Consider the following 72,089-nt stretch of genomic DNA (forward strand, 5'->3'; position numbering starts at 1 on the left):
AAAATATTATCTGCTGCTATTAGGTCAAAAGGTGAAATTGTCTTAACAGTTGCTTCAAATGGTATAGCATCTCTTTTATTACCTGGAGGAAGAACAGCTCATTCCAGATTTGCAATACCTCTTACTCCTGATGAATATTCTACTTGCAACATTAAACAAGGAAGTCAATTGGTAGAGTTAATTTCTGAAACAAAACTTATTATTTGGGATGAAGCACCAATGATGAATAAGTTCTGTTTTGAAGCACTAGATCGGACTATGAGAGACTTGCTTCGTTTTACTAATGATTCAAGTTTATCACTACCTTTTGGTGGTAAAACTGTAGTCTTTAGCGGAGATTTCAGGCAAATTCTTCCAGTTATCACAAAAGGGTCAAAACAGGACATTGTTAATGCTTCAATTAATTCCTCTTACCTGTGGCATGAGTGCCAAATTTTGAGCTTAACATAGAACATGAGATTAAGAACTTTAACTGGAATTCACAATAGTGAGGAATTGAAATCGTTTGCAAGATGGATCCTGAATGTAGGTGATAGAAAGCTTGGGCAACTAGAAGATGGATGTGGGTTAGTTGACATACCACAAGAACTTTTACTGAAAGATTTTAACGACCCAATCCAAGCAATTGTTGAAGCAATTTAAATTGACTATCTAAAGGACTATTCAAACATAGAACATTTGCAAGGAAGGGCTATCCTTGCACTAACTATTAGTGTTGTTGAAGAATTTAACGATTACATGCTCTCTTTGAATAAGAATGAAATGAAAAGATACTTGAGTTTAGATTCACCTTACTTTAAAGAAGGAGATAATGACACATTGGCTAGCATACACACTCCAGAATTTTTAGCAAGTATAAAATCACCAGGACTCCCCAACCATGAACTCTGTTTTAAAGAAGGTTGTCCTATAATGTTGATTCGAAATATTGATCATTCAGCCGGTCTGTGTAATGGAACTAGATTGGTTATCACAAGACTAGTCAACAAAGTAATCGAAGCTAAGGTCTTATTAGGAAGCAATATTAGAAAAAAGGTCATTCCTAGAATGACCTTAACCTCGTCAGATGGAAAATTACCATTCATATTTCAAAGAAGATAGTTTCCTTTGATGTTATCATATGCAATAACCATAAATAAAAGTCAAGGTTAATCTTCAAATCATGTTGGGTTGCTACTTAAGCAACCTGTTTTTACACATGTACAACTTTATGTAGCTGTTTCAAGAATTACCAACAAAGATAGACTAAAGATCATAATATCTCATGATCAATCAAACAATTCCACGTCAACAAATAATGTTGTCTATCAAAAAATTTTCAAGAATATTTAAATTGGTCTCAATAATATTCTTCGCTTGGTAAGATATCTAATATTTTTAGCATATCTTATATTACATTAACTTCTTTAAATTCAAAAACTAGATTTGTTTTTATCAAATAACTATTTCCTTATGTTATTACTTCAACATAATATTTCTTTGTAATAACTACACTTATATTTACACTTTGCAGATTCTCCAAGAAGACCCATAATGCAGCTGTCATGCTTCCGTTGAAATAGTAACACTCAACTTCCACTTATATTCATGTAGTCGAAATTATGTGTTTTCATTAGAATACTTGACCTGTTTACTATTTGCTGCTCATATTTTTTTCATGTTATCCCAATTATATCATGTACAAGATCAATCATCATTTTGATTTAATTTATAAGACCACTAACCACTAAATTTCGTCATCCTAATATAAAACATGAGTAATTATGTTACAATTTACACATGCTTATAAAATTTATTATACACGTTGAAAATCAAAGGAAAAGTATAGAGTATCAATATATTAATTTATTGTCAATAATAATTAATTATTATATCTTAAACACATATATAAAGAGACACATCCAGAAAATATATCTATAAAGACATTCTATTAAACACAGCCATAAAAAATATATTTTTATTAAACACATCCACAAAGACACTTCCATTAAACACAGTTATAAATAAGAGTTGGCAGAAGTTGCACTACAAGAAAACAACTCTATTGCCATGCTTTTAAAGCGTGGCGAAAAGCTGAAAAAAGTGTGGCAATAGCTTTTCACCACGTTTTTTGAGCTACTGCCATGCTTTTGAAAGGGTAGCGTCTGTAAGCGTGGCGGTTGCTCTATCGCCACGCTTTTGATTACCTATCGCCACGCTTTTTTTCCGCCATGCTTTTTATAGATTGCCAAGTTTAAAAGCATGGTCATATGTGGGAGATACGGCCATGCTTTCAAAGCGTGGCGATAACAAGATATGGCCACGCTTTCAAAGCGTAGCGATAACGAGATATGGCCACGCTTTTAAAGCGTGGCGATAGCAAGATACAGCCACGCTTTAAAAGCGTGGCGAAAGCCTTGTCAAATTAAAAAAAAATTCTTTCCCTTACTTGATCTTCATCGCTGCACAATATAATATACAATTTTTATTACAAGACAAATCAAACAGTTATTAGTGACAATTTTTGCTATAATTGTTTTATACATTAGAAAACTAATACTTAAATACAAAATAAATCTCGAGTTCAAATTCCAAAACTAAAAACTAAAGAAAAATACAGGAATAATACAACTTAAACCCTTGATGTTCCTCCTTCTTTTAGCCCTCAAACTTCCTTTCTCACCTCAGCAACACCATTTCTCTATTCTGTACACTTTTCCAGTTTATCTTGGATGTCTTGCAATCCAGAAGTTACAGCTTTTTCCAGTCAACCTTGATGATATAATATAGTCTATAGTTCATACATCCAAAGCAGAGAGTCAGAGATTGTTTTCCATAGTTATTAGAATATCCCAGAGAATGAGTTTCAGGAGCATCAGTGTCAACTTACTTGTCTTTGAGTTTCCAACTGAGATGTTAGAAAACAGTTGTGTATTCATCCAAAATCTATTTTTGAGAAATAACAATGTATCACTTACCATGTATTGAAATGGGAAATATACTCAGAAACAGTGGTGCTAATAACAATGAAGACTTAGTGTTGTTAGAAAATTAAAATGCTATCCTATCAAATGATGATGTGGAACTATGTCTACAAGACAGTATATCTATTAAATGTAAAGTGGTTCATGCAAGCAAGCCAGTGTTAATTAATCACAGCGAGCAAGATTATATCAGACCCAGATATGCATATGTTTCTATTTCAGGCTATCTGTCCAAGTTAGCTTTAGCATAAACACTGGACATTCAAGAGTTTATATAGAACAAACATACTGCCTCAACTTCAATACAAAGTGGAAATATAATACTTTTTGCAATTATTATATTAGTAATTGCTTTGTCCTCTAACAGATTTCAAGGACTAATTATTTTGTTTTTGGGGCCGGAGGAGGGGAGATGGGAATCAATTCTAAAAAAAATGATAATGTTCTATACTAATGTAGGACAAAATAAGGGTTGCATAGTTTTATTATTTTTTTTTTGTTATAATTTCAGAGAAATTATATTTGTATTATTCTTTAGTATATCACTCGTGTAAGCCTTTTCTATTACATATAAGATTTTTTTTTTCACTTTTTATTCATCATTTTAATACCAAAAATAAAAAGTATACACATACAAAAGATATACACAAATGTTGATGCATACAAATTTTTCGTCCAAATGTTCCTCTTCAAGGTGATTTGAATTGAGAGTTCTACTTAAAATCTAATGCAACAGAATAAACAGAGTAAATATATAAATTTAATAAAAAATATATTAAAATTTGAAAATGATAATAAATTAAGTATTGTGTAGAAAAAGTTAGTGTTTAAAATCTCAGCACACAAATTGTATCACCCTACCACACAGAGCCTTACACCTAGGATATAAAATAGAGGTGGCGAGGCGCTACGACCTCTAAAATAAAAATTTTATATATATAATATAGTGAAAAAGGTTTATAACTAGGAGCCTTTGAAGAAAAGGTTAAAGCAAAAACCGTTAAATTGAAAAGCGCAACACTCCGCGTACTGTAACGTAAGCAGGATAGAGCAAGCTAACGAATTTATATACTAGGAGTTCCAAAACACATGTAACAAAATTCAAGACTCGGGTTGCGAAGATAAACCGGTCCGAGCACATAGTTATACATATATAGATATATATAGGAAAACCCAAAAGAAAACCCAAAAATACAGAGTCACAAAACCTGAATCTCTAAGATCACCTCTAAGAGGAATAAATACAACATATATATAATAGGTGGAGATATTAAGTATCTAAACAAATACATATAACTAAAATAAACTCAAGGTAAAGATCTTCGCAACATCAGAAGCTTCCAGCATGCTTCAGCGAGGTACCGCCTGCCCTGCATCTGAAAACCACAAAACCCACATGGGTGAGAACCGGAGGTTCTCAGCATGGTAACAGTGCCCACATATCTAACATATAATGTCCTGGGAAAGCCGGAGGCAATCCTAGAACTTCCAACAGATAAATAAAGCTTAAAACATAACTAAACCATAAAGAGAAAACAAGAAACTAGCCTAGGATCTTCAGAGCTATCTAAAACTCCCCTTTTTAAAACATTCACTTACCAAACTCATTCAAAACCAAACCTAAGCCACACCAAGTTCCAATATACTTCATAACATACCTTTTGTGCCACAAATCACCCTTTTACACCAATCAAAACTCAACCATTCACATCAAGCATATTCCAACTTCTCAATCCAATCCACAACTCAATAATTCAATCTCAACACACATTCAACATTCATATTTCAACAACATACAAAACACTCCATTTCACTAACCATCAAACATACACCAAGGCATACATATCTTGTATGCCATATCTCATCAAAACTCCAAAATCAATAACCACATACACAATAATACAATCCATCTCAACCCATTCAACTCATGTCCATCAACAGAGTCTCACCATTATCATCCATCACGCACATTAACCCACATCACATACAACTTTCACATATTGTACCAACAATTATTACCATTCACAATTACCCAACCACTACTCAAATACTCATCTCAAACCAATAATCACATAATCATATAATAATTTCAACAACCAATTAACCATCATCACAAATTCAATTCCTATCCTATGGGTCGCTAGCCTAAGTTTTCACACCACATTACATTTTAGATACAGGAAACCGAAACCATACCTTGGCCGATTCCCCGCTCAACCCGGAATACTTTCAATTTCACTTTTCCTCAAGCTCTTGGGGCTCCAACACCACCAAACTCAGATTTTCAGCACCACAACTCCACTTCCAAGCCTTTCCAAGACTTCAATCAAGCTCCAATTTGACAATTTCAACTCTAATTCAACATAAACTCAACTAGTTCATACAATTGAATAATTTTAACACTAGGGCACATGAAATTGGACAACCACAAGGGTTTAGAACTTCCTTACCTTTACCTACTGATCCTTGAGCAATGCCCACAAGGAATCAAGTCTAGTGAACCCCTAAAACATGAAAATCAACAAGGAATTGAGTTCCTCGAACCTTAAACCCGAAATTGATATACCAGCAGAAATAGAGCTAGGAAAACGCAACTTACTTACAGTTTTGTTTGGATAGAATTGAAGAGCTCGATGAGCCCGATGCGTGGCCGTAAACGGCTCGTCATTCGGCGGAGCTCTGGATCAAAATTTATGATCAATTGAAGATAACCAAGGGTTTATGTTTCATGGAGTGCTCTTCCTCCTCTTCTCCAAATGCTTCCTTTGGGACATGTGCTTTAACAATAGGACAAGTTGTGGAGAAAAGTACCTTTGGGAACTGCATTCCTTTGCCCTTCTGAGCACTAATCACAAGGACCTCTATTTCTTTGTCATGTGTTCCATTATTCTTGTATCTGTAGGGAATGTATCTGTTCATTTACAAAAATCTAAATCAGCTTAATTCAATCACCAACCAAAAAGTCCAACAATAATAATAAAGCCAATTTTGAGAAAGACCCATTTTAGAGAAGCTTCTAAATTCCAAAACTTGGCTTCAAATTTCAACTGCATGAATCAAAAGTCTAAACTTTACCCCACAAACGTTAACACCCCCCCCAAACCACCCATTTTGAGTAAACCCCATTTGAGAGAAGCTTCTAAATTTCAAAACTTTCCCATCAACTTCAATTTGAGGATCTAAAATTCCAAACTTTAACCTCAAATAAAAAACCCCAAACATGAAAAGGATAAAAATTCAAAGGGGGGAAGAAAAATAGAGAAAGAAAGAAGACACACCCTACAACAAGGCAACAAGAGAAAGAAAGAAAGAGAGAGAAACATTAAAGAGAGAGTAGGGTAGAATAATAATGGAAGGTGAAAGAAAGAAAGAGGAAAAAAGGAAACAGAAAAAATGAACAAGAATGGAAGAGGGAGTTAGGGGGTGTTGGAAGTGGCTAATCTCACAGGTCTGAAAATCCTTACAACAACCCCAATTGGCTTCTATTTCTATCTATTGCACCAGATCTATGTATCTAACAAACCAAGAGCTAAGAAAAATGATCATAAGCAGAAAGAAAAATATAAAAATATATATAAACATAAATTAAAAAAAAGGGCTCATATAGAAAGGAAAAAGTCAAAATAAGAAGTAAAGAAAGACAAGTGGAACTTCTTGTTTGCAGAACAACAGAGATACAAAGAGGAAAAATAAAACCTCTATATCTCTAGAAGTGAATCACAAAAAAAATCAAATCTTAACATGCCAAAGCCACAAATAGATGAGAATCTAGGGAGAACCTTGAGAGCACCATCACTTGTAGTTGAAAACTGGTCTTTGAGTTGAGTATCTATAACAAAATGCAGTTCAGAACCCGAAGATATTTCATTTCCCACTGGAGGACTACCCTGTGATGTGGTAACTCGATTTTGATCCTACATTTTATTCAAGCAGCATGTATATAGTTATAATGCGATCATTAATTCATAACAGGAAATCATTTATCCACCAATCATTAATCTTCCACAAAAATTCTTTACTCCATGTGAAAATACTTCCAAAAATTAATCAGTAATGAAAGCTTCTGCATTCTCTAAAAGGGAGGAAAGCAAAGCAGGTTCCTGCTCCTAATAAATTGTTTCTTGGGGCAAATTATTTAAATTTTACACTATCGTGAAGGAATGAAACCCATGTATATTTGACATTTGAAAACAGAAAAACTGTAACATTAGAGTCCTATGTTTCCCATCATTTTGTCAAAACTCTGCTACCATTGACAATTTCAACTTCCACATGAACATGAGACTATGATAATATGTATAATTATCTATTATTGTTTCCATCAAAGGCCAAAATAAGGATATAGTAGGAGAGCTGAATCACAAAAATAAATTCTTTATATTCTCACCAGCAAATGAGGTCATCGAAGGAGAGGTGATTGGGAACGGTGAGAATGAAGACAAGAGAAGAGCGAGAGCTAGGGCTTGGGATCGAGGAATGAGAGGAGCTCTGGAACAAGTGGAGAACCCCTCTTTGCTCCATGAATTTAGGGCTTGAATCTTCATCGTTCTCGGAGAAGATGGATTCAGGGTCCAGAGGCTGCTCCGAGTCGACCGAGTGAACTCGGAGGAAGTCACCACCAGAGAGACTTGCGATGGATGGCTTGCGACGGATGGTGTGTGATGAGGGAGTCACCACCAGAGAGAATCACCGCCGAAGGAGCAGCGATAGTGGGAGTGCCAGAAGAGAGAGTGACGACGGAGGCATCGCGAGCCCCGGCGATGTTCTTCGGAGGGCTGGGATTCTTCGCGGAGTGCTGGGGTGAGGACTGGGGTTCTTCGAAGATTTTAGGGTTCTGGCCTTCTGGGTTCTTTGAAGAGAAAGTGGGTTTTGAATGATGAAGGAGATAAGCAGCGTTTTGAATGAGGAAGTAAATAAAACTGAGCGTTTTATTTTGTACGAGGACCTTTTGGCCACGCTTTTGAAGCGTGCTAAAATAGTTGTAAGAAACGGACACGCTTTTAAAACGTCACTATAACGAAACCTTGTTGTCACGCTTTCAAAATGTCCTTGTTTCTATCTATGGCCACGCTTTTGAAGCGTCGCAGAAAAAAACGTGGCCATATCTTAGCTCAATTGCCACCCTTACAAAAGCGTGGCCATAGACCCTTTTCGCCACGCTTTTTAAGCGTAGCAAGAAAAAACATGGCCAAATCTCTAATCAATCGCCACCCTCGTAAAAGCGTGGCCATTGACCACTTTTGGCCACGCTTTTAAAGCGTGACAAAAAAAGCGTAGCCATAGACCTTTTTTTGTAGTGTTGACAGAAATACTGTTAGTGGAAAACCAAATTACATTATAAAATATATTCGATGAGTATTATTACTTAACCGCGCCTACGCGCGGGTCATTTGCTAGTAAATGATGATGGTTGCAAAGCATCATTAAGCAACTAATTACACAAAATTACACAACAAATGGAAACATCCCATTCAATGAAGATATTCATGCTTCCCTTTTTGGCTCCGGGTCATCAAATCCCCATGGTTCATGTGGCACAACTCCTTTCCTCACGTGGCCATCACGTGACCATCCTCACCACCCCTTCCAATGCCCACCTCTTGGCGGAGGCGGACAAGACCATCACTGTTACCATCCACACCCTCCACTTCCCCTCCGACCAAGTAGGCTTCCCTCTCGGCGTCGAAAACCTCTCAGCCGCTGACAACACCACCGCTAGCAAGATCTACTCGGCGGCGCACCTCATCCGATCGGAAGTGGAGTCCTTCATGAAGCAATCGCCACCGGATGTGTTCATCCCGGACACCATGTACACGTGGAGTAGAGACGTCGCGAACCGCCTGGGAATCCCCAGGGTGATCTTCAACACTTCCTTCATCTTCCACGTTGCCGTTATGGAAGCCATTAGATCTCACCCCGAAATCCTCGTTGATTGCAATGACACTGCTCCTTATGCCATCCCTGGCCTCCTTCAACCCATCACCTTCTCTGTGAAGCCCTCACCGGGATACCTTCAACACATGGAGTCCATGGTTGACTCCGAAAGTGACAGCCTCGGAGTCATCGTGAACAGCTTCAAGGAGCTCGACGGCGATTACACCCAACGCTACGAGATCATCACCGGTCGGAAAGTGTGGCAGCTTGGTCCTACTTTCCTCATGGTGCAGAAAACACTACCACTTGGGCAGCGAAGTAGCGATGCTAGCGAAGGTGAAAACGAGTGCTTGAGATGGCTTTCTATGAAAAAGGAGGGTTCCGTGGTCTATGCTTGCTTTGGCAGCTTGCTTCATCTGCCAGACAAGAAGCTTTTCGAGATAGCGGCAGGCCTCGAGGCTTCGGGACACCAGTTTGTTTGGGTGGTGCGTAGGAACAAAAGAAAGAAAGGTGATGAAGATGAAACAGAGGAGAAGTGGTTACCGGATAGGTTTGAAGAGAGGATGAAGAAGGAAGAGAGAGGGATGGTGATAAGAGGGTGGGCGCCACAGGCGTTTATCTTGAAGCATGTTGCTGTGGGAGGTTTTTTGACACACTGTGGGGCGAGCTCTGTGATAGAAGTGGTGAGTGCGGGGGTGGTGACCATAACGATGCCGACAATTACGGACCAATTCTCCAACGAGAAACTGATGAGCCAGGTGCATGGCGTCGGGGTGGAGGTGGGTAGAGCTGAGTGGAGCTTATCGTCGTTCGATGAGAAGAAGAGAGTAGTGAGTGCGAAGATGATAGAGAAAGCGGTGAGGAAGGTGATGGACGGTGGAGACGAGGCGGAGAAGATGAAGAAGAAGGCGAAGGAGATGAAAGAGAAGGCTCTGAGAGCGGTTGAAGAAGGTGGATCCTCGCAACATAGTTTGTTGGAAATGATTCAACAACTTGAGAGGCTTACGTCCTCCGCTTCTGCTTCCACCATCCTTTAAAACTGAGAGAAAAATCATTTCAAAAAGTGAGAAATCACACTTTACTCTCTAAAATAAAAATTTAAAAGAGAAAGTCTAAGGGGCCAACAAATTTTAGGGTTTTTAGTCATCAATTAGTCATCAATGATGTTTTAATGGTGTGAGATTGTATCTAATGATGTAGAATCATTCAATTTTCTTTTGATAGTTAAGTGCTGGTCAGAATTTAACAAAAGTGCTGTCCCCATAACACTCCTCAATTTAAAATTTAAAAGATCTACATTTTTGTTTAATGTTGTCCTTTATCCTTAAAAAATAATATAATGTGATTGTTGTGCAAATACGTAACTCTCACGGGCTAATATATAATATATACAAATAATGACACTAATCATGGAATTTGATAGCACAATAGAAATAGTGAAAGACGAGTTAAGCCCCATTTTGGTTCCTGATATTGGTGAGTTGCACTGATTTAGTCTTCCAAATCCCAATTGCACAAAATTAGTTCCCCAGATTTGAAAAAATGCACCAAGTTAGTCCTTAGCCTATTTTCCGTCACCGGAGGACTGACGCCGTTAGTGACGTGGCCAAATATTGCCACGTTGGACACACTAACAGTTAGATGACGTGGCTTAAAATATGATTTGCTCCAATTTAGTCCTTATCCCACTTTCAAAACCTAAATTCATGCTGTGACTTCATCATCATCTTCTTCTTCCCGTTTCTCTCTGGTTCTTCATCTCCTACTCCCTTCCGAGTTTACCATCATGATTGCAAGTGGGAGTCGTTCCATGCGGTCAAACACAGGGAGTTCCAGTCGAAGTAGAGCATCGGGTGTTCTACAGTGGTGTGGGTGTGGGTGCCGCCCTGTTCTTCGGTGGTCCACAATAGAGGCTAACCCTAACAAGCCATTTTTTGGGTGCCCTAACTACAATATTAATGATAAGAGGTGGTGTGGTTTTTTGTCTGGGCTGACATTGGAGAAGAAGACCTCAGAGGAAGGGTAATTTCTACTGTGGATGGTGACCAAGTTAGGGTGGATTTGGCTTGGAGAATTGGGAAGATAGAGGCTGAAGTTAGAACCCAAAAAATGTACATTTTAGTTTTGGCTTTGTTTATAGTAGTTGTTGTTGGTTTTATGTTGGTAGTTAAAGCTTGAAGATGAGTTTGTGTTACTGTGTTCAGGGTTAATGTGTAGTAGAAGAGAGAAAAATTCTCCTTCTCAAATTTCCTAATTGTTTTCTGTCATTCAATGACATTGTTGAAAAAAATTGCAAAAAAGAAATCTGAAGTAGCATAATTGAAGCTGGAACAAATTGTCATAATCATAACAAGCATATCAATAAGTTTTAACAAAAGTAACAATAATCCTGCCATATTAATGACAACTCTCCCAGACAAGTAAAGAGTAGTTCTAATTCCAAAATACACCCTAGCTAAAGGACACAGAGTGCCATCATTGTCATACTGTATTCAAATATATTAAAAGTCTACTGCCTTAAATTCAGCCCACAAAACAAAAAGTATGATTCACAAAAACATTCACAGTTTCATCCAAAATAGGCTGCACAGATTAGGTACATCTTCATTTCTTCTTCCTTGGTGGCTTGAAGCCAGGTGTTGGGACAAATTTCAGGAAGTTAGTCAGTCTGAAAGATGTGACTGAGCTTGCTCCTTGTAGTGGATCCATAGTGACTGATCCTGATAGTGGTGTGGAGGACCTCCTTCTGGTCTGCAACTTGGATGGCCTCGCAGGTTGATCCTGTTTCAGTAGGACATAAATTTAGTTGAATGTGCACAACAATTTTAAATATGAGTTGTGAAACTAAATGCGACTACCTCTTGACTTTGTTGGGATTGTTGTGCATCGGAATAGTTTGGCTGAAAGAGGTCGATTTCAACCACCTGGGCATCAACTGGTGCAGGTGACTGAGTAGGGGCTTCTGGAGCAGCTTGAGAAGGTGCTTCTGGAGGAGCCTGAGCAGGTGCATCTGGAGGAGTTTGAGTAGGTGCTTGAACAACATTTCCTTCAGCATTGGCCTTTTTCTTAGTAGTAGCGGCAGCTGCAGCTGCATCAGCACGAGCTTGAGCAACATCAGCTGCTCTCTTTTTTGGGTTTAGTTTTATGGGTAACTGTAGGAGTATTTCTAACAGGCTTTGCAGTAGTAGCTTGGCTAGGATTAGAGTTGGATGTGGTAGTGGGATTATTTTTTTGGAGTGTTGGGTTATTAGCACCAGGATCTGTTGGTTCTCTGCTCTTAGGTAGTGAGGTATTATGCATTGGTTCATTGTTGTTGGTGAATGGAGTCTCATCAGCAGGGGCAGTGGGTATATTAGTTTGGTTTGGGATCTTTTCTTATAGGGGTTCACTTTCAGGTTCATCAATAACCTCTCTCAAATCATCATGGTCACCCTCAACATACACCACAATCTCATTTCCCTCAAGAATTTCTGGTGTTGAAACTGCATGCTCAAAGTAAACATCAACCAGCTCATCACTCTTTTCACCCATGAAACACATCTCTCTCAACTCATCATCACAATTCAGAGCTCTTAACCCACTATCTAAACTCCTCCTGGGAACATGCCACCAATATTCTCCTATCCTATCATATCCTAGTTCTTTATAATAATTTCTCACCCAAAAAAATCTAAAGTATCTACATCAATGTCACCAACGCATGCCTTCTTATCATGAGAATATATAGTCATAGTGGAACATAATATCTAAGTGCACATCCATCTGCATGATTCAAAAAAATTTCTTTTCAGCAAGAGTTCCATACAATGATCCCTTTAAGATAGTTTTCATCAACTACATTCATACATGATAGAGAGATATATCAAAATAAAACACATTTATCCACCATCGGAACAGAGCATGAAGACAAACCCCAAAAAAATAGTGGCAGACAACATCGAAATAAAATTCTAGCCCAAATTTCACTACAAACCTTATGGAAAAACAATATACAAAGCAATAAACTATGATCAACAACCATCAACGCATTTCCTAAAATTTGAAAAAATAAAATTTTAAAATCTTCACTAACCTCGGTGACAGAATAGAAGCTCCTTGTAGCGGCAAAGTACCTCCTCAGACAACTGTACAGTGTGCACTCGTGATCCAGCAGTCTCCGGGAATTCTATTGCAGTTACTCGTTCCTATTTTGAGTCACTAATGGAAGAGAGACGTTTTTCCACTGCGTCACTCATGGAGGAGTTGAAGACGAAGAGTGGAGAAAAAAAAGGGATATACAAACGTTTTTTTCTCCATCGCATACAAACGACGTCGCTCAAAGGGGTTTTTTAGCACCAAATTAGAAACGACGCCGTTTCTTAGTGTCCAGCGTGGCAATATTTGGCCACGTCACTAACGGCGTCAGTCCTCCGGTGACGGAAAATAGGCTAAAGACTAACGTGGTGCATTTTTTCGAATTTGGGGGACTAATTTAGTGCAATTGGAATCTGGAGGACTAAATCAGTACAACTCGTCAATCTCGAAGACCAAAATGGGACTTAACTCAGTGAAAGACTGAAAGTCAAAATTAAGATGACGAGGATAAAGGTGGTGACGTTAGAAGGGGTGGCAAATAATGGTGGTAGTAGTTAGACATTTTGTTGCACATAGTTTTGTTTGTGAGAATTTAAAATTCACAAATTATAAATAAAGTTATCACTAAATTTATATGATTAGTTTGATGAAATTTCTTTGAAGCTTCCAAAATAGGATCCGCAACAACCCGACCACCATAGTATTTTTTTTTTAAATTAAAGATTCCTTTACCTTTGGTATTGATCAATGTTTTAAAAGATAGGATCAGTCGTCAAATTGTTTCAGTCATATTGATTTAATATTTTATTGGTCTTTAATTAAAAAAACTATTTTATAATATAACTACCATAAATTTATTTTTATGGTTTAACCTGAAAATTAAATTTGTTTCTAATTTTTTTTAATTAAATTCGTTCCTAAAGTTAAACTTATTTTTAAAATCGATCTTTCTCTAATTTTTAGACAAAAGAAATTCTTATACAAAAGTACACTTTCTTTTAGTTTTTTCATAAATTTACTATTTTTGTACCTTCAAATTTCAGACAACCTCAAATCCAAATAATTTCAGACAATAATAACTGATCATTTATACAATTAACAAGAAGAAGAACAACAAGAAGAATTAACAACAACAAAAATAACAAAGTACTAATAAAGGGTAAAGAGGTAGAATTAGTAATGCCAAGAATAATTAACGAAGGTTGAAGAAGAAGAATCAGCAACAAGAAGAACAACAACTAATTGAGGTTGAAGAAGAAGAATCAGCAACAAGTAACAACAAAAATCGTTATCAGAGACTCAGAGCACAACGACGAAAAGTTGGAGAACAGAGCTTGAGAAGAGAACGATGAAGACAAGGCAATGAGCACAACGGAGGAAGACCACGGTAGGAACGAGCGCGACAATCAGCTGAAGAAGAAATGAACGGTGGACAGCGCCGCTGCACCCTCCTCCTTCTTCCTCTCTTCCCTCGTCCTTCGATTCTTTATTGCTGTGAGGTCCTTCTCTTTCTCAACCTCTGTAACGATTCATCTTATAGCACATCATGACCAATGCTAGCCATCAGGCGCTACTTCATGACTTTCCTTAGAAACTCTAGACCTTATATTAAATATATATATATATATATATATATATATATATATATATATATATATATATATATGAGCCTATAAAGCTAGTCCAGATCGCGTGTTCGATAGATATATTGGACTAGGTAATAGTTAAATAGATAATATCTACATGAAGTATAGAAAACACATAAAAACATAGTAATGTCATACACATATGCCCAAAGGCTCATTTAGTAGATCATAGTTAACACTGGGTTACGTCATTGCTTATTCGTGTAAATATTTACAGACTCCATTATTTATATTAATAGGCCCCGACTCACAAGAGACACCTTAGTCTGGGACCCATTTTAACTTATTTATATGGGTATTTATAAAAGCACCCAGCCTTCTAAAAGTTTATACAGAGCAATGGCAAAGACTACTACTATTACTGCTACGATTACTGCTGCTGCTCATGCATATCTTGGTAGCTGAAGGCAAAGCCATGTGCATTCTGGCAACTAACAATAATCACAGAGCTTGACACCATAGTATGCTAACAGTTGGAGGAACATGTTTCAACATAAAGTGGGTATCCTCACATCTTATGGTTCTGGTTTTGTTGGAGCAGAAAATCCTTCAACCCATATAATCTCTTAGCATGGTTCTGGTTCTGTCGAAGTAGACACTCCTCTCCAGATAATCTCTTAGCACCTTGGGATTTACAATTTTTTTTTCCGCGGCCTTTTCAAATAAACATTATCTCTAAGGGATTTATCTGCCCTTTTCTTTTATAAAAACTTGTGCCCCGTCTCTTCTCTTTAAATCTCTCAGCATTTCTCACATTTACTATTTTGCCCTTGATACTTTTATATATTTCTAATTTTGGCCTTGTGTACATAACTTCTCTTTTTACCCTTTTTTTAGGCTTTTAGTGGCGTTTTTATCACTAATATTACTACTTTACCATTTTATCCTCATATCCTTCCTAACATATCTTTTTATCCTTCATTAAGTTAATTAAACCATTTTTATATTTATTTTATGCCTAAATTACCATTTTAACCCTAAGTGCTCTAGTTTTTCTGTCTAATCTTATTTAGTGTTAAAACTTACCGAATTAATCCTAATATTTTTTTATGACCCAATTATCTCTAATATTTTTATTAAATACCAATTTTACCCCTAGAGACCTAAAATACCATTTTACTTTTTATTATCTTATTTACTTGTTTTAGTTATCACTTTTTACCGTTTTACTTCTAACTTTTACTACAGTTTTTATTTAGGCCCGAAACTTTATTTTAATTATAATTTTGATCCAAATAAATTATATAATTAATGTTTTATCCCTTATGACACTAGCTCAGAATTTTACTGATCTTTCAATTAAATTATATTTTTAACCCTCTTTTTACCCGAAAATAATCATAACATCTGTTTTATTCTTACCTACTTGTTTCATAGGATTAAAAATACTTTTCCTAACTTCTTTTAACACCTGAGCATGTTGCTTTTCAGGTTTTTAGGTGCTGAAATTTTCAGAAACATAGTTTTATATATTTATCCACTTTTAGTGATGTTTAAAGCTTAAAACTTAAACCCCCAAGTGTTCCATCAATTTTTGGCTGTCCCATACATTTTTCAGAGGTAAATAAGCTTTATATATCACTCAAATAATAGTTTAAAAGTAAAAAAACATCACTGAATTTCTAAAATTAAAAATCAAGCACAAAATCACCACAAAGTAGTTTATATGAACTCCGAATCAAGCACAAACATATTCTAACTATTCCTAACCCTTACCTCTCATTTAATTCAGTCACCAGACCTCTCAAACACTAGAAAATGATCTCACAAAGGCTGGAACACATGTGAGTATGGTGCAGGTTTTGTTTGGCCAAAAGCGTCGCAAAAGTGTTAGAATTAACCACTTTGAGCTTGAATTTCTCTAGCTCCTTAGGTGTGCTCTATATGGGCTTCAAGAGGAATTTTATATATTGAAAGAGAGCAAAAATTCATTATGGTCACTTCTAGAAAAATTGAAAAGAATGGAAAAGGAGCAATAGCTTACCTTGCTAAAATTTTGGTAAAAACGCAAGAATTAGTGAAAACGGACAAGGAATTGTGTTTATATGGCTTTGATTCTTGATGAATACATGAAGATCAATGGAAGAACTATTGGAATCAAGGCTCAAACATAGAGGGAAGGTACAATATTTTTCTCTCTTTCTCTCTCAAGAATTCGGTCAAAAAGGTGGTAAAAATGCATAAGTGTTTGTAAAATTTGTAGGCAAGGTTTCTTTAAATAAAAATTTAGAGTCTTCGTTGAATTAATTGTGATAAAAGGGGTTGAAAATTTTCATGTTCAAGGGATAGGTATTAATGAAGAAGGGGCTTGAAAGCGAGGAAGCTTGGTCAGCGCTTGCGTGTCGAGCTTATCCACAATTAATCGCAGTTAGTTACTCGGGGTTAAAAACACACCAGAGAGGGGTGAAAGGCTGAGATAATCTCGGTCCAGAGGCTGAGAGGGAGGGGCAAGTTACTTTGGTGACAAGTAAGAGGATTCGGAATCTTTAGAAGTCGTTTGCAGAATACTAATCAGAAATTCGGTTTAATTTGTGGTAACTTTTACCGTGTGATAAAATAATTAATGGCTAAAATTTATTCTTAAAGAAATAAATCATGAATAGATAGATAATATTAATCTTGGGGCACAATTACCATGGAAGAAATTATTTTTACCACTGATTCCGAGTTTTTCTATTATTAACTTTTTTCTGATGCACGCAAAACCGTCACTAAAAGTGAATTCCCAACTTAAAATGTCTCTAGTGAGGAAAATAAACTAATGGCAAGCAAGTGGTTACTTTTTACTAGTCAAATTTGACTTAGAAAAATTGGTTATTCTCATAAAGTGAAGTTTGACCTACTAATTACTATTTTCTAATTTATATATTTTTTACCATTGAGCCTGCCTCACTAGTAGTTTTTGGGCCGTGGTTCAAGATTTTGCGAAATAAATTACAAAACAGCCACAAAAGTCAGTTTACCAAAAATTTGGTTCTTACGTTACAGCCTCTCTCCTTGCTTCTTTCTTCAACAACAACGATGATGACAGCACCTTGACTCGCCGATGCTGCCTTCTCTTTCCTCCCCTTTCATTTTCTCTTCTCCTTCTGAGCTTCTCTGACCCCCTGTTCCGTCTTTCTTTCTTTCTTTCTTTTTGGAGTTGTGTGCGTGTATGAGAAAGTGAAATGGTGAATGAGATAGTGAAAGGGTATTTTTGTGTAAATGGATTATTTTAAAACCAAGTTGAAACTTAGGGACGAATTCAATTTTTAGTTTAAAATCAAAAAGACCAAAATCGTATGTAACCCTAATAAATAAATTATAAATAAATACCTTAAAACATAATTATAATCTAACATAACCTTAATTTATCTTCCAAATTTAAAGCACTTTTCTTTTTTGGATTGCCTCTAACCACTTGCTTATTAGATGGTATCTGACTCAACGTACGTTGTTCTTCTTCTTGCGCTATTGCTTTATCAATTGCATCCTCTATCTCATCATCACTCTCTTCACTAAAACTTACTTTTCTTTTGCTTTTGTTGCTCTATATTTCTTTCAATAAGCCTTTCATTTTTTTCCACATTACATGAAACTTTAGGATATGTATGTTTTAACATCTCCAGTCATCTTTGCCAAGTGTTTCTTCATTTTGTGAATCCTACATCCTCCATAAGTTTGTGAAAAAAAAACATTGTTATTGTGGCTTTTCATCACTACTTGTTCATCAACATATTTTCAAGATGGATCTATTTTTTTCTGTATATTGAAAAAAGCTTGTGACTGACTATCGTTGGAATTAGATGGATTAGGATTACCAACATCCTTCGAAATAGAAGGATTAGCAGTCAAATTACTATTTATAGATGTATTATTATCATTAAATTCTTCTTGATTAATATTATCATCCCTAACTAAAATCAATAAATCATCAAGATAGTCACGATTTAAGCATAATTAAGTCACAAAACAGTAAAACATAACACAGTAGCACATCACTAATCAATAATCACAAGGCATTCAATAATCCATGATCATAAGACATTCAATAATCAAATAAATCAGAACAAAATCCTAATCACTACGGATCCTGATAGTCGTTGTCATCATCCCCTAGTCTTGCTGAGTCAACGGTTTAGGTGGTGATGTTGGTATCCCTCTAACAACACTCAGTTGAATCTGCTCCAACTCCTGCCTAAACTCCAGCCTGAGGGAATCTATCTCTAACACGTGTACAAGAATCTCACTATACCCCTCCTTAGACTGCTGCAGCCGTTGAGCCTGGACGTGAAGGCTATGGGTGAGATTCTAAAACTGCTCCCGTAAGTCAACATTGTCCTCAGGATCGGTAGTGTTGGTGGCTAAGGCGGATGAATCCTTCAATGTGGAGGTGCAAAGGTTGCTCATGAAGAATAACCCCAGCTCATAGACATGATTCTTGTACAACTCAGAAGCGGTCTCACGCCAAACTGAATCAGGATCGACAACTGAAGCAGTAGAGTTATTGTCGTCGTCCCCACTCTACTACTGATATTGCTGAGATGCAACCTCTAATCTCTGTGTGTAGGACTCCATGTAACACATGTTAGGATTAGGACAACGGTTAATTGAAAAAAATACATATTGATCTTTATACTATCACAGGATGTTTATTCACATATTATTCTGTAGACTGCTGATAAGAAAATCTCTCCTTGTTCTTCTTCAAGGTGTTAGAATACATGAAGGTCTTCGCCATCGTCACGTCACACTCCAACAACATAGACTACACATATTGAAACAATATGTTGAATCAAGTAATAATTACAGTATATGTCAAAGACAAAACGAACTTAATAAAATAAAACAAGTTACATACTAGCAGGACGACTGCCTAAAGGAAGGGTTGCATAGTAGGACCCACGTAGTTAGGGTTCAGAACCATGATAAAAGGTGGATCCTGTGACGATCCAGGGGCAGCCGAGATAGAAGGTGAGGACTGAGTGGTCCCACGGGAGCCAATAGTCACCCTTCCTGTACCTCGACCACCTCTACCCCGTCTCATGACACCTCTACCTGTTGTCGTGTCTACTTGAGACATGATTAAATTATAAAGAATCAAACCCATAGCATGTAATAGTATATATATATATATATATATATAAAGGTGATGCATACATATTTACTACATTTAAATCACTTTACTAGTTAATTTCACCCACAATTTTGGCCAAAATTTTGACATAACCTCCCCTAAAATATGGACATATCCAAATTTATGGTTTTTTATAAATTCAAAAAATATCAATTTACAACATCAATCAAAACTCAATCCATAAAGATACTGTTAAATTAGAAAATGCAATAATATATCAAAATGTATTTAGAAACCTACATCAGTTCCACCAATCTTAGGATGATGTTAGAATCTACATCGAAAGCAAGGCAACATGAGGAATCTATAGACAAGAGCATCACGAACTCGAAAGAGCTAGCCTGCTAGTAGCATCCTACTATTGAGATTTATAGGCTTTAAAGCCAGTCAAAAAGCAAGTAAGTCAGCAGCAAGCAACCTAGTTTGATTGACTTACGAAGGCTTAAGTAAGGTTTAAGCTAGCTACTTGCTTGTTAAAGGTGCTTGCCCGCGGCTATTCGTAGATCTGGAGTTCTGCCCTATAGCCGATTGCTTTGCTCCTGCCTTCGCTTCCAGTAGAGAAAGAGTACTGTCCTTCAATCGATTTTTACACAAGCTAGGATGTCTGGTAGGTAGTTCTTTCATGGCGAATCCCTGTATTGAACTCATACCCGTCGGTAGTCTTTCTTCCCGCTTAAGATGCTATGCACCGGCTTTCGTCCCAACCAACGCGTAACCTTTCCCCAACCTTCTCTGCAGACGACCTTCCGAACCCTTCTCAATTCGTTGCTTGTTTCCGTTCCAAACCAAACCCAGCAAGAAACCGAGAGCAACGTCGCTGTTGGGTGCTATAGGTGGAGGACGACAGATCCTACTCCGTCTGATACGGCCCGTTCACTCATTATTGATCAAGCATTGGCCCCTTATAAAGCTAAAGACAGAAGTCAGTAGTCACTCCGGAAGAACGAATGTTTTCGGTAGTAATAGTAAGAAAAAGCGCTAGGAGAAGGCCCCTTGGATTCTTATGATCCTAACATTTACATATATACATATAATATAGGCATCCCGAATGGGCTAGAGAGTAAATAAAGGAACATGTTTCTAAGTTTACATATACTCAACCCATTTTACAAGGTATTCAAGGTACAAAACCACTTTAAGTTTAATAATATATAGTGACTTCCAACCCCATGCCCAAGAAATCAAAATTTGACAATTAATGAAAAGTCCAAATCTAAAATATTCTAACACATCATTTCTTAAAGGGAAAAAAAAAGAAAAATAAAAGTTTGATTTGCGTCTCATTAAACTATAGCAGTACTTTTTCATTTCGTTAATTATCAAATAAAGCATTGTTAACATATGTCACTCATCTACCATTCTCTTTCAAAAACAATTTTCAAATTTAGCTCTTTTAGCTTTAGGGTTTACCCGAAGATAGTGGTGCGGCGGCACGAAAGACTCTTCCAGCTTGGTGGCAGCATGGACGGCGTGACGATAGCGATGGTAGTGATCGATCGACAGGAATGTGTTTAGGGTTTCTGTTAATTAAAATTGCCTAAAAATAGTAAGGAGAAGGAGGAGGAGAACTTATCTATAGGAGGGACCAGTGGCAGCAGCAACGCAAATGGCAGCAATTCCTTACACAATGCAACGAGTTCTAGTCGAGTCCACGTAATCCTTGGAGAATGTTGATGGTGGTCGGCACTGACGGAAGTGACTGCCGGAGGTGATTGGTGGAGAGAGAGAGAGAGAGAGAGAGAGAGAGAGAGAGAGAGAGAGAGTGTGGCTCTTTCGAAATGAGGGGGAAAGCGAGAAATTCAAATTTAGGGCAAGTTTACTGGCGGATAAATCTGACGATAACGCATTGTGTGTGACCAAAACGCAGCATTCCATTAATTGAGCTTTATTGACAGATTAGGCTAACGGTCACACTTGCCCCAATTTTTTCTTTATTTCATGGTTTATCTTGTGCTCAATTGAGTAGTTTTTATCAACTCTTTACCCACTTATTCATACTATTTGCATGGTTTTACATTTGCCTTCCTAATTATGTGCTTTGATTGAAAACATGCTTCTTTGGCCTTAAGTTCCCTATGTTTAATCCTCTCTTATTACCATTAGATGCCTTGATATGTATGTTAAGTGATTTCAGAGATTACAGGACAGGAATGGCTCAGAGGATGGAAAGGAAGCATGCAAAAGTGGAAGGAATACAAGAAGTTGGAGAAATTGATAAGCTGTCTAGCCTGACCTCTTCGCACTCAAACGGCTATAACTTTAGCTACAGAGGTCCAAATGATGTGGTTTCAGTTGCATTGGAAAGCTAATGTCTGGGGCTTCGATTTGATATATAATATGCCATAGTTTCTCTGACGCTACGTAATGCGAACGCGCGCTCCACGCGGACGCGCGCTCCACGCGGACGCATCGCAGTGACGAAAATCAGTGTGGCATATTTCTTCTCTAGCGATTTCTGGGCTGTTTTCGACCCAGTTTTCGACCCAAAAAACACAGATTAGAGGCTATAAAGTGGAGGAATCCATTCATTCATAATAATCAGCTCATAATTCATAATTTTAGGTTTAGATGTAGTTCTTAGAGAGAGAGGTTCCCTCCTCTCTCTTAGGATTAGGATTTAGGATTTCTTTACTTTCAGGATTGTTTCTTTTTATCAGGTTCAATTTTCCTTTTATTTATTTTCCTAATTTAATTTATGAATATCCATGTTAAATTTGATTTCCTTTATTAATGCAATTTGAGGTATTTTCAGATTTAATTTTGCTTTGCTTTATTTATATGGATGCTGTTAATTTAATTTAGATATTTTCTTCCTTTTGACTTTGGTTAAGTAATTGGTGACGCTTGAGTTATCAAACTCGAGGTGCTGATTGAAAATTGAAATTCTTCAAGAATTAAATCGAGTTCCAATAACTCTAGCCTTTTCCAAGGAAAGACTAGGACTTGAGGATTCAAAAAATTAATTCATCCACTTAACTTACCTTCATAGTTAGAGGTTAATAAGGTGGGAAAAAAAATCCAATTTTCATCACAATTGATAAGGATAACCAGGATAGGACTTCCAGTTCTTATACCTTGTCAAGAACTTTATTAGTTATTATTTTAACGACTTGTTATTTTAAATTACTTGTCCCTTACCTTCAAAACCCCCAATTTACAAGACTCATAACCAATAATAAGAACACCTCCCTGCAATTCCTTGAGAAGACGACCCGAGGTTTAAATACTTCGGTTATCAATTTATTTAGGGGTTTGTTACTTGTGACAACCAAAACATTTGTAAGAAAGGACTTTTGTTGGTGTAGAATTTATTTGCTTTTTACTTGTTTATTTGTTTTTATTTTTTGTTTTTATTTTTGCTTTTTCATAAATTAAGAGGTTATTGGTTTTTATTTAGTTATTAAAAATTTTTCAAAAAATTTGTTCTTCGTGTTTATCTTGACCTTCAAGTTGTTCTTAGTTGTTTTTTCGTTTTGATCTAAAAATTTTAAGTTTGGTGTCATTTTATTGTTTTTCTCTTTCCTCATTTAATTCAAAAATATCTTTTCTCTTTATTTTAATTGAATTTTCGAAATTTGCATAAAAAAAATTCAGATTTTTATTTTAAAATTTTTTTATCTTATCTTATCTTAGTTTTAAATTTCAAAATTCAAATCTTTTTCAAAAATCATATCTTTTTCAAAATCTTATCTTATCTTATTTCAAAATTCAAATTTAAAATTTTAAAAATCAAACCTTTTCAAAATTTAAATCTTTTTCAAATCTTTATCTTATATTGTTGACTTTTTCAAAATTCAAAATTTAAATTTCAAATTTCAAAATTTCAAATTTCAAATTTCAAAATTTAAAATTCATATTCAAAATTTAATTTTCAAATTCAAAAATTTAAATTTCAAATAACCTTTTAATTTAAAATTATTTTTATTTTTGTTTTTAATTTTTATTTGCTACTATGAACTCTCACCCCTTTGGCTATGAGTTTGGTTACAATTATATTGCAGGAAGATGAAATTACAATGAGAACAGGCATCAAGGTTGGAACAATCAAAGATGGGAGGAGCCACAAGGATTTGATCAACCCTCATGGCAACAACCACCACCATATGCCTATAAACCCTCTCCTCAACATGACTTTGGACCACCATACTCACAAGCCCATTTTCACCATTCACCTCCATATAACCCTAATTCGTATCCACCATACCAACCATCTTATGAGCCAAATGAACCCTCTTATCCACCCCAAACCTCCATGGAGAAAGCACTTACTGATCTAAACTCTACTATACAAGCTCTCGTCGCCCAAATTGGACCACCAAATACCTTCAATAATCAACCCTCAAGCTCTAGTGCACTTCCTTTTCAACCACAGAATGATCTCTCCATCCCATCACCACCATCCATGGAAGAGCACCCACATCCATCAATCCAAGAGCAACATGATCCCAATGATGCTATTGACATGGAACAAGAGAGAAGGAATCATCTTCGCGAATCCATACTTCATAAGGAGCTAGAGGAGGCCCTAAAGGTGAAGGTAGTAAAGACCCTTGAAGATGAAAGAATAGTTGAAAAGAGTTGTCATGGAAAGAAAATCATTAAGGATGAGTACGATTTTATATTAAAACTACTGGACAAAGCAGTAATTATTGAAGAGGAAAAAGTGGTTGAAGACTTGCGAGATGCTGAACCTCCATGGAAAAGTCAAGACATAGAGTCTCCTTCCAAGACGGTTGCATTTGATGTTGAGGAGGGTGTACAACCTCCAAGGCATACACTGGTTAAAGACTTGGAAGAGGTTGATCAAGAGATGGAGATTCAAGAAAAAGAGGCACAACCTCCCATGCCCTTGGTGAGAAATGAAGAAGAGATTGAATTGGAAGAAAGCTACCAAGAGGAAGAGGTTGAAATTGAAGAAGCTTGCAAAGAGGTGGAAGATGTCAAAGAAGAGCACAAGGAAGTGGAGCTTGCAAGTTCATTAGAGACACCTCCCCCAAGGCCATTATCGTCCAACACAACATTCAAGTGGGTAAAATTCTCATCCTTGACCTTTACTTTCCCACTTGAATATGGGCTACTAGAGACGGATGGTCAACTTAGAGCTCTTTGTGGCACTAAGAGTAAGATGAAGATGGTCAGTGGTAAGAATTGTCCTGCAAGGTTCATTATGGTTGGAAGCTTTAAGTTTAAACGCAGAGGTTGGTGTAGAGCTCAATTGAATGGGTCTAGAAAGTTGTTTGGACACTTCAGTGAGAATTCTAAGGCTGAACCACCCGGATGGAATCATGATAATCAACTTGAAGACGGGTGTAGAAACAAGATTTGGGATCCAGGAATATATGAGGATCAATTTTGGGAGCTCAAAGCTTGTGAAGAACTCCATCAAAGCTTGAGGAATTTACTTGGTATTAATAGAGCTTATTGGAAGTCCAAGCATTGGTGGAAGTTTCAAGACAAGTTCAAGCACAAGCCACCATAACAGGAAGCTCACCAAATGTCCAACTTAAGGACTTTAACTAAAGTGCTAGGTGGGAGACAACCCACCATGGTATGATCGTCCCTTTTTCAGTTTTAACTCTAGTCTGTTTTGTTTGTTTTTGAGTTTTGATTGGACCTGGAATCATGCATAACGTTCATATTAGCATTGCATTCTGCATACTGCATTATTAAAAAAAAAGAGAAAAGCACGCATGCGACGCGGCAGCGTCACTAACACGTCCGCGTCACCAATGCGTTTTGAAGAAAAGAGAATTGGACAGAGAATCACGCGAGAGCGTGGCTGGAGGCGTGCCTGTGGCACAAATTGACCCACGCGACCGCGTCGCTGACGCGTCCGCGTCGTTTGGAAAAATGCCTCCCACGCGTCCACGTCACCCACGCGAATGCGTGGCTCTGTGAAATCGACGTAAAAGGGTGTAAAGCTATAAGTTGGTCTGGAATGAGGCTGGAACCATGCTAAAAGCACAAGCCCTACCACGCGAACGCGTGCCCCACGCGTCCGCGTCATTTTTAAAAGACAGGCCATCCACGCGATCGCGTCAACCATGCGACTGCGTCACCCAAAAATTTAGCAAAAAGAGTTTCGAACAGAAAGTTGCGCGAACGTGAGGCTGCACTCGCGCCAATCACACAAATCAAGTCACGCGATCGCGTGACCCACGCGTCCGCGTCACCTGACCTTATCACGCACCACGCGACCGCGTCACTCACGCGTCCACATCGCCTGCGTCGCACAACTTATCTAGATCAGCGCCAATTATCCTATCTTTTCTTTTCTAACCCTAATTTCTTCTATCTTTTCTTCTTTCCTCTTTCTTTCTTACTTTATCTCTTTCACTTCTCATTCTTTTTCACCTTCATTCTATTTTACTTAATTTATTTGCATACTTTCATTCATTGCATTTTAATTTTGTGCATATTTTTACTTTCTTTTCTAAATTTATTACTTTTCTGTTGGCGTTGAATTTTCTTATTTAACTGTTGCATCTTCTCTTGTATTATTTTGGGTGTTTAGTGACTTGTTTTATTCTGGTTAGATAATATTATCAATGCCAATCTTTTATACCTGTATTACTTTTGCATTGACATGAATTTATATTATCTCTCCTTACCCACACTCTCTTCCCTATTGTTGTAAATTTTTGCACTCTTGATTTGCCATGTACTTCTACTGTTTTCTCACTTGCATGTTGTAGCTACCATGTAATTGAGACCCTCATTATTTGGCATTAACCCAACCATATTTTATTTGTCTTCTTATCTTTATTTCTAAGTTACTGTTCTTCTTTTTCTCTTCTTTCAGGCTGGCCACCGAAGATGGAAAAAGGGAGAAACTTCTAAAAGGGGAGACAAACAAGTCCATTTGCACAATCCTTGAAGAAAAGCATCAGTTGGAACAATCCGTCCACCTGCACATCTCAGCATGCACCGAGGACGGTGCAATCTTTAAGTGTGGGGAGGTCGATACCGATCTTCGTGGGTTAGTACCTTCCTGTCTCAACACCAATGTTTAAATTTTCTTTGTTAAATTAGTTGTTGCATTTGCATGTTTAATTGCATGTTTGTTTGATTTTATGCATTTAGTCACTACTTGGTTAAAGTAATAAATTTCTTTTTAGGACTCTATTTTTGAAAAATTTCACTAATTTAAATTGAAATTTTTTTTTATGTTAAAACTTGTTTGAAGTTGTATTTGGAACATGGTTTTTGAGCCAAAGAACACACAACCTGTGAGATTTTGAGCTTATTTACATGGTTACATTATTTAACCATAAATTTTTATTCTTGTGTATTTTCTTCTCTATAATTGCAATCTTTGCTTTGTTCCATTCTATATGTCCATTATTTAGTGTATTTACATGCTTGCATATGATTGAGGCCATTATTTGTTATTAGCTCACTTATCCCAAATAAGCCTACCTTTTACTGCTTGTTAACCACTTTGAACTTTTTAACCTCCTTCTATTTCATAACCACATTACTAGCCTTAAGCAGAAAAATAAAATAAAAATCCCAAGTTGAATCCTTGGTTAGCTTAAGATAGATATTGTGTATAATTTAAGTGTGGGAAATTTTATGGGAATATGGGATGATATGAAAAAGTAGGAAATTAAATTGAATAAGTTATTTGAAGATTTGGGAAGCATGCTCATATGAAATCAAAATAATTAAATTACCATGTGTATTGAAAAAAAAATATTAAGTAATTAAATAAGGGGATACAAAAAAAAGAGAAGAAAAAATAATATTACCCCAAATGCAAAATAAAAAGAATCAATGCACATGGGACAAAATTCAAAAATAAGTTTGATACTTGAGCATGAAATACAAAAGTGAAAAAAATTTGGGTAGCTAGGTAAAGTATTTTAAATTATATAAAGTATGTATATGTTAGGTGAGATCTTAGACTAATCAAGGATTCACTTTATAAAGCTCACTTAGCCATACATATATCATTACCTTTACCTCAGCACCATTACAACCCTAAAAAGACCTCATGATGTTTGTATTGATATGCTAAATATTTGTTGATTGGTTAGATGAAGAACAAAGTTTTAGAAAGCATGACTAGAGAAGAGTAAAGTGATTAACCCTAGACACTTGAGAGATTAGAGTGATATACACTACCAGTAAGGGTTCAATGCTTGATTCTATATTCTCCGCTTTCATGAGCTATCTTCTTACAAGTTTACTTGTCTTTTATTGTATAATTTGAATTAGTGAAATCTGATTTATGTATATTCTTGGAGAATTTGATTTACTTGTAACTAAGTAGGTAGAAACATTTTGCATGTAGTTGAATTCATACAGATAGGTTGCATTTCATACATTCTACCATTCCTCTTCACTCTCTTATAGCTTCTCTTGAGCTTAGCATGAGGACATGCTAATGTTTAAGTGTGGGGAGGTTGATAAACTACTATTTCATGGTTTATCTTGTGCTCAATTGAGTGGTTTTTATCAACTCTTTACCCACTTATTCATACTATTTGCATGGTTTTATATTTGCCTTCCTAATTATGTGCTTTGATTAAAAACATGCTTCTTTGGCCTTAAGTTCCCTATGTTTAATCCTCTCTTATTACCATTAGATGCCTTGATATGTGTGTTAAGTGATTTCAGAGATTACAGGACAGGAATGGCTCAGAGGATGGAAAGGAAGCATGCAAAAGTGGAAGGAATACAAGAAGTTGGAGAAATTGCTAAGCTGTCCAGCCTGACCTCTTCGCACTCAAATGGCTATAACTTTAGCTACAGAGGTCCAAATGATGCGGTTTTAGTTGCGTTGGAAAGCTAATATCCGGGGCTTCGATTTGATATATAATATGTCATAGTTTCCCTGACGCTAGGTGATGCAAATGCGCGCTCCACGCGGACGAATCGCAGTGACGAAAATCAGTGTGGCAGATTTCTTCTCTAGCGATTTCTAGGCTGTTTTTGACCCAGTTTTCGGCCCAGAAAATACAGATTAGAGGCTATAAAGTGGAGGAATCCATTCATTCATAATAATCAGCTCATAATTCATAATTTTAGGTTTAGATGTAGTTCTTAGAGAGAGAGGTTCCCTCCTCTCTCTTAGGATTAGGATTTAGGATTTCTTTACTTTCAGGATTGTTTCTTTTTATCAGGTTCAATTTTTCTTTTATTTATTTTCCTAATTTAATTTATGAATATCCATGTTAAATTTGATTTCCTTTATTAATGCAATTTGACGTATTTTCAGATTTAATTTTGCTTTGCTTTATTTATATGGATGCTGTTAATTTAATTTAGATATTTTCTTCCTTTTGACTTTGGTTAAGTAATTGGTCACGCTTGAGTTATCAAACTCGAGGTGCTGATTGAAAATTGGAATTCTTCAAGAATTAAATCGAGTTCCAATAACTCTAGCCTTTTCCAAGGAAAGACTAGGACTTGAGGATTCAAAAAATTAATTCATCCACTTAACTTACCTTCATAGTTAGAGGTTAATAAGGTGGGGGAAAAATCCAATTCTCATCACAATTGATAAGGATAACCAGTATAGGACTTCCAGTTCTTATACCTTGTCAAGAACTTTATTAGTTATTATTTTAACGACTTGTTATTTTAAATTACTTGTCCCTTACCTTCAAAACCCCCCAATTTACAAGACTCATAACCAATAATAAGAACACCTCCCTGCAATTCCTTGAGAAGACGACCCGAGGTTTAAATACTTCGGTTATCAATTTATTTAGGGGTTTGTTACTTGTGACAACCAAAACGTTTGTAAGAAAGGACTTTTGTTGGTGTAGAAGCTATACCTGCAACGAGAATTTATCTGCGAATTTCTAAACCTCGCAAAAGTTCTCTCTTCACTGCCCCAAAAAGGAGTATGGGCCTTACGTTCAGGCCCAAATTCATCTGTTTTTGGTAACCCTCGGAATATTGACACCATTGTCGTGGACCTAGAAGTCAAGATCGTATGATGGCAAATGACATCCCGAAAGATGGACACACGGCTTCTAACTCTGAAGCCCGAGAAGAAGAGCAATATAATGATGAGCGTGCATTAGTCATACCTCCCCGAGCTGATAGAGGGAAGGGTGTAACCAGAGATGCGCATCCTTCAAACCCAGAAGGACACAAGATAAGCTTGAAAGTATACCGAGGCCAAGAGATCCCACAGAGATCATGGGACTTATCCATGGACATCAAGGTCGGCTGGAACAACTCGAGCAGGAACTAGAGCGACAATGAGAATTTGAAGAGCCCTGAGGAGGGAGGTACGATGGCGAAGAAAATTAGAAGAGAAGCTCTTGAAATTGGAGTCTGACTTCAAGGGCAGGAGAGCCCGAGCTGAACGAGAAGAAACTCCTCTGATAGGCAAATATCCATTCATAGAAGAAATCATGCGGGCTAAAGTTTCTTAAAACTTTAAGAGCCCGGACATGGACCTTTATGATGGAATCGCCGATCCGAGGTATCATCTGAGCAATTTCAAAAGCCGCATGTATTTGGCAGATGCATCAGATGTAACTCGCTGTAAAACCATCCTGACTACATTAACCAAGGCGGCAATGAAATAGTTTGATAGTTTACCACCTAGATCAGTCACACGCTTCAACGATTTGGCAAGAAGCTTCCTTACCCAATTTTCCATTTAAAAGGATAAGGTTAAGCATTCACCAAACCTTTTAGGTGTAAAGCAAGAAGTCGAGGAATCTCTATGAGTTTATATGGAAAGATTCAACAAAGCATGCTTGGAGATTCAGAATCTATCTACCGAAGCAGTCATCATAGGACTAGTCAACAACCTTAGAGAAGGACCCTTCTCCCAATCTATATTAAGAAGGCACACAACCTCTTTGTACGAGGTGCAAAACTGAGCCAAAAAGTACATCAATATGGAAAAAATAGCTCGTTTAAGGGAACCTGCTCCGAGACAACACAATCAATATCCAGCTCGAGACAAAGAGGAGGAATTAAAGAAAAAAGAAGAATACAACTCAGACAAAACCCGAAAGTATCATAGCTACATCCCATTATGAGTGTCCCTTGTTGATGTCTACAAAAAGATCTGTTACACAGAAAAGATTTCACCCCCCGAGCCAATGAGAAACAAAAAAGGTAGAAATCAGTTAGAATACTATGAATACCACAAAATCTATAGCCATACCACCAATGATTGCTATGGTTTAAAAAATATAATTGAGAAATTGGATATAGAAGGTCAGTTGGATAGGTATTTAGTAGACAAGTCGGATGATCAGGATAAGAAGGAAAGAGATAAAGAAGACAGGGTTCGCCGAGATCAACCACCACAAACTCCTTAGAGGTACATCCATATGATTGTTGGAGGATTCACAGGAGGAAAAGTAACAAAGTCCTCCTGAAAGAGACATTTGAAAAAAGTCTACCAGGTCGATGAGGAAGCTAAGGTTCCCGACCTTCCCGTCATCACTTTTACAAAAGAGGATGCTCAAGGGGTAGCACCTGGACATGATGACCCTGTCGTGATCACAATGATACTTGTCAATGCAAACCTCCACCAAACTCTGGTAGATCAAGGAAGCTTGGCAAACATCCTATTCAAACCAGCTTTTGATAAGTTGGGCTTAGAGGAAAAGGATTTGAGAAAATACCAAATACCCTCTTTGGTATAAGAGACACTCCAATCCAACCTCTAGGGTTTATTTCTCTTTACACCACCTTTGGGAAGGGCCCAAAATCAAAAACCTTGAGCATAGACTATATAGTGGTCGATGTAGTATTAGCTTATAATGCCCTAATAGGATAGAAAACATTAAACCGACTTGCTACAGTAGTCTCTGCCCCTCATCTATGTATGAAGTTCCCTACTCTGGAAGGGATAGCCACTATAAATAGGGACCAAAATTTGGCAAGAAGATGCTACAATGAAAGACTGAACCTACGAGGACATACGAAAGAAAAAGAGGTCAACAGCAAAGAACTCAGAAGTGTCCAAGTTCGTGAGGAATTGAGACCCCAACTTGAAGGAAAGATTGAGGAGGTTCAGATTGGGGATGAGGTAAAAAAGATAACAAATGTGTGGGCTAATATAGAGCAGCATTTAAAGCAAGAACTCGTTAAGCTCCTACGGAATAATTTCGACCTCTTTACTTGGAAAGCTTCTAACATGCCTGTAATTCACCCGACCTCATGAGCCATAAGCTCACTGTCTACCCAGGCTCACAAACTGTCTAGCAGAAATGATGAAAGCTCAGTCCTAAAAGAGCAGAAGTCGTAGAAGAATAAGTCCAGACACTGTTAGAATCCAGTTTTATAAGGGATGTAAAATACCAGTTATGGCTTGCTAGCATAATACTCATAATAAAGAAATAAAACAGGAAGTGGAGAATGTGTGTTGACTACATCAACCTCGATAAAGCTTGTCCTAAGGATCCTTATCCACTTTCTAATATCGATGCTCTGGTAGATTTGGCCTTAGGCTACAAGTACTTATCATTTATGGATGCATATTCAGGATACAACCAAATCCCGATGTATAAGCCAGATTAAGAAAATACCTCTTTCATTACTCCCAGGACAAACTACTGCTATGTGGTAATACCCTCTTGGTTGAAAAATGCTGGAGCCATATATCAAAAGATTAATGAAGAAGGTATTTTCATCCCACCTCGAAAAATTGATAGAGGTCTATGTAGATGATACACTTGTAAAAACTAAGGAAGAAACCAGCCTGTTGCCCGACCTTACAGAAGTGTTCAACACAATAAGGCAACACAGAATGAGATTAAATCCCTTAAAGTACACCTTTGAAGTAGAAGCCATAAAGTTCCTAAGATTCATGCTCACTGAAAGGGGTATTGAAGCTAACCCAGACAATTGTAGAGCCATCATGGAAATGAAAAGCCCAACCTACTTAAAATAGGTCCAACAGCTAAATGACAAGCTGGCAGCCTTGTCTAAATTCTTAGCCGAGTTGGCTTTGAAATTCTTATCCATATTTTCAATCCTCAAGAAGGGACATCAGTTTCAGTGGACTCAAGAATGTGACTAAGCCTTCCAAGACTTAAAAATTTTCTTAAGCCATCCACCTATACTAATCCAACTTGAAGAAGGAGAAGAACTTGTGCTATACTTAGCCATTGCAGACAAGGCTATAGCCTCAGCTCTTGTTTAAGAAGATAAGGAGGGGTAACGACTTGTCCATTTCATGAGCAAGACATTACAGGAGGCAGAATTGAACTATCAAAAAATAGAAAATTTTGCATATGCCCTCATCTTAGCCTCAAGAAGACTACGACCTAATTTTCAAGCCCACACTATTAAAGTCTGAACTAACCAACACATGAAGCGTATCCTCCAAAAGATGGATATCGTAGGTAAGATGCTACAATGGGCTGTGGAATTATCCGAGTTCAACCACAAGTATGAAGCTCATACGGCAATCAAATCCCAATACCTAGCCGACTTCTTAGCTGAATACATAGGTGAACTACAAGGAAGCCCGGCAGCTTGGCAACTATATGTGGATAGGTCATCAAATAAAGCTGGCAGCAGAGCATAAATTATTCTTGAGAATGAGCAAAAAACTCGGGTAGAGCTTTCGTTAAAGTTTGAGTTTTCAGCCTCCAACAACCAAGCTAAATATGAAGCCATGCTTGCTGGCTTAAAAAAGCCAAAAAGGTCAGAGCAACAAAAGTCATAGTGTTTAGTGACTCTCAAGTAATAACCTCTCAGATAAATGTGGATTACCAAGCTAAATATCCTAACACGAAGAGGTACTTGCAAAAAACACTAGAAAAGCTAGCACACTTCCAAGAGACAGAGGTCATGCATATAACTCGGGAGCTCAATTGTCAAGCTTATACCCTCTCCAAACTGGCTAGCACTAAGCTAGGGGGCAATAATAAAAGCTTGAGCTAGGAAACTCTCCACACACCATCAGTGGCCATGGAGGTCGACAAGTCAGGTGCACTAACAATCTTCAATCTAAACTTGGGTTGGATGACTCCTATTGAATATCTCAAATTTGATATTATCGCAAAAGAAGAAAGGAAAGCAAGGAGACTCATAAGGAAAGCACAGAACTATACTCTGGTCCACAATGTTCTCTATAAAAGAGGAATATCTACACCCTTGCTGAAGTGCATCCCGATCTCCAAGACTGAAGAGGTCCTAAAAGAAATCTATAGTGGCATCTGTGAAAATCACCTAGGAGCACGATCACTAGCCAAGAAGGTGTTACAAGCCGGCTTCTTTTGGCCGACTTTACAAAGGGAAGCAGCCGACTTCATCAAAAAGTGCCTGCCCTGCCAAAGGCATGCCAATTTCCATGTGGCACCTCCAGAAGAGCTCATCAGTATCATCTTACCATTGCCTTTTGCAAAATGGGGTTTGGATCTTTTTGGACCATTCTCTAAGCACCTGGTAAGTGAAATATCTCATAGTTAGGATTGACTACTTTACTAAGTGATTGAGGCAGAACCACTGGCAGTGAACACGGCTCAAAGAAGTTAGAAATTTCTCTACAAGAATATTGTCATCCAATTTAGAATCCCATACTCCATCACCACAGAAAATGGCACCCAGTTCACTGACTCAGCCTTTAGAAGCTTGGTGGCAAACCTTAAGATTAAACATCAATTCACATTGGTAGAACACCATCAGGCCAATGGACAAGCAGAAGCTGCACAAAAAAGTTATATTAGCTAGACTTAAGTAAAGGCTACATGATAGAAGGATTTCCAACTCAAAAAATGCACTGAATCATATCAAGTAATACACTGTGAGTGGGTTATCGTTCCCACAAGGATTTAAGAACTAAGCAACAATGATTAATTGACTATTCCAATTAGACAAATCAAAAATAGGAGAGATAAGCAATCACGTGTAAACAAAGGTAGTCAAATAGCAAATAATGAATGAAAACAATGATGATGAGAATGTCAAGGTTTTAGAGATATTTAAATTTCAGGATTAACACGTCTTACTATCTTCTTTGATCATACAAAGATGTGTTCATGGCAAACCTTAAATAGTCAAACTCCAATCCCTTGGTAATTCAATTTTCCTTAACTTAATTAACCGTCAATTCTTTGATCAATTAACTATGATAAGAGTTTAAGAACAGTTTCTGATTTAAAGCAATACGATTCTTAAGAGCCAACCCTAATTGATTATATGTCACTTATCAAAATTAGTCTCAGACACTCAAAGAATTATGAGAAGGAGTTTCTAGCCTAATTCCAAAGATTAAATCTTCCAGGATAATAGAGATATTTAACTCAGATTAAAGTTATTTTTCAATACACTCTAATCCTTAGGATGAAGAACAAAACTCACTTCTTAAATGAAACATCAATGTATTAATCAAAAGTAGAAAAATAATAATATTAATCCATCAAGTAAATAGAGCTCTCAACCTTAACAAAGGAGATTAGTTGCTCATGGTGTAGAGCAAACAGAATTGTAAAGTGTGGTGTAAGATGTGTTGTCCGTGGACAAGTTTCTGGACTTATTTTATGACATAAAATAATAACTTAAAATTTAAATTCAAACTAAATCAAAATAGAATCAAATCATATCCTAATCAAATCTTTTTTAATCACTTTTAACTAATTAGTAATCTTTCTTATATTTAAAATTCAAAACTTGGTGTATTGATTTGTTCAAATCATGAGCTTGCAACTTAATTTTGGGTCAACAAATCATGTACTTGAAGTTGGAGAGATTGGTGAAAGATTGTGATGCCCCTTGGAAATGGCCCATAAAACGGGTTAGATGCAAGGCATGGTGCGTTGAACGCAAGGCCTAATTTGCACTTCTTGAGGCCTTTGTATTGGTTGCGTTAGACGCAAAGGATGGCACGTTCAACGCAAGGTGGGTTCCAGCTACTGGAAGTGATTCTGGTGGTGTGTTAGATGCAAGGGAGAGATGCGTTGAATGCGTGTGAGGGATGCGTTGAACGCATGTGAAATGGAGGTGGAGCTGCATCAAATGCAGCTAGTTCTTGCGTCAAACGCAGGTTTTTCGTGCTATTTTCATGAGCTCAAAGGTGAGGGTTGTTCGTGGCCCAAACTTAATGTCCACTATAAACAAATGCATATCGTTTTGAAGCTTTGGATATTAGTTTTCTAACGCCACTAAAACTACTTTATTTGGACTTCTATAGCTCAAGTTATGCTCGCTCGAGTTTGAAGAGGTCAGGATTGACAGCATTTGCAAATTTTTTTTTTTGAACTTCCCTGGGGCTTGTTTTCAATTCTTGGTTCCCTGAGAGGTTGCTTCCTTTTACATGCCACCTTCTTTGGTTCTCCTTGGGGCTTCTTTGGTTGTCCTTCTCCTACTTTGTTCTTGCCTAAAATCTTTCAACAACTTTCTAAACATATCAAGTTCACAGCAACTCCAAGAAACATTGATTAAAGCATAAAAATTTCAATTATAACAAGGAAATCAGTAACTTTATTCAAAGAAATAATAAAGAACAACTAAAGATGCTGATGCATCACTACATGATGCAAAAGGTGCATGGATGGAGGAGCTATCCGAAGTTCTTTGGGCATATTGGACAACTCCTCATTCTACAAAGCTTATGGCATAAAATCCATGATCCCCATAAAAGTCAACAAAGATAGCCCAAGGATAAGATTCTACAATGAATTGAAGTGGAAAACATCCAAGCTAAAAAAGAAGAGTTCAACCTCCTCCCAAAAATCTGAGAGCAAGCTCGGATAAGGGAGGAAGCATTCAAGCAGAGGATGTCCTCGAGGTATAACAAGAAAGTCATTAGAAGAAACTTGCCATGAACGACCTCACGCTGATCAGGAATGACATCGGAGTACTGTAAGACCCGGTTAAATCGTAATTAAATAAATAATAAATTAAATATGGGAAAAATTATTTAGAAAAATTTAGAATCATAATTTGAAAATTTAAATATGATATTTGGACTCAATGAATTTTTCTGAGTCGGAAAACATAGTTTTTTGCGTGAAAATGCATAATGAAAATTTGACCGACAATACCGGCTGAGATCTGTCCGGTACTACAGCTGAGAAAAAATAATTTATGAGTGAGAGAGATTAGAAAGTTAGAATTTGTGATATAGAAAGTAAAAAATATTTAAAGCGCGATTTAGAACGCTAATCTTAAAGGTTTTAGCCTAAAATTAGGCCAACGGGTTAAACCGAGTGAACCGGACCCAAATGGACCCAAACCCACACTATACAAGAACTCATTTCAGCACAAAACAACCCATTTTCTCCCATTTTGAGAGAGAGAGGTTCGGTGGTGAAGAGAGAAGAGAGTGGAGAAATGAAACCCTAGCCACCATCAACTTCAAACCTCCATAACTTTTGATCCAGAGCTCCGATTGATGAGCCGTTTGTGGCCATGCATCATTCTTCTTGTCCTCTTTGATTTTATCTAGGTATTGTGGTGAGTATATCATTTTCCTCTGTGCATTTTTTATTTTTCTTCTTAAATTCGAAATTTGTTATGGGTATTGAGTAATTTTGTGATTCTGGTTGCTTAGGAGTACTCTAGTATGAATCATTGGTGATATTCATCACAAAGTTCAATGCATTAAGGTAAGAAACCTCAAAACCCTTGTAATTTATCAAATTTTATGAACCCTAGATTAATGTATATGTGAAATTGGTTATGTTAGTGTTGTTGGGTGTATTTGGAGCACTTGGAACAAGGTGTTGGTAGCTAAAGCTTATTGGTGATGATTGAGAGCCTTGGAAGCTTAAGTTATGATGTGTTTGGGTGTGAACTGTCGTCATTAAGGTACGGTTTAAGTTTCATTTAAGTACCGTGTGATGTGATGAGAATTCCTAGGCTAGATGCCCCTAGGATTAGGTTTGGATTGTGCAAATGGTCGATATTAATATGTATAGTTGATATGTTGTGGAAATTAATGATTGGGTTGAGAATTGTGTGAATTTGCATGCTTGGTGTGTTGAGAAATTTGATGAATTGGATAATGATTATTGGTTTGTGGAATATGCATTGAAATTGTAAATTTGGGCCGGAGGCCGTGAATTTTGGGTCAGAGGCCGAAAAAAGGTAAGGACGGTAAGTGATGATTGAATTGTGTGATAATGTATGAGATTAAATGAAGAATTGGTATGCAATGTATGAGAATTTGATTAATTGATGAAATAGTGGAAAATGAGATTTTTGAAATGTAGAATGGATGTATTTAAGTTGGAATGTGTAAGAGGAGTAGGTTTGGAATTGGTTGTATGTGAATATGTAACTTGAGTTGGTTTGGGTTCATTTTGTTGGTTGAAAATGATTGAGGCTAGTGAATCATTGGAAAATTAGTAAATGTGTGTTTTTGGTAAAAATATATTTTTTGCCAACTTCGGCGTGCTGTAACTCAGTCCTCAGAGTTGGAAAACTTTTAAAATTAGATTTTTATAAAAATTCATTTATCAATCTTTCCAACAGTTTGAGAATGGTTGAAAAAGGAATTTCTTGGAAAAAGTTATGAGGTTTTGAAAATTGGACTAAAAAAATAATTTCTGCAACATATCAGATTTTCTATTTTCTGATATGGATGGGTACGCGGACACTGCATGCGTACGCAACACCATGCATGCATACGCGACTTATTAAATTTTCACCTTATGCGCATACGGGTCTTTGCATGCGTACGAGACACCCAATTTTTCATCCTGTGCATACACACACCCAGGGACGGTTCTAGGTGTAAGGGTGCGGGGGCAAACGCCCCCACTGCAATTTGAAGTTTTTTGAGTAGTACATGATAATAATATTTATTTGTCCCTATTAAATTATTGATTTTGACCCCACAATAATATTTTACTCAACTTTTGAAACTTGATATTCAATTTGAGAATTTCATATTAGATGTATTATAATGATCAAATCTCAAATTTAAATGAGATTAATATTTTTTTTTAGAAATCGACTTGAAAGAATATTATTTATCCATTAATATTTCTTCTTTTAAAGTTAGTTTTTAGATTTTTTTTTGTGACAACTGCATTAATTGAAAGAACTTTCTAAACTATGAATATCATCAAGACCTAATTGTATGGGATGTGAATTTTTCAATGATCATTTAGTGATATATGTAGAAAAAAGATATTTCAATTGTATTGTTAAGAAAAAGATTATTCAATCTTGAAAAAAGATATTTCAATTGTATTGTTAAGAAAAAGATTATTCAATCTTTTTAAAATATAAAACTTAAAAAAATAGAATTTTAAATTATATGTTATTATTTAAATTAGTGTTTTAGTATTTTAATTTGATAATTAAATATTTTGAAGATTAATCATATTTTATAATAATAATAATAATAATAATAATAATAATAATAATAATAATAATAATAATAGTTATGCTACGTGTACATAAAAAATAACTATTCCTAAGAATATATATTCAAATACAAAATATATATAAAAATACATAATAAATAATTTAGTAGCTAATTTTTTATGTACATATAATATTTTTTTTATAAAAATCATTATTATGTTATATATATTCTGCCCCACTATCGAAATTTTCTGGATCCGTCACTGCACACACCGCATGTATGCGTACGCACACCTCCCAAAATTTGGAAGAATGTATTTTTTTTTTATGTATTTTGACCATTCTTTTGGCCTCCTAAACCTTTATAAACTTTGATATGAGTCTAGACATAGTGGAATTGAGGATGGAAGAGTTAGGGATAAAGCCCAGTGAATTGAGTTAGTAAAATTGAGAGAAATGAACAAAATGTGAAATGAGAATGATGATGATAATGAGATTGATGATGATTATGAGATTGATGAAGATGATGAATGATGATGATTATAAGATTGATGATAAGAATGATGATGATTATGATATTGATGATGAGAATGATGATGACTATGAGATTGACGATAAGAATGATAATGATTATGAAATTGATATTTGAATTTGATTCTGAATTCATTATACCTGCCTGGGAAGATGTAGAGCCATTGATCCACTTGCTCCGGGTTTGGTTTGAGTATCCTGGGGAAGATGCAGTGATTAGCCCACACTTGCTCCCAGTCGAGAATGATTTGAGATTTGAGAAATTATCTGAGTTTCGAAATTCCTTGGGTAGATGCAGTGGGTCGGCTCCACTTGCTCCAGGTTGAGATCCGAGATTCTTTTGACCCTGCGTCGTAAGTGTGGCCGGACACTTATACCTTTCCGGATGAGCTCTCCCCCATGGATATATATGTATTGAATGATTTATGATTTTGAGCTTGGGGATGCGTGCTCACAGGGACTGTCCAATGGTTAGCTACCAGGACATGTCGGGTTGGCTATATAACTGACAGATGATATCATCATCTATAGGGTGGGCATACATCATTTGCATATGTTTGATTTGTTTGGGTTTGCTTATTTGTATCTGGTTTCCCTAATTGAATATGCCATACTATGTGATTATGTGCTATTTTCCTTACTTGAATCTACTTGTATATTACTTGTCTGCATTGCTTGTGTTTGTACAACTGAGAGGTCCCTCATACTAGTGTCGGTTGACGCTAAGAGCTGTCTTTATTGAAATGAAATGATAAGATGACTGATTAACAATGATGAATATTGAATGAGATGATTTGAGCTCCCTAGGTAGATGCAATAAAGTGATTTCACTTGCTCCAAGTGAAGAGATGAGGTATTGATATAGAATTGCTGAGACAAGATAGATGGTGATGGTTTTGTTTATGATTCTGGTTCTATTACATTGGAGAGTTTGAAAGTTGGGAAAGATGAGAAAGATGAATTAGATTTAGTATTCCCTTATGACAGTTGCCTATTTATGGCTTAGTGAGGACCTAGGATGAATATTTGATGAAAGGAAGCTTAGGATGCTTAGTGAGTACCTATTATAGTGCATTATATTTATTTGACACTTTTACCGTACTGGAAACCCATGGGTCGGGGGTTCTCATTTTGTATATATCTCTTGTTTTTTAGATACAGGTCTTGGAGCTCAACAGTGAGCTGTGATTCATCTGAAAGATGGCGAAGATCATGGGACTCCTGTTTTACTTTTGCTTAAAATCTCTCTGTATTTATCTTGAAAAACTTATATCTATTTATCATTTTAGAAAACTTTCCTATAGAGGCTTTGATGTATATTTTGGGAGAAATAGGAAATATTGTTGTTAAACTGATTTTATTCTGTCTTTATTTTATTCTCCTTTACTATGTTATCTTTATGTCGCTTTCTGGGTGCGCCTCCTCTTCTGTCTATCGAAACGTGAGTGTTCCGTTTCGCAATTTTATTATACTCATTTTTCAGACTTCTCCTTTAATACTTCCTTTTAACTTATATATATGTTTATGTATTATAATCCACCTTGAGAGTCGTACCACCTTATTATCTTTGACTTATGGCTCGAGCATAAGGATTTGAATTTAAGGTGTGACAAGTACAAAGGTCGGGCGAAGGAAAGTTGGCTGCAAATTGGAAAGGACCTTACAAGTTCATAGAAGTCTTGGGAAAATCTTACTACAAAGTGTCCGACCTACAAGGGAACGAGATCCCTAGATCATGGCATGCATGCAACTTGAAGAGATATTATAGCAAGAAAGCGAACCTTGCTCCCTGGTGTACTCTTTTTCCTGACTTCATGGTTTTTTTTTTCGAGAATGATTTTCTAAAGGGGGTTTTAATGAGGCATCATAGCAAGGGCTAGGAGTTAAAAAATAGAAAAACTCTTAGTAGCAAAATAATTTTTGTAAATCATTTTATTGATGATAATTCATCATTTATCCCATTTCCTACAATCAATTGTTCTACCACACGCACCAATTTAAGCTCGAAAAAGTGCAAGAAAACATTGCCCGATCTCTGGATGGTCGGCAAGATAAATCAACGAGATCCAAATTGGTATAAGAAGTTATATAAGTAGATCGTAGTCCGACCTCATTAAGCTACTTGTACAAAAATAAGTTAGCAAAAGAGGCAAGCCTAAAACGAATCACAAAAGTAACTTGATAACAAAATAAGACCGACCTATTAAGGTTGGGATCAATTCTTGACATAAGAAAGCAAATTATTATCCGACCTTATAACAAATCATTCAAAACATTATGAGAAAAGGAGGGTAATCCAAACAAGGTATCCGACGTCATAAAGCAGCTCGACCAAAATGAGTTGTGAAAGAAAGTCCTAAATACCTTGTAAAAATATTACCAACTCTTAAAAAAGGATAGCATCCTCAAAGGGTAAAAGTTTGTTAAATGATATTTGAAAATCACTCTTAAAAAAGGATAGCATCCTTAAAGGGTAAAAAGTTTGTTAAGTGATATTTAAAAATCACAAAGAAGCAAACAAAACCACAATTACAAGTCATAAAACTATAAACACTTATAAAATCAAAATAAGTGTGAAAAAGTTTTTAAAAATCCAAGTATGGGGCAACATAATATCCAAACTACTTCAACTATTACAAAAGTGTTCAAAAGACCAACAAACGGGTCACCAAATACAAAAGTTATAGAATAAAACTAAGAAAGAGGAGGATACTATTCATTAGTAGTCATAGCGGCCACTCCCTCAACCTGGATAGAAGGAGAATGCTGACTGTCAGAAGTTAGAAGGGAAGAATCCACAGGAGTTTCCTCAACTCATGCACTGGAAGTCTTTGGATCCTTAACAGGAATGAACTCAGCCTTAGGTAGAACGATCCTCCTATCAATCATGACCTTATCAAGATCAATGAGAGAGAGATCGATATTGGGTGCTAGAACTCGAAATTGTGCCTTCAGATTCTCAGTCATCGCATCCATCCCCTCAACCACCGACTCCTCCAACCCAGCATATTCTTCCTTTAACTTAGACAGCTCCTCCTTCAGATCCATCTTCTCCCAAAAAATATAGGCTTAACTATCTTCAGCCTTTTTCTGTAAACCCTTGATCATAGCACAAGCCGCTTTAGATTACTTCACCCTCTCATGAAGCCTTGAAAGGTCAGAAGTAAGAGCCCCTTTTTGACCTCTAGTTTTGACTTGATCTCCCGAAGAAAAGCTACGTCAACCCTAAGGTTGATCAGTTCCCTTTGAATAGAGCCCAGCGGAATTTTTTCTAATTGTTTTAAGAGGGATGAACACACCCCTACAGTCTGAATACCACCTTGGGCGAGTACTTCCAAGTATTTTTTTAGGGAGACATCGTCCATGCTTATAGAACTATAAGGAAGGATATGATCCTCACAGAAAATAATGGCATCAAACTCCTTATCATGAACACTGCCAAATTCTGAAGATAGAGTTTTTTACTTACGAGAGCTCAAGTCGGAGAAGGGAGGCACGGGAGGAGCAGTTAAGTACAAAGACTATATTCGGAGGAGGAGGAGAAGGACAGACTACTTTGGCCGATTGGGAAGTGGATGAATCCGACTTGGAAGGGGAGGAAGTTTCGCCCGACTTAAAGGACTCTTCCAGCTGAATGGCCTGAGCTACCGCATTCTTCTTTGCTTGCCGAACTCTCAGTAATGCATTCGAGTCATTGGTCATCCTCGCTACAACACAACAAAAAAGAGACTCGGGTTACATAACCTGAACACATATAAAAGAAGTATGTACAAAAGAAAAGGTAGCTACCTAGTTCGGTACGGACATAGCTCGCCTTGCCTATCAAAAACTTCTTTGTGTTAAGGTTCAGAGCTCGACCCCAACACTCCTGGAAAAAGGCCACTATAGACTCATCTACTTCATCCAAATCCTCAAGGTTGTATTTAATGACTGTGGAGGCCTCTTTCCAGTACAAACTAAAGGCCGGTTCATCTCTTTCATTAAGAAAAAAAGGTCGGGAACCCTCAACAGCCCAAACCTTAAAATAGTAGTTCTTGAAATCGTGAAAAGACTCATCATAAATAGAAAAAATTTTCAGCCTTGAATAGCTCGAAAAGAGAGCTAGTGTTGTTTTTTCAAGCTAAAAGGCTTGGTGAGCTGGAACAAATAAAAAAAATTTGCAGACAGTGGAAGGTCAAGTTCCCAACTTATGAGTTAGTAAACTTTCATAAAACCTCATGAGTTCGGGTAGAGTTGAGAATGAGCTACTTTACAGATACCAAGGATTTCGGTCTCAAAATCAGGAAAAGAAAGTATAACCCGCCTAGTATAAAGGCAGTCATACATAAAAAGAAAATGGCTCTCCAAGTTACTAAGTCGGGAAAAACAAATCCTATCCTCCAGGTCAGGTGCTACCAGTTTGTACTTCTCCTCGTCCTCTCGGGTCCTACAAATCCTATGTTGTAAACGAAATTTTTCTAATATTCATTATCAACCACAGGGACAGCAAAAATGACGGTAATATCTACCCAATCTAAACCTAGAGGAACCTTAGATGACATACTGAGAATAATCAAACAAGACATAAAGGGTTATACCTACAAAAGTGAAATAAAATTTTGTCACTATCAGCAAACTATAAATCAGGTATCATGTCATAACACAACATACAAAAGAAGGTTGGACCATCCTCAAAGGTGGGACCCTCAACCTGCTCTACTAAAACATGAAATGGCACCATCATTCAGAATGGAGATGGCATCATTTAGGGCAAGACAAAACCTCAGAATTCCATGGACCCCTAGAAAATTCAACAAACAAGTCACAAATTCAGCAAAATCCAGAATCTACTAGATTCTACAAATTCTTTCTACCTGATTATGCAAATTCTCATAAAACAATAACAAAGATTCACGATAACCAGGGTAATAGGCAAGAATAAGAAAGGAAAGGAACTTTTGCAAGCAAGCAATAAGAACCCATATTTGCAAGAAAACAAGAACATTAAAACAACAACATAAAGCTTTACCAAAGAACATTAACTAATAACGGCAAAAAACAGATAAACAAAAAGAAAAAATCAGTCTTGTTGAAGAATAGAGGGAAGTAATTGTGATGGCAACGCTGATCGTCAAACTCGAACAGGAACTGGACTCCAAGATAAAGAAATATTGGAAAAAGATTAACAAAGAAGGAGTCCGGTAGGGAAGAAGAGTTTTTGAAGAAGAAGTAAAAATTTCACAAAGTGGAAGCGAAAAAGAAGAAAGAGAAAATAATCATGTTTATATATAGTCACTAGGGGCAAAATGGTACATTTATCCCTCATTTAATGACATGCAAGGTTATCAAGGTAACTGCAAAGATGCGCAAACGGTTATGAAAAGACGTAACGTTCAGATTCAAAAACACATCGAATACCCGACCTAGCTCCAAGAAAGGTAGTACGCCCGACATAAAAAAATGAAGGCTACAAAGAGATCAAAACCAACTCGGTAATGCTTGAGCCCGAGTCGATGAAGCTCAGCCTCAAGTAGGAGCATTGTTCATACCCTGACCCATTACCTAGCCAGACCCAAAATAAATAAAGCCCAATTTACAGACATTATACAGATCGACACATATCCGACCTCATAGAGGTCGGTCATAACAACATGTAATGAGTGCAGCCTTAGTTATCTAAATATGTAATCAACTCCTATACTAACTCTCTTACTCATCTAGAAAGGAGATGTTAACAGCCTCTTTAACAAAAGGGAGTAACAAATCCATCACCAAATGTGTGACTACTCAAAAGGTGGTTATTGACTCTATATATACACTTATAAATACCCTGACACCTTTAGACATTTTTCAAATTCTAATATACTAAAAACCTGCCTAAAATCCTTGCTAACTTAAGCATTGGAGTCCCTTACAAGTACCACCCTTCATCTCCTCAAAAGGAACTCAGACGATAATACCTTAACACCAGAAGACGTCGGACGCTGTCCCAAAAAAAAAAAGTTTGAACTTCACATTCAGACACAAATTCATCTATTTCAGATGACCTTCGAAACAAGTACTATTAGCTAAAGTTTGCACATCAATACCCAATAATTTATTTAGTTCAAACTCCTCACGAATATTTCTTTCTTTATATATATCATTCATTTAGTACAATCTATAGTGGAACTTACAATATAAACCATTAAACAGAACCAAAAAATTACAACTGTTTGACCCGAATTAGTTACTCCCTAGTGGCACCTCTTGGATGCTTTTTTTTGCATGGATTGAATAATGGAGGCTTTCAACAGTGCTGCTGCCAATTGGTCCATAGTCGTACTCGTAAAGCACAATGCAAGCTGTACTTTTCCGATTCCATTTTGGTAAGGGAAGTGATATTTAATTATTTACTCTATTCTCTATTTCTCTGTTGAGGATTGAGGAAAATAAACAGAAAAGATAAATGAAAAAGAAAAGGAAAATATCTACTTAATCTTCTCTTTTCAAAAAAAAAAATACATGTAATTGACATTGATTTAGTCATGGAAAGATTTTTCAAATGTTTAATCTTTGAAATGTTTGTAACATTAGTTTTCTAAAAAAATACCCTAGACATTACATATATATAACATATCTATCTTTTAAAAACTAAAATGACATTCCATCTATTTTCTAAGGATTAAATGGATGTCACAAATCTCTTAAAGGTTAAACTAATAATACCATATCATATGTATTCTTTGGGAGACTAACTAAATTAATGTCGCAAATGTTTTAAAGAGTACACTAATGTTATGTGAACCTTTGATGAGGGAACCAGTGAACTAATTTAGTCGGAAAATCAAAAAATAAAAACCACCATACTAACAAGTGAGGACATTCTTGTAATTTTTGGGGTAACCTTGAAAACTCCGCATGAGGAGAATATAGCATAGGTCAAAATAACGTTTATTATGATATTATTTAAAAAATAATGTTTGTATCACTTTCTATATACATTTTTTTATATATTTTCCTTTTATAATATGGGATACATATGTTTTTTATCTTTTTTATTCTTTATTTTTAATACTAAAAATAAAAAATTTATAAAAGTGGTATACAAAAAACTAAAAAAGTGGTACATGTAAAACTCTTCTATTATTTATTCAGCAGCATTCATTGGTTCATTCATTCTCATGTATGCATGCAGACACTTGTGTAATTAAGAATCCATCCATATGATCAGCAGCTTCTGTTTGAACTTTGAACATCAACTTAATAAACTTCAAAGTGGTTGAAACAGCATTTGGTGCCTTACTTGAATACGCGTTGAATTCCATCAAGCACGTGCCTGTCAATTATTATTTGTATGTGACCTTGACTACTTAATTAATTAGATGATATTATATATGCATGAACATGACACTACTCTTTAATTTGTCATTCCTATAATGTAAGTCAGCCAGTGCCATGTTTATATATTATAGATGAGATCAATATCTCATTTTATAAGAATGTATAAAAATGTATGAACAGAAATTAATATGTACTTTTAGAAATACTTATGTGCACTATCGCATGATATTAACAAGGACTAGTGAAATTTATCCTTTTTGTTTTGTTCTTTTTTGTGATGAGTAATATTTAACGTAATTACTATATTACTCGTCAAAAATTGGAGAGTAAATTATTATTTTTATATACGAAAAATTTTAAGATCAACAAATATAATAAAATCTAACCATCATTCAGCCAGTATATATTTTTATACCATCATAATATGAAAAGTTTTGCTCACGTATATGCTATCACAAACGGATCTCTCTCACGTTCTTCTCCAAAGAACTAGTCGGATATCTCAATTTCTAGGCTCTTCGACGATCGCAGTTTCATTGACAAAGGTTATGAAGTTTCATTTTTTACTCTTGGATAAAAATTCTCTTCTTTGTCACTCATTTTTTCTTAACTATAGAACAACTCAGAATTTCACTCTCTTGCTCCATGTTAATGGTGGAATCAGTGTTAGAAGAACAGAATATTGAAGTAAGCAATTTCTCTCTCTTCTAATTTCATGATTTTTGTAATGATTTTCATAGTGCATTAATGGACACAATAATGATTATGATTATGAATTTCTAAGCTTGCAAAGCATGCTGTTTTTGTTTTTCATAATAGAGTTTAAATTAAATGTACAGAATCCAAATTATACCTTATTCGATTTTGATTTTCATAATGCAATAATGCACAGTTAACGCAAACCAACTGTTTGATGAAATGACTAAGACAGAAAATATAAAAAATGTTAAAGTAGGTGCAAATTGTCGAATTGATGTGTGCAAAATCTGATTAAAGTGGGTGCAAACTATCTGATTCGTGTGTACAAAAAATTTATTACATTGGGTGCAAACTGTGCTGAATAAGATGTACAAAATTTCATTAAAGTGGATGCAAACTTTCTGATTCATGTGTGCAAAATTTCATTCGGATGGGTGCAAAGTGTCCTGAGTAAAGTGTGCAAAATCTCCTTTTAAGTGGGTGTATACCCGAGATTCTAATTCTTCAAGAATTTTCTGCTGCATTTTCCTTCTTGTTCCTGTTTCAGATTTCTTTGTATTGGTACTTTTTCGCGGCATCTTAATATCTGGATCTTTTTCCATTTCAAATAATCACTACATATTATTAAGAAACATATTATTAACACAAACACAAATAAAAAACCTAGTAATCAATTGTACAGTAGCCATATCAAAGCTCTACCATAACAAAGCTCTGCTAACAACTGAGATAATAACATAATGAATTTTTTCAAAGATTTATAAATTAAAAGTACCTAAGTTTCATAAATAAGATATGATGAATCAAAATCAAAATCAAAAGAAATTTTTATTATAAAGTGCTTAAAGATTTTCATGAATAGACAAGAAACATTGAGCCATATTTTTTGGTGTCATTATGAGTTTCTCCTTGCATGTTTTGAATGGATACAGAATGATGGACAACAAGAAAGAAAGAGTTGCAAAAAGCAATAAATGAACAAAAATAAAAACTAATTAACCTTCACATTAACCTTGCAGAAGCATAACGCATCAGTAAAAACGAAGAGAAATGTATAGAGAGCTGAGAGATGCATGCTGCCGCAGAGAATAACGCCGCTGCTATTGGAGACGCTACTGGGGATGGATAGCGAGTTCAAGAATGTTGATTCGTGTTGAGTGTGCTCCAGCGTTGAGAGCAAGAAAGATAGCGCGCTGCAAGAGTATAAAGAGAGACTGTGTGTGGGATTTTGGGGAAGAAGAAAAGGGTACGGTAAAGAGTGTGTACTCATACTCTCTATATGCATTTGGCTTTTTTTTTTTTTGGTAGAAAAATACTAATGCTAGTTGTTTGCTGGCCCAAAAATTAAAAAATTATTAGCTTCTAGCGGTGCTCTTTTATATATTATCACATAATAAGTCTAATTGGACACGTAATTAACTTATCATATAATTTCAATTTTTATAAAATTATAAAACTTGAAAAATAATTATGTAATCCTAAAATATATTTAAAAAGTTTATTTTTATTTAAATTTTAACTGTGTATTAGATTGATTGAATATATGATTATTTCATGTATTAAAAAAACAAAATAAACCTATTCTACAATAATACACGAGAAAAAATAATTTATCGTCTAGTTTCAAAAGGATACCAAAACAATTGCCAATATTTAATTAGTGCTTACATACATCTAACCAGAGATTATAATCAAATACATTACTCTGTTCAACATTTAGACACTAATGCCCCGTTTAGTACATGACTGCTAGTATCATAAACGGGGCCTAACTTCTTAGTTATCTATCTATATATCTTGTATACACACCACCATTCTTGTAGTTGTGGGATCTATGATACAAGATGGCTGACTAAGATATTGGCGTCCGTACCTTCTTTTTGGGTCAGAGATGTCTATGCCCCCATTTTGTTTTTGGTGGCAGAAGTGTCTATACCTTTTTTTTAGTAGACAATACATCCACACTACACACTTACATCACTAAATGAATTTCTAGCCAAATTCAAACTGGGGATGTGGCTACTTGGAAGGCACATCATGATGTATCACTTGAACCGGTCTCCAACCATATGTGTCTATACCTTAGGGCGAAATATTTTACTTCAAGGATATGGAAGAAGCGCAGCAAAGTAAGGAAGCCCAATATGAAGGGAAGGATATATCTGTATGTGATCCTATTTATTAGAAGACTTTGAGAAAACAATAGATCAAACGGGAATGGGTCGTATCAAGAGGACAAAATTAAAAAGGTAAGAAAGGAGAGAACAAGGGAAACAAGTTTGAATAAGGAGAGATTATTAAAGAAAACATAAGAGAGTGCAAAGGGTGAACAAGGCAAGAAGACAGCGGATTTGTTAAAGGAAAGTAGATCATCAACGATCGTACGGAAAACAAAAACGTGTGTCGTGAAAGAAAGACCAAGGGCAATAAAAAAAAATATATTTACATGATGACATCTTCATATAAAGATGACATTATAAATTCTTAGATAATTAATCAAACATATTTAGTCAAACATATCAACATATTTAATGGTCCACAATATTATCTTTATGTCAATATGTCATCATGCTAGTATCTACTTTAAAAAAAAGGTGGATACTCTAATTAAGATTTTATAATTGTTTTTATATAAAGATACTTTATTTTGACTAAATTTGAGGGTTGATTTTTATATGTTATAAAAATGTTACTTTTGTTTAAAGTGTGATAAAATAAATAAATCAAATTTTTTAAACTATAATTATCATGAGAAGATGTTTTTAATATCTCCATTTGGAATAGTTGCCATAAAAAAAAGCCTAAGAGGGAAAATTGTAGACTTTGATAGAGATTATGAGGGTGACATAGATTTCATATTTATCAGCAATGGAGAGCATGTAAAGGCAGGATTGGGTGAATTAAAGAGATGGTGTATTGAGGCCACTGATGAGGTGAGCACCAATCAACCATTTGAGATCATTCCTTCTATTCCATATTTATATTATAACCTGAATCTGTCATGTACAGTATGTAGGCTCAGTCTGGGAAGAACTGAAACATATTCGGCAAGCTATAGGATTCCTAGTAAAAGTTAGTTTTACATAATCTTGAATTCATATTCAAACAAACAAACGAAAAGAAAGTTAATATTGCTCATCTTCCATTCAATTCTTAATCTCATGTGTTGCATCAGAAACCGAAAAAAATATTTAATGAAGTAACAAAGGAGCTCTGCCCAGTGAGTGTCCTCTTTTCAATTTATAGCTACCTGTAAATTGATATACCTCAATTCAATTCTCTTCCTAATAAGAACAATTAATTAAGATCAACATCATGAACAATTTATCAAATTAAGATCAACAACATGAATAATTTATCAAATCAACATTAATAACATGAACAATTTATCAAATTCTTACGGCCTGGGCCAAGTACTTTACGGGCCGGCCCGACTCGAGCAGCACCCGACCCGAACGGTCGGAGGCGAGACGCTCAGAGGCCGACCCGGACACGCGTCCCTGACACGCGTCCTTGACAGCTTCGCCACAGCTGTGCGAGGGAGGCCTCGAAGAAGGTGGGCCTGTCCCTGTAGGGCCCACCTCTGACACGATATATATGGGGAAGGACCTGCCCTTCCCCCAAGATACGTCACACATCATTCTACCCCTTTTTCGCCTGCACACTCACTGACTAGAGCGTCGGAGTGTCTTTGCAGGTGACACCCCCCTTCCACGTGAAGTGCTCGGGGCCCCGCCTACTCCAGCCCGTGGCCTACGACCAGACGAGATCACCCCCTCACTCATGATACCTACCCGAACTGTCCGGTACCCGACCTACCGAACATTGGCGCCGTCTGTGGGGATCCATCCATGGACTTCGTACTGGTCCAAGGTGGAACAGGCCGTGAGGCCGAGCCCAGAGAGGACCACGCCGCGACTGCTTCCCGGCAGCGCACAAGATCCCCTTCAAGACACACAACACAATCTCACAAGAGACGCCCCTTCGGGAGAACTGGCGACAACCACACCAGAATAATGCAAGAACTACGCCACAGGATGCAAGACTTGGAGCGCCGGCTGGCAGACAGGGAGCACAACCAGCACACCCCAGAACAAAGTCACTCCCGCTCTTACTCTAGGAGCCACTCAAGACGCACGGCCAGCCCCCAGGCTGAATCCGAGAGCGCGGGAGAGAGACGAAGCACGAGAAGACGCCACGACCCCGTCATCTACGCCAGGCATGAGAGGCGGCATACTACAGATCGCGGACACGAAGGAGCTCATCGGGACGACGACGAAGGGAGAATAGCGAGAACGCGGGGACCCGTGATAATGGGAGCGACCCCATTTCATCGTTCCATACTCGAGGTCCGGCTGCCAAAATATTTTGACAAGCCAACGGACATGAGGTACGACGGAACGCAAGACCCGCTGGAACACCTCACGGCCTTTGAGGCCAGGATGAACCTGGAGGGAGTGGGAGACGAGGTAAGGTGTCGCGCTTTCCCGGTCACCCTGGCGGGACCTGCAATACAGTGGTTCAATAACCTCCCGCAGGGCTCGATGACCGGTTTCGCGGACATCAGCCATGCCTTCTTAGCCCAATTCACGACCAGGATCACAAAAGCGAAGCACCCAATCAACCTGCTCGGGGTGACTCAGTGACCCGACGAGCCAACCAGGAAATACCTAGACAGATTCAACGACGAGTGCCTGGAAATCGACGGGCTGATAGACTCAGTTGCGAGCTTGTGCCTGACAAATGGACTTCTGAACGAGGACTTCAGAAAGCACCTCACCACGAAGCCGGTGTGGACCATGCAGGAGATCCAATGTGTAGCCAAGGAGTACATCAACGACGAAGAAGTGAGCCAAGTCGTGGCCGCCAACAAACGGCAGCCCTCCTACAACCAAGACCGGCACCGCGGGAGCAGAGAAGGTCAAAAGGAACACGCCAGGGACGGCGGTCCGACCAAGGCACCCAGACCGTTTCCTCGGGTCGGGAAGTTCACCAATTACACTCCCCTCACTGCACCAATCATGGAAGTTTATCAACAAATCGCCAAAAAGGGGATCTTGTCGAAACCCCGACCACTAAAGGAAAGAACAAGGGGAAATCGAAGCCTTTACTGTGACTACCACAAAGGCTATGGGCACAAAACACAGGATTGCTTCGACCTGAAGGACGCATTGGAACAAGCGATCAGGGATGGGAAGCTAGCTGAATTCTCCCACCTCATTAGAGAGCCGAGACGACGGAACCGCGACCAGGACGGCGAGGACAGGACTCGGGCAGCCAAGCGACGCCAAGAACCGGAGGAAGACAACCGGGGCCTCACCATAGTGAATGTGGTAACAGCTAGGAACGTGGCACCTAGGTCAAGGTCGGCACAAAGGAAAGACGCCAAAGTCCTGGCGGTCTCCTCGTCCTCTGCGCGAAGCACGAGAAAGCTCCCACCCATTTCGTTCGGCCCGGAAGATCAGTGGTTTGACGAAGTCGGAGAAAGCCCCCCATGGTCATAACGGCTAGAGTAGGAACCGGTCTCATCAAACGAATCCTTGTAGACATGGGGGATGACTCGAACATCATGTTCTGTAACGTGTTTGATGCCTTAGGCCTAAGGGACGCTGACCTACAGACTCACTGATAGCAAAAATCGTGTTGGTTAGGAATTTCTCTAATAGAAAGAAGAATTTCATTGTAAGCATAGCTTCAAACCAACAAACAACTCTCACACCAAATTAAATTATGGTTTTGTCACATGTACAAACCCCAAATAAGAATTAACTGGAGTATTTAGACTCCGGGTCGTCTCACAAGGAATTGCAATGAAGTGGTCAATTATTGGCTATAAAGGGGGTAAGGGGGTTGGTTTTATATTTTTGCAAGAAAGTAAATGGCAAGAAAAATTAAATGACAAGAAGGTAAAATGACAAGAACTAATAAAATAAAGGGAAAAGTACTCTTAGCTAGACATAGGTAATTGAGATCACCATCCTTGTCTACAAACCGTATATTGACAATTATGAGAGGCCAACCTATTAAGTCTACTTCCAAAAGCCTTAAGTATGTAATATCTACTCCTAGGCTTGAAGTACGTCAAATAGGCTTGATCACATCAACCCATGAGTCCCAACCTACCTATTAATTAGATTAGTAGTGGGTTGGCGTCAATGAGTATCAAATTGATCACCAAGGATTCTCAAATCACCAATTCAATGAGACCCAATGACTCAAGGTCACTCAATTCCCTTAGCCTAGGCCAAGAGCAAAGAAAACTACTCAAAAACTAAAGGAAACATTCTATCAAACACCTAGTGTGCAATAAAAGTAAACATCATAAAATGCAAGAATTAGTGAAACCCATGACTACCACAAGCAAGAAATCAACAATAGCAATTAAGATGAACATAAAAAGGACATAGAAACATAAAATTGCATTAAAGAAAATTAAGATTCAACAATGGTTCATCAACATAAAAGTAACAAAATAAGGGAAATGAACAAGTAAAACTAGAAGAACAAAGATGTAATACAAGAAATTAAGAAGGAAAACTAAATCAAAACGAGATTTATAACTTGGATCCAAGAAGAATTAACTAAAACTACCCTAAAATCTAGAGAGAGGAGAGAGCCTCTCTCTCTAGAATTCTAACCCTCAAACATGATGAAAAACTAAACTATGACTACTTGGTTCATTCTCCCCTGAATCCTTGGGTTCAATAGCATCAGAAATGAGTTGGATTGGGCCCAAAATGCTTCAGAAATCGCTGGGGGCGATTTCATTAAAGTGGGCCACGGACAGCATCGGCGCGCAGCGTACATGGCGCGTGCGCGCCCCTGAACGCGAAGTAACATATGGCAAATTTTATATCATTTTGAAGCCCCGAATGTTATCTTTCCAACGCAACTGGAACCGCCTCATTTGAACTTCTGTAGCTCAAGTTATGGTTGATTGAGTGCGAAGAGGTCAGGCTTGACAGCTTTACGGTTCCTTCATTTCTTCATGAGTTCTCCCACTTTGCATGCTTTTCTCCTCACTTCTTCCATCCAATACTTGCCTTATGAACCTGAAATCACTCAACAAACATATCAAGGTATCGAATGGAATTAAAGTGAATTAAAATTGGCTATTTTAAGGCCTAAAAAGAATGTTTTCATATTTACGCACAATTCAAGGGAGAATTACAAAACCATGCTATTTCATTGAATAAATGTGAGAAAAGGTGATAAAATCCCCCAAATTAAGCACAAGATAAACCACAAAATCGGAGTTTATCAAATCTCCCCACACTTAAACCAAGCATGTCCTCATGCTAAGAATAAAGAAGGACAAGAAAAGGGTATGAACATTTATTCAATGTAAAGAAACTATATGCACCTATCTATATGAATGCAACTAGATGCAAGATGATTCTACCTACTTGGTCAAAAGCAAATCAATCTCCAAGAGCATGTATGAACAAGTTGGACTATGATCATATGACGATTCATAAATCCTACCAATTTGAATATCAAAATAAAGTACAAGTAGACTTGCAAGAAGGAAAAGCTCATGAAAGCCGGGAACAAGGAATTGAGCATCGAACCCTCACCGGAAGTGTATCCGCTTTAGTCGCTCAAGTGTATAGGGTCGATTCACTCAATTCTCCTCTAATCATGCTTTCCAAGATTTATTTTTCATCTAACAATCAACAATTATTCAATGCATGCATACATTCATCATGAGGACTTATTCATAGGTTGTAATGGGGCTAGGGTCAAGGTAGGGATGTATATGATCAAGTGAGCTTGAAATTTGTATCTTTGATTAGCCTAAGCTCTCACTAAACACATATAACAACCTATGCAATTCTAATACACAACCTAACTACCCATGATTTCCACTTTTTCACATACTCATGCATTCTTTTTAATTCACATTCCATATGCATTGATTTTTATTAAACTCTACTTTGGGGCATTTTTGTCCCCTTTTTATTTCTTTTTCTCTTTTCTATATATTTTTTTATATACATATATATATGTTCTTTTTCTTTTTTTTTCTTTTTTTTTAAAGTATATACAAACGTATCAATGCATATGGTTTCACATATAGTGTATGAGTATGTACCCAATTCCCAATATTTTTAACAAAAATAAAAGTTACACTTTTACCTCAACCAATGTCCCAAGTTTTCCATACCCAAATGATACACACCCTCACTAGCCTAAGCTAATCAAAGATCCAAATTAAGGACATTTATTATTTTTCACTTAGGGGTAGTGATGTGCTAAAATTAAGAACAAAGGGGATTAAATAGGCTCAAAATTAGCTAACAATGGTTGATGAAAGGTACGCCATTTGGGCAAGTGAGATAAGTGAAATGATGGCCTCAATCATATAAATGCATGTATACATGGAATAAATGGACATATAAAATCAAACAAATCAAAGATCACAATCATAGAAAGAGAACAATGCACACAAGAATGGAAAATAAGTGGTTATAAGATGTAACCACACAATTGGGCTCAAAACTCACAAGCTTGTATTCTTAGCTCAAAAACCATGATCCAAAATAAATTCTTCAAGCAAGTTCAACAAGAAAAAAAATTTTAAATTGGTAGGGTGCCCTAAAACAAATTTTTTTTTTTGGAAAAGAAATCATCACCCTAACCAAGTAGTCCTAACATAAAAAGAAATGATAAAATATGTACAAATTCTAACTAACATGCATTCTATCATGCAATGCAACAACTAATCTAACAAGGCAAAAATTGAAAAATTGGTGTTGAAAGGGAAATTGTTACCCATGGAGATCGGTCGGACGACCTCCCCACACTTAGAAATTTGCACCGTCCTCAGTGCATGCAAAGAAGAGCAAGGTGGATGGGTTGCTACAATTGATGAGCTCCTTCAAAGGGTTGTGCGAGTGAACTTGTCTGTTGCCCCATCTAGAAGCCTTTCCAATCCTTTCCTTCTTGGTGGCCAACCTAAAAGGAAAGAGAAAGAAGGATAATTAAGCCTACATCAAAGGTATCAAAGCAAGTAGAACATAGGCGGGGCTAATGCCAAATAAGAGTAGGGTCCTCACTACATGTTAGCTACGCATGTGAGTGAGAAAGCAATATAGGCAAAGGACATATCAATTAATACTTGATGCAAGAGGAAAGTCAAAGCACAAGTAAATAACATCAAGAGCATGTTGCATCAAGCTTAATCAATAATTGACCCAAACAAGATTAGGGATAAGCATGAGAGTATTTGGCCCTATCCTAACATAATGACAACAATGTATAAAAACAAGGGATAATGAGTTAGGAAGGACTAAAGCACTAATCTTGTGTGTAGAGAAAATACTACAATTAATGTCAAACAAGTCACAAAGCACCAAGATTAACCAAGAAATTCTCAACAATTGAGTAAAAGAATCCAACACCATTATTAAAATAAGAAACTTAGAAAATAAAAGGGAAAACAAGTTACAAAAATAAAATTAAAATGCAATGAATGAAAACAAGAAAATGCAATAAAAGAAAATGGAAGAAAAATACTTTTTTTATTTTATTTTTTTAATAATTTTTTTATTATTTTTTTATAATTTTTTTTATTATTATTATTTTTATATTTTTAAAAGAAAGAGAAAAAAAATTTTTCCAAGAGAGGAGGAAGAAAGAAGAAAAAAATAGAAAGAAAGAAGAGGGAAAGAAGAAAGAAGGAGAAAGGAGAAAGACAGGGTGCAAATCCGCGCATATGCGCCATGCGTGCTAGGGCACAGATGCGACAGGGACAATCGGCACACGCGCGCCATGCGTGCTTACGCGCGGATCGCCTGGCACAAAGTAGGCATAAAGTGGGAACAACTCTCGTGTTTTAGTACTAGGAGTTGTGAAACTACATCGGCGCGCGCGCACTGCGCGCTTGGGCGCCGATGTCCGATTTTTTTTTTTACAGGGCACTCTCCTAATCTACAAGAATTCTAATATAACCAAAATTAAATTCAACAACAAATCTTTTTGGTTTTTGAAAAATTTTCAAACATACTAAAAACAAAATTTATACTACAAACAAAATGCAATCTAACAACAACTATTCTAATCAAAGCATGAATGCAACAAACAACCTATCAATAAAAGTGAAATGCATAAGAGTATAGAAAATAATAAAAACTACCTACAATGGCAACTCAAATCACTTATTAACCAAATCTAAAAGAGAGTGGAAAGAGTTTACCATGGTGGGGTGTCTCCCACCTAGCACTTTTAGTTTAAGTCCTTAAGTTGGACATTTGGGAAGCTCCTTGTTATGGTGGCTTGTGCTTGAATTCATCTTGGAACCTCCACCAATGCTTGGTTTTCCATTGTGCTCCAAAATTTCTAGTGAGTTGCAACAAGTCTTGATGGAGTCCTTCACAAGCTAAGGGTTCCCAAAATTGATCCTCATATATACCCGGATCCCAAATCTTGTTTCTACACCCATCTTCAAGTTGATCATCACAATTCCAATTGGGTGAGAAGTGATCCAAATTCTCAAGTAAACACCAAAGCATCTTCCTAGACCCCTTCAGTTGAGAACTATACCAACCATTGCACTTAGACTTTGAGTTTCCAACCATAAGGAACCTTGATTGGCATTTCCACCCACTAATAAATTCTCTTTTGCTCTTAACTCTACAAAGAGCTCTAAGTTACCCATCCGTCTCAATCAAACCATATTCAAGTGGGAAAGTAAAGATTAGAGATAAGAATTTTACCCACTTGAATGCTATGTTGGATGGTGACTTAGGAAGGGGAACCTCCCTACACTTAGACAATGCGAGGTCTACTCCCTTGTGCTCTTTCTTGAATACCTCCACCTCTCGGCAAGTTTCTTCAACTTCAACCTCTTCCTCTTGACAAAGTTCTTCATATTCAACCACTTCTTCACCAACTTCGTCTAGCTCTTCCCCATTCTTCATGTTACAACATGGAGGTAATGTAGAACTTATCTCAACATTCACCTCAATATCAATAGGAGAAGGTTCCTCAAATACCAAAGGATCATGTGTTGGTGTGGGATCATCTTTAAGAGGAAGATTTGTCGCTTGCTCACCTTCTTCCAATTCTTCATCATTCATTATATGCTTAAGAGGTTGCGCACCCTCCTCAACACCAAATTCAAGCTCATTGGAAGAAGGTTCAACAACTTCCACAAAATCATCAACAATGTCACTTAGTGTGGAAGTGCTCTCAAGTTTGAAATCCACCTCTTGTTCAACTTCCTCTAACTCTTCAACCACTTCTTCTTCTTCAACAATCTCTTCCTCCTCCACTTGTTGCAAGACATACCCCATCTCCTTGTCCTCATGTTGAGATTCTAAAATCTCCTTCATGCTCCTTTCATCGGTTGAATTCTCACATTCATCCGTGTAGATGCTTTGCTTGTTGCATGAGTCTCATGAGTCCAAGTTGGCTTTAATTTTTGCAAGGTTAGCCTCAATAGCTTCATGATTCTTTTGGGCTTCCTCTTGCTCCTTTTGACGGATTATTGCTTGAAGCCGATCCATTGCTTCATTGAGACGATCCATTGACTCTTGCATGGATGGATATGGGTGATCTTCCATGGAGGGTTGTAGTGGAGAGGGAAATTCATTATATGGTTGAAAGTTATCATACATGGGAGGTGATTCATCTATGTGATAGTATGGAGGTGGTGGTTCTTGAGGGTATTGGTGGTGGAATTGGGGTGGTTCTTCATATGGTTCATATAGTTCACAAGGTGGTTGGTATGGTGGATATGGGTTGGGGTCATATGGAGGTGGATGGTGGTATGGGGCTTGTGAGTGTGGTTGTTGAGGGCTATGTTGAGGAGGGGGTTCATATGCATGTGATGGTTGTGGTTGACAATCACAATAAGGGTCATCACACACATTAGATTGGTATGCATTAGGATTAGGATTATACCCATAAGAATCCAGAGGAGGTTGTTGCCATGAAGGTTGTTCATAAGCTTGGGGCTCCTCACACCTTTGATCTCCAAATCCTTGATGCACATCCTCATTGAAGCTTCCATTTCCTACAATATAGTTTGAACCACACTCATAGCCAAAGTGATGAGAATTCATGGTGATAGAGAAAATAAAAACAAAAGCTAACAAGAAATAAAGAAAACTAAGTCCTACAACTAGAAAAAACCAACAAGCAAACCAAAAATCAAGCTATTCACAATATATACAATAGCCAACAATATAACACCATTGCAACTCCCCGGCAACGGCGCCATTAATTTGATGAACGAATTCTTTGATGGTATAGAATTTCCTCAAATGAATGAAATCTCGTTGCAAGCATAGTTCTACACCAACAAACAATCCTCACATCAAAAATATTGGTTTTGTCACATGTACAAACCCCAAATAAGAATTAACCGGAGTATTTAGACTTCGGATCGTCTCACAAGGAATTGCAATGAAGTGGTCAATTATTGGCTATAAAGGGGGTAAGGGGTTGGTTTTATATTTTTGCAAGAAAGTAAATGGCAAGAAAAATTAAATGACAAGAAGGTAAAATGACAAGAACTAATAAAATATAGGGAAAAATACTCTTGGCTAGACATAGGTAATTGAGATCACCATCCTTGTCTACAAACCATATATTGACAATTATGAGAGGCCAACCTATTAAGTCTACTTCTAAAAGCCTTAAGTACATAATATCTACTCCTAGGCTTGAAGTACATCAAATAGGCTTGATCACATCAACCCATGAGTCCCAACCTACCTACTAATTAGATTAGTAGTGGGTTGGCATCAATGATTATCAAATTGATCACCAAGGGTTCTCAAATCACCAATTCAATGAGACCCAATGACTCAAGGTCACTCAATTCCCTTAGCCTAGGCCAAGAGCAAAGAAAACTACTCAAAAACTAAAGAAAACATTCTATCAAACACCTAGTGTGCAATAAAAGTAAACATCACAAAATGCAAGAATTAGTGAAACCCATGACTACCACAAGCAAGAAATCAACAATAGCAATTAAGATGAACATAAAAAGGACATAGAAACATAAAATTGTATTAAAGAAAATTAAGATTCAACAATGGTTCATCAACATAAAAGTAACAAAATAAGGGAAATGAACAAGTAAAACTAGAAGAACAAAGATGTAATACAAGAAATTAAGAAGGAAAACTAAATCAAAATGAGATTTATAACTTGGATCCAAGAAGAATTAACTAAAACTACCCTAAAATCTAGAGAGAGGAGAGAGCCTCTCTCTCTAGAATTCTAACCCTCAAACATGATGAAAAACTAAACTATGACTACTTGGTTCATTCTCCCCTGAATCCTTGGGTTCAATAGCATCAGAAATGAGTTGGATTGGGCCCAAAATGCTTCAGAAATCGCTGGGGGCGATTTCATTAAAGTGGGCCACGGACAGCATCGGCGCGCACGCGTACATGGCGCGTGCGCGCCCCTGAACGCGAAGTAACATATGGCAAATTTTATATGAAGCCCCGGATGTTAGCTTTCCAACTCAACTGGAACCGCCTCATTTGGACCTCTGTAGCTCAAGTTATAGTCGATTGAGTGCGAAGAGGTCAGGCTTGACAGCTTTACGGTTCCTTCATTTCTTCATGAGTTCTTCCACTCTGCATGCTTTTCTCCTCACTTCTTCCATCCAATACTTGCCTTATGAACCTGAAATCACTCAACAAACATATCAAGGCATCGAATGGAATTAAAGTGAATTAAAATTAGCTATTTTAAGGCCTAAAAAGTATGTTTTCATATTTACGCACAATTCAAGGGAGAATTACAAAACCATGCTATTTCATTGAATAAATGTGAGAAAAGGTGATAAAATCCCCCAAATTAAGCACAAGATAAACCACAAAATCGGGGTTTATCACTCACCAGCACAGCGTCGTAGAGCTCGGCGACCATTTCATCAAGCCAGATGGCATAATCACCCCACCAACCTCATTGGGACAAGGCCAAGGGAGGAGAACGATAATGACCGAGTTCGTGATCCTACGGGACTCCACCGCTTACAATATCATCCTGGGGAGAAAGACAATCAACGACCTAGGAGGAGTCATCAGCACAAGGATGTTGGTAATGAAGTTCATAACTGAAGAAGGGTCAGTAAGGTCTGTGAGGGGAGACCTGGAAACGGCAGTCGCTTGCGACAATTCCATTCTCTCGTTGAGAAGGACGTCTAAAGAGGCATCGGGAGTATTCCTCGCCGATTTGGATGCCAGAATAGACGACAAACCCAGACCCGAACCCGAAGGGGACCTGGAAAAGTTTAGGGTCGGGAACTCGGAGGAAAAGTTCACGATCGTGAATAGGAACCTCCCCCACGAGTTGAAAGAACCTTTGATGGAAATGATCATAGCCAATGGCGATTTGTTTGCCTGGACACCTGCCGACATGCCGGGTATAGACTCCAGTCTCATGTCGCACCACCTAGCCATCAGGCCGGAAGCCAAACCGGTAGCTCAAAGGAGGAGAAAGATGTCTCAAGAAAGAGTAGAGGAAGTGGCCAGGCAAACGGCCAGCCTCCTCGAAGCGGGGTTCATCCGGGAGCTCGACTATTCGACCTGGTTGTCAAACGTGGTCCTAGTAAAAAAGCACAATGGGAGATGGAGGATGTGTGTGGACTACTCCGATCTCAACAAGGCATGTCCCAAGGACTGCTACCCCCTCCCCAACATTGATGCACTCGTCGACACGGCTGCGGGATACCGGTATCTGAGCTTCATGGATGCCTACTCCGGCTACAACCAGATACCGATGCACCGGCCAGACGAGGATAAAACGGCGTTCATAACGCCAGGGGGGACCTACTGCTACAGGGTGATGCCGTTTCGCCTAAAGAACGTGGGGGCAACGTACCAGAGACTGATGAATAAAATATTCAACGACCTCATTGGCAAGACGGTGGAAGTCTACGTGGATGACATCCTTGCAAAGACCACCCTGCCTGACGATCTCATAAGTGACCTGGAGAACGTGTTCGCATCCCTTCGACGACACGGCATGAGGCTCAACCCGCTTAAGTGCGCCTTTGCCATGGAGGCCGGAAAGTTCTTGGGGTTCATGATAACTCAGAGGGGAGTGGAGGCCAACCCTGAAAAGTGCCAAGCAATACTCTAGATGAAGAGTCCAGGCTGCATCAAAGACGTTCAGCGGCTGACGGAAAGGCTCACCGCGTTGTCCCGTTTCCTGGGTGCATCGGCAGCAAAGGCCCTACCCTTTTTCGGTCTAATGAAGAAGGGAATAGCGTTTGAATGGACTCCTGTGTGCGAAGAAGCTTTCAACCACTTCAAAGAGATTCTAGCAGCACCCCCGGTGCTCGGGAAGTCCAAGGACGGAGAACCACTCTATCTGTACCTAGCCATAACAGAAGGAGCGCTTGCAGCGGTGCTGGTGCGGGAAGAAGGGAAGGCCCAGCAACCAATCTACTTTGTGAGTAGAGCACTGCAAGGGGCAGAACTTAGATACAGTAAGCTGGAGAAGCTGGCACTGGCACTCCTGGTCTCCTCCCGCCGACTACGACAGTACTTCCAGAGTCACCAGGTGGTCGTGAGAACGGATCAGAGGATTCGTCAGGTGCTCCAAAAACCTGATCTGGCGGGAAGGATGATGACCTGGGCCATCGAATTGTCCCAATACGACTTAAGTTACGAACCCCGACATGCGATCAAGGCGCAAGCAATGGCAGACTTCCTGGTGGAAGTAACCGGGAACCCAACTGAAGTCACAGACACACGGTGGAAGCTCCATGTAGACGGAGCCTCCAACCAGACGTCTGGGGGCACTGGGATCATCCTAGAAAGCCCAGCCGGAGTCATCTACGAACAATCAGTTAAGTTTGAGTTCCATGTATCGAACAACCAAGCAGAATACGAAGCCTTCCTGGGGGGCTTGGTTCTGGCTCGAGAAGTCAGAGCAACGAGGCTAGAAGTGTGCAGCGACTCGCAGGTCGTCACCGCGCAGGTAAATGGAAGCTACCAAGCCAGAGACTCGCTGCTGCAGAAATACTTAGAAAGGGTCAAGGAACTGAGCAAACAGTTTGAGGAAGTCACGGTCCAACACGTTCTGAGGGAAAGAAACACACGGGCAGATCTCCTATCCAAGCTGGCAAGCACAAAACCTGGAACCGGCAACCGCTCCCTCATTCAAGGCATCACGAAAGAGCCGGCAGTTGCCCTCCACCTAACCAAAATAAGCCCTTCCTGGATGGACCCCATCACTGACTTCTTGGAAAACAGAAAACTCCCTCAGGACGAGAAGGAAGCCAAAGCGGTAAGAAGGGAGGCCGCCAAATATACGATCATATAGGATCAGTTATTCAAAAAGAGACTCAGCCAACCTTTGCTGAAGTGCCTGCATCCCGACCAGACGGACTACGTACTCAGAGAAGTCCACGAAGGGTGCTGCGGCCACCATATCGGGGGCAAAGCCCTAGCTAGGAAGCTCATCCGAGCTGGATACTACTGGCCAACAATGATGAATGACTCCAAGGAGTTCGTAAAAAGATGCGCGAAGTGTCAACAAAACGCCAACTTCCACAGAGCGCCAGCTTCCGAGCTTAGCCTACTGACGTCCACTCGACCTTTCGCACAGTGGGGAGCCGACCTCTTGGGACCCTTCCCAGTTGGCCCGGGGCAGGTCAAGTACCTCATAGTTGCCATCGACTACTACACCAAATTGATAGAGGGTGAGCCGCTGGCCAGCATATCCTCACCCAATTGTAGGAAGTTCATGTGGAGGCAGGTGATAACCCGTTTTGGCATCCTGGAGATCGTCATTTCGGATAATGGCACGCAATTCACTGACAAGAAGTTCGCGGAGTTTCTCACAGGCTTGGGGATAAAACAGAAGTTCTCCTCGGTTGAACACCCCCAAACAAACGGACAAGTGGAGTCCACAAATAAGATCATCTTACTAGGTCTCAAGAAGCGTTTAGATAGCAAAAAAGGCGCCTGGGCCGATGAGCTCTCCTCGGTTCTCTAGTCCTACCGAACAACCGAGCAAAGCTCCACAGGGGAAACCCCCTTCCGCTTAACGTACGGGGTCGAGGCGGTGATACTCGTAGAGATCGGTGAGCTGAGCCCACGGTTACTCCTCGCAGGAGTAGAAGAAGCGGTGGACAAAGACCTGGTAGACGAGGTCAGAAAGATGGTCCACTTGTCAGAGGTAGCGCTGAACAAAGAATAGCCCTATGCTACAACACCAAGGTCCTCAGAAGGAAATTTGAGGAAAGAGACCTCGTCCTGCGACGCAACGACGTCGAGCTACCGACCCCAGGAGAAGGAAAGCTGGCGGCGAACTGGGAAGGCCCCTACAGAATCAAAGAAGTGCTTGGCAAGGGCGCCTACAAGCTGGAAAAACTCGACGGCAAAGAAATCCCAAGAACATGGAATGCAGATAACCTGAGGAGGTTCTATTCATAGCTTGGGCACACCAGCCAAGCGGCCTGACGAGCTAGATAGATGTTTACTTTTATCAAATGCTAATTTCCAATGATTTACTTTTATCAAATGCCTACCATGTTCATGAATATTGTTTAGCTAACGACCAATTTTTACTTATCTGAATTATTCCATCTACTATTCCCCAAAACGTATCCCACACAATCGCGCTCTTCAAACGGCAATCCGGGACTGATCACCCCGGGAGCCAATCGAGTCATAGCCATAACAAACGGCCGCGACAATATGACCAAGATGGTTTCAACCATGTTACCAACGTAAACGGAAAAACGGACGCAAGCAATAAGCCCACGCCAGAAAAACGGTAACAAAACATAAACGCTACTAAACAAACAAGATAAAGGCGATAATTAGAAGCCGACCAGATGACCATTAAAGAGTAACAAAGGTCTTAACGGTTGCAACAAAGTACATTACAAAGCCAGGAAAAAGTACAAGTTACAAGAGTTCACTTTCGGGGTATATCAACAATCTTGCCATCCTGAATCGTTTTGAAGACACCAATAGCCGACGTGTCGAAGTCTGGAACCACGATCTTCACCTGAGCCTTGAGAGCCTCCTCAGTCATGAAGATCGCGTTCTTTCCTTGCTCTTTAGTTGCCTTGTGCTTCCTTTTGAGATCTTCGACTTCGGCTTGGACAGCTTTGGCCAACGAAACGGCCTGGTCGCACTCCTTCTCCATAGTGACCACCTGACCTTGCGCGGCACTGAGCTGGCTCTCCAGAGTCATCTCCCGTTTGGTCAAACGGGATATGGTGGCGTCAGAGACCTTCATTTTTTCCTCAAAGGACGTGGCCTTCTCCTCGGCATCCTTACGCCCCTTCTCCGCCGCGGACAGCTGTTCCTGAAGCTTCTCGACTTGGGCCTTGAAATTGTTGTTGGCCTGGGCAGCAGTATCGAGTTTTGTTCACAACGCCTGCATGCCCGACAACTCGAACTCGGCCTTCCGAGCTATCACCGCCCCGCGGAGAAGTGTGCGGTACATCCACCTCGCCTGTCCCGTGAGATCGGTACCAAGAAAGTGGTCCTCCGTACCGGGAATCAACTGACTGTCAATAAAGGCCCCAGCATCGAAGTTCCTCTCCATCACGGTGAGAGTTCCTTCCGGACTGGAGGATGCCCTCTGCCTCTTGGGAGTAGGAACAAGCTTCAGATCATTCTGCTCCCGAGGGGTAGAAGACGACTGCCCGATGCCAGTCGTCTCCTCGAGAATAGGAGAAGCCTGCAGCCCGGCAAAGTTCTTGTCGGACATCTCGGTGTCCCGAGGCGAAGGCACAGCTTCATCCTCCTTCTCCTCGGTAGCCTTCTCCTCGTCAGCCTTCTCCTCGTCGCTATCCTCCAAGAAGGTCTTGACTAAACCTTCGAGCCCGGTTACCGAAGCAGACATCTCCACTACAACAGAGAAACAAATACATTAGTCGTGAAGATGGCAAGAGTATATTAAATGATAAACAATACAAAACTACAAGACAAAACAGCTCACAAATATAACTCCAAGCGGCCTCCCGTTCACCCATAAGGAGGTGGGGGTTCACGGGGTTCTTCCCAAAAATCGCAAATAACACGTCGGCAATTCTCTTATTTACAGGAGACATCCCCTTGTAGGTCACCTTAATAAAGGTGTTCGACCCCGCCCCGAAGCTCCAATACGTCGGGATGAGGCGTTCTCCCTCTAGCGACAACCAAAAGGGATGGCGACCTTTGACGGGACGAACTTTGAAATATTTGTCCTTGAACCCATGATAGGAGTGCTCGAACAAACCAAATATCCTCCGACCTTGGGCAGATCGGAAAGACAGGAACCCTTTCCTCGCTTTCCCTTGTTTGGAAGGGTTAGTAAGATTGAAGAAGAAGAGAAAGACATCCACCGACACCGGCAGCTCAAGATATTCACAAACCATCTCGAAACAGCGGATAGAGGCCCAGCTGTTCGGATGAAGCTGCGACTGTGGCACGGATATCCGATTAAGAAGCGACATCTGGAAGCCGAAAAACGGTATGCGAACGCCGACCTGGGTGAACATGGCTTTGTAAAACCAAATCCAGTCGGCAACCCAGGGGGAGTGAAAATTAATCTCATACAGCCGCTCATGGGGGGCAGGAACGAAGGATTTATAATTGGCCTCCTCGTCTGTCCCCCCCGCACAGATACTCGGCTTGCCGGAACTTTGTCAACTCCTCCAGATCCATCTGATTCAGCGAGTCCTTCACATCGGAGGTCACCCAGGCGTAGAGGTCATAGTTCGCGGTGGAAGGAGAAGCCCGGGAAATGACGCGAGGCATACCTACAGTGGGGGTACCACTCCATTAGTCTATGAGGTCGAGAGTTCAGGAAAAACCCAGGAACTATGTCCATCCTATTCAACAGTTAAGATCAAGCATGGCTAAAGCTATATCTATCATGCAAGCCACCTAAAAGCCTACCCTGAAATGGTACCCCTCCCCTAACGCATTTACTTGACACTAGAAAGCCATCTAGCAACAAAGATCAAACAAAAATAGCAAGAACATGAAGCAAATGCAAGCAGTAAACGTACGACAATGAAGCAGAAAAGAGAAAGGATCAAAGATTAACTGAATCGGTTGCGAAAACTGAGAAGGAAGAAGAAAAGATGCACGAAGACGCCAGAACAAAGCTCTGAGATTTTCTGAGTGAAGAAGAAGGAGATGGTAGGGAGATAGTAGGAGCAAGAGTGTAAAGGGAAAGATCAAAGCAAAACTGTTTAAAACTGCCACCCAGGAAGCGCGAAAGACCTGGGGGCAAAATAGTCTTTGCATATGGAGTTTTCCAGCCCATTATGAGCATTAAATGCCCTGCGCGAAGAACGAGGTGACAAACGGTCGTTCCAACAACGAACAAACACGCGCGCAAGAGGCACGTCCACCCCACGGACGGCCGACCTGACGACAACGCACGAGAGGGGAGATGACGCGCCACCAACGATCCTCACGGTCGTCGCTAGCGCGTCGGGGGCACTGTTACGGCCTGGCCCAAGCAGTTTACGGGCCGGCCCGACCCAAGCAGCACCTGACCCGAACGGTCGGAGGCGAGACGCTCAGAGGCCGACCCGGACACGCGTCCCTGACACGCGTCCCTAACAGCTTCGCCCCAGCTGTGCGAGGGAGGCCTCGAAGAAGGTGGGCCTGTCCTTGCAGGGCCCACCTTTGACACGATATATATGGGGAAGGACCTGCCCTTCCCCCAAGGTACGTCACACATCATTCTACCCCTTTTCGGCTGCACACTCACTAACTAGAGCGTCGGAGTGTCTTTGCAGGTGACACCCCCTTCCACGTGAAGTGCTCGGGGGCCCGCCTACTCTAGCCCGGTGGCCTACGACCAGACGAGATCACACCCTCACTCAGGATACCTACCCGAACTGTCCGGTACCCGACCTACCGAACACAAATCAAGAACAGCAAACCACAACAAGAACAATTTATAAAATTAACAATTTATCAAAAGGTCAAGAACAACACAACAACCTAAAATTTAAAAGTTAAGAACAGCACTAAAATATTAATTTATCAAATTAACAAGTTAATAAGATCAATTAAAACTGAAAATCAAAATAACAAGAACAACTAAAGCTTTAAAATATAGCAAATTAAACCAACAACAAAACAAGAACTGGAACAACATACTAATCATTAAAAATAACAATTAAATAAAATAATAACTGAATAATTAATACAAGAAAGAACAAGTAAAGGAAAATAAATTACCTAAGGCTGGAGCATGTTCCGAAATTCGAACAGAACAGGGAGAGGGAGCTGGAGCTTTGAAATGCGACGAAGATGGTTGAACAGAAATAGAACGGTGGTTGAACGGCAGCTCTAACACGTGAGGAGAGGTCGGAACAGAGGGCTAAGCAGGTCGAACAGAAGGACAGGGGCTGGAGTGCGGGAAAACAGAGCTTGAAGAGCGGTAGAACCTCAGCGAGACAGCGGTGGAAGCTCGGCCAAAAAGGAGGCAGAACACGCGTTGTGACGACGCTGTTGGCCTGTTGCAGTGCAGACGACAGCGGTGGTTGGACGTTGAAGAACGGCGACGAAGAAGAACGGCAGCGGTGGCAAAACGTTCCAGTTCAAAGGTTGAAGAAGAAGAATGTGGGAGTAAGGGAGGAGATCGAGATGAGAGGCGCAGGTGAGAGGAAGGAAAAGGAATGACTGAGTGAGTGAGAGAGTGCGTAGCTTTGGTTAGGGTTTCAATGAATGAAACAGCGCCGTTTGAGCGAAAAATTAAAAACCGGCCGGGTCCCGATTCGGTTCGATCGGACGGTTTCCGACCGGTTCGATGGTTCAACTCTGATTTTCAAATTCACCTATTATGCTTTCTATTCGATCCGTCTTTCTTGTTGGTTCAACCGGTTTGAACTGGTTTTCAAAACCATCGAGGAAACAAAACATCATTCTTGATGTTTTTTTTTTTGTCATTCTGAGACTTCTAAGGGGAGAGGCAGGACGGGAATGAATCCTCTCAATTGTTAAAAAAAATTGCTCTCTCCTTCATATTTATTTTTGGTTCCACTTATAAAATTAATGGTGGGAGATCACACTTTACTCCCTCAATTGTTAAAAAAAATTGAGAGGATCCATTTTTGAGGGAGGACAAATGTAATGTGAGTTATGACTCATCGGCATCATTATTGATGCCTTATCGGTTTATTTATGTTTATGTTCAATCCTTCGGGTTAGAGAATTTTGCAACTAGGGCTACTCCAATAAGAAGGCCATCATTTGTGGATTATGGAAATTATATGGGGCTTGTAGCATTCGAGACCCAAAAATATCGTTAATATTGTGAAATAAATAAGGAAGATGTTCTAAATATAAAATAAAGATATGTAAATAGAAGACTCTAATATTAATATAATTAACTCGATAAAATAATTTATATATTTATATGCAGTAACGTAAAGATATATATATATAGAGAGAGAGAGAGAGAAAGAAACTATTAGTAGTGTATAAAAGAGAAGATAATTTTATTGTTGTAAAGAGAGAGAGAGAAAGGGGAGTATTTGTAATTGTGTGTATAATCTTTTTTCCACGTTCATGCTTTTCTAGGCAAACAAATTCTACTTTTCAAACTTCATTAATTATGCTTTGTCATGAAAACTTGCTCCTTTTAGCATAGAAAAACTGATCCGCCCATAAATGGGCATCCATCCTTATCCATCCTTGTTGTAACACTCCCCCTTGGATGCTCATTTAGGAAAATGCCCCATTAAACCCTTACTAAAGAAAAACCCATTGGGAAAAAACCTTAGTGAAGGAAAAAGAGTAAAATGTCCTTTGTGATAGGGACTGCCTCATTAAAAACTTTGTCAAGAAAAACCCAATGGAAAAAAAACTTGACCAAGGGAAAAAGAGTACAGTCTCCCCCTCTTGTCGACATCATTTAATGTCTCGAAATCGGCGCATCCCAATCTTATGTACCAATCTTTCAAAGGAGGATTTTGGGAGTGACTTTGTGAATAAATCTGCCAGATTGTCACTTGAGCAGATCTGTTGGATATCAATTGTCTCTTGATTTTGAAGATCATGAGTGAAGAAGAATTTAGGAGAAATATGCTTTGTTCTATCACCTTTAATGTATCCACCTTTAAGCTAAGTGATGAGCGGATAATTTATACGCTTTTTGACATTGTTTTTAGTATGTTTTTAGTAGGATCTAGTTACTTTTAGGGATGTTTTCATTAGTTTTTATGTTAAATTCACATTTCTGGACTTTACTATGAGTTTGTGTGTTTTTCTGTGATTTCAGGTATTTTCTGGCTGAAATTGAGGGACTTGAGCAGAAATCAGATTCAGAGGTTGAAAAAGGACTACTGATGCTGTTGGATTCTGACCTCCCTGCACTCAAAATGGATTTTCTGGAGCTACAGAACTCGAAATGGCGCGCTTCCAATTGCGTTGGAAAGTAAACATCTAGGGCTTTCTAGCATTGTATAATAGTTCATACTTTGGCCAAGTTTAGATGACGCAAACTGGCGTTCAACGCCAGCTCTCTGCCCAATTCTGGCGTCCAGCGCCAGAAAAGGAGCCAAAACCAGAGTTGAACGCCCAAACTGGCACAAAAGCGGGCGTTCAACTCCAAGAAGGACCTCTACACGTGCAACACTCAAGCTCAGCCCAAGCACACACCAAGTGGGCCCCGAAAGTGGATTTATGCATCAATTACTTACTTCTGTAAACCCTAGTAGCTAGTTTATTATAAATAGGACCTTTTACTAGTCTTTTGACCATCCAGAGTCTTTTTGACAATCCCGGATTGTATTTTGATCCTGTGATCACGTTTTAGGGGGCTGGCCATCTCGGCCATGCCTGGACCTTTCACTTATGTATTTTTAACGGTAGAGTTTCTACACTCCATAGATTAAGGTGTGGAGCTCTGCTGTTCCTCAAAGATTAATGTAAAGTACTACTATTTTCTATTCAATTCTTCTTATTTCGCTTCTAAGATATTCATTCGTACTTCAATCTGAATGTGATGAACGTGACAATCATCATCATTCCCTATGAACGCGTGCCTGACAACCACTTCCGTTCTACCTTCGACTGAATGAGTATCTCTTAGATCTCTTAATCAGAATCTTCGTGGCGTAAGCTAGAATGATGGCGGCATTCAAGAGAATCCGGAAAGTCTAAACCTTGTCTGTGGTATTTCGAGTAGGATTCAATGAATGAATGACTGTGACGAGCTCCAAACTCGCGATTGCAGGGCGTTAGTGACAGACGCAAAAGGATAGTAAATCCTATTCCAGCATGATTGAGAACCGACAGATGAATAGCCGTGCCGTGACAGGGTGCGTTGACCATTTTCACTGAGAGGATAAGATGAAGCCATTGACAAGGGTGATGCCTCCAGACGATTAGTCGTGCCGTGACAGGGCATTGGATCATTTTCCCGAGAGATGATCGAAAGTAGCCATTGATAGTGGTGATGTATCACATAAAGCCAGCCATGGAAAGGAGTAAGACTAATTGGATGAAGATAGCAGGAAAGCAGAGGTTCTGAGGAACGAAAGCATCTCCATTCGCTTATCTGAAATTCTCACCAATGAATTACATAAGTATTTCTATCCCCATTTTATTATATTAAATTCGAAAACACCATTATCAATTTATATCTGCCTAACTGAGATTTGCAAGGTGACCATAGCTTGCTTCCTACCAACAA

At 38.5% G+C, this 72,089-nt stretch overlaps 1 protein-coding gene across 1 annotated transcript; it reads left to right on the forward strand.

The window, feature by feature from the left end:
• The first annotated feature begins 8,419 nt into the window (after positions 1-8,419).
• LOC112778024 (probable UDP-glucosyl transferase 73B6) lies at positions 8,420-9,874 on the forward strand. The gene has a single exon (XM_025822395.1). The coding sequence runs from the start codon at positions 8,420-8,422 to the stop codon at positions 9,872-9,874; it is 1,455 nt and encodes a 484-aa protein (XP_025678180.1).
• Positions 9,875-72,089: the final 62,215 nt, after the last annotated feature.

Source organism: Arachis hypogaea, chromosome 19, assembly GCF_003086295.3.
Source record: "Arachis hypogaea cultivar Tifrunner chromosome 19, arahy.Tifrunner.gnm2.J5K5, whole genome shotgun sequence".
NCBI lineage: Eukaryota > Viridiplantae > Streptophyta > Magnoliopsida > Fabales > Fabaceae > Arachis > Arachis hypogaea.

Coding starts and splice junctions, on each gene's coding strand:
- LOC112778024 (XM_025822395.1), top strand. CDS start 8,420: ATGGAAACATCCCATTCAATGAAGATATTCATGCTTCCCTTTTTGGCT.